Here is a 71,763-nt window from a genome sequence, read left to right as displayed (position 1 = left end):
TGCATGACAAAAATCTATTCCTCATATGTATACAGGATTTTTTTTTTGGTCCTTAAGTCTTTTGCAATCATAAGAACTATGCAATTTTTGGCTTGTCTTAATTTTCTAATTCATGGACCTATAACTGCTTTCATCAGGCTTTGATTTTTTGGACTGCTATTAATTCTGTCTCACCTAGTGAGGGTTTAAATTTCCCTTGCAATTCTTGTTGCTTCGTATGGAAAAATTCTTCTATTCGATATGCAACTTTTGCAATTGTAGGTGCTTGTGAAAATATCTAACTGGGAATTTTTTTTGGTGCTTGGCAGCTTAAGGCTTGTTGTTGTTGTTGGCTTCTTAAGTGATGGAGTTTAGTTTGGCGATAAGCAATCTTTTCTTTCCTCCTTGTTTTCTTCATTCTTTCCTTCAATCATATGAATTATGAGGTTATTTTCCCTATTGTTTTCTAATATTGGGCAATATATGGTTTTTTTAGGATTTGGTTTCCTTGAGGATTATAAATTTCAGTCTCACTCAACGAGGGTTTGGAATTTCCATTGAAATTCTTGTCCATTTGACTTTAGTCATTCTATTTTGGCAAGCTTATATCTAATTCGTATGTGGCAATGCCTTCTTTTAGTGTGGGTAGTTCTTGTGGTGATTTTTACACGAGTTGTGCTTTGAATTTGCATCATAGTCAATGATGATTTATATTCATTGGCAGCCAATATAAGATAAGATCTGCATGCCTTAAAAATAACTGTTTTCTAAATACAAGAGAAGTTTAGGTCTATGCTTCCTTATACCTACTCTATAGGTTAATAGGTTGGGTTTCAAAGTAACGTAGTTTTCTTTTCTATTGTTGGATCATGCTCTAGGATGGGAGGGTTTTCATGATTTTGTCACCCCTAAGTTAATCTATTTGATATGTGTAGGTATGGTATGTCTACTTGGGATGGGGTTTGACGAGGACCTAAGACAATAATATTTCTTTATCAATTGATTTCACTATTCTCTTCATAATAGTCGAATGTTAATGTTTCTGCTTGTGTGTTTCTTTAGTTCGTCAACATGCAGCTTCATTTTGTTAATTGAAGTCTTGCTATTTGTTGTCTATTTCATCATCGATGCCATTTTTGTCAGCCTGCAACTTGAGGTTTATTATATCTTGCTATTTGTTGGTATTTAGAATGATTGAATCTTGATGTTTCTGCAGGTGGGGAAATTGTGATTTACAATCTTGATGTTGCTACGGTAGGGGAAATGGTGATTTAGTTTACAATAGAGTGCATAGAAGTCTTGAATTTTTATATGAGGTCCTAAGGCGATATTCTCTTTCTATCAATATATTTCATCATTTTCTTCCTAACATGTGAAGATTAATGTTTCTGCTTGAATGTTTCTTTAGTTTGTGCGAAACACTGGAGTTTCTTGGTATTTATTACTAGTTCAAAGACTTTGACCATGATGTGTCTAGCAGGAGGAAAAATTATGATTTACTTTAGCAGTATGAGTGTGTAGAAGTCTTTTGATTATCATTCTCTTTTGATTTCATTTTTTTTTACCCTTGAACATGAGCTCGTCCCTTGTTCAATTTATTTTATGGACTTTGTTTCTTTGCAGATTTTTTAAGGCATGTATGTTGGATTGATGTCCGCTTTTCTAGATCAATTTGATCCTCTTTATTTGGAGCACACGTATGTATACTGTCTCTTCCCTTACTGTTGTATTTGGATCACAAGTATGTATACTGTCTCTTCCCTTACTGTTGTTTGGCAGGTTATTATGTGTTCAGAGTATTTGAAATTCAAATTGTAAATGAAATATGCTGCATTGTGTGTATTTTAGATTGCATTTGTTCTGTTTTAATAAATTCTAGCACTGCTCATCATGATTGTCCTTGTTCCTTTTTCTATTGCAGTCAACTTGCACTCATCACAACTTTAGAACTTAGGATCATCTTTGTTGCACCTATTATGTCTGTTGGAGCTTTGGTCTATATTGTGAAAAATTAATAATAAATTTTGATTCATTATTGGGCAATCATGTAGGTTAAACATTTGCATTCTTTAACATGGCTTCTCTTTATATTCCAGAACAAAACAAGTTTATGCTTCCTTGTGTGTTCTGTATAGGTTTCAAAGTTATAACTTCCATGGATGTGGTTTGTATAGTCGGACTGTGAGGGGGTGATATTTTGGGGCTTATGGCTTTGTTGCCCCAATTCTTGTGTATAAAAATTTTCGTGTTGTTTATCAACTTGGATGGCAAAGTTTGATGGGGGACCTCAGGTAATAAGCTCCCTTTATGTCTTGATTTCATTATTCTTTTTCTATAATTTGATGTTTTAAGCATTGGGGTAAGATATGTATGTTTTAGAAAAACAATTTGTAGGACTGACATTGGGTTGAGAACATGCTTCTATTGCCGATGTGTTTTAGTTTTTCCTTTTGATCCTAGTACTCCCTTTCCCCGTCAGCTGTGTGCTAGCACTGGAGCTCGAGTGTTAAATGCTCTAATTTTGTCACCGACATCGAGTCTCATTGGCTTGAGATGCTAGTTTGCAAAATAGTTTTAAAAACATGACAACTAACGTAATTGTTTGAAAGTTGATGCTAAATGCCAAAAAACACCCTTGCTTGTCTGTGTTGTGAGGTTTAAAAAATAATAATAATAAAGTGGTGATGCATTTGCGGTTTAGCTAGGTCAATTTTGTTTTGTTGCTTCTCGTTGAAGCATGCTTTTGAGGAGTCTTGCTCTTTATATATATATATATATATATATATATATTAAAAAAAAAATCTTATAATTTAAAGTTATCCTAAACTATGTAGCTGGAATTCTGTTTTTCAGTTTACTCATGTAGGTCAGCTTTATGTAGCACTTGTACATTTGTCTTCTTGTCTTGTATCTATTGGTTTTTTCTTGCTTCTAGTGCAACCTGTGTTTATATTTTATTAGCAGCTCTATTTCTAGTTTGGCTTTTCACAGTCTGTGCAGGAAGCCATAATTTTTTTTTGGGTGCTTCAGCTTAAACTGCTGAGTTTGGCAATAAACTCTCTTTTTCTACCTTTTTTTTTTTTCCTCTCCTTCAAGCATAGGAATGTTGAGGACACATTTTTTTTGTTTTAATTTTGTCCTAATACATGGGTTTGTGACTAAATTTCCTAGGTTTTATTTTTGGGAAGGACTATAATTTTTCTTGTTTTACTAATTTCTTATATTTTACTGTCTTCCCTAGGAGGATTATAAATTCCTGTCTCATTGAGTGAGGGTTTAAAACTTTTATTGCAGTTCTTCCTTCTATTAATTTTCTTCGTTGATTTGATCCATCCCTTATAAGATTCTTGTACATATTCAGTAGATTAAAAAAGGCTTATGTCTTTGCAGTCAAGGGGCTCTAGAAGGATTGCCAGTAGCTTTAGTGACATGAGAATATCTGGTGGTGGTGGAGGTGATTTTGAAAGTGGTTTTGGGTTTGGATTTAGCACTGGTATTGAATTCTTTTCCACCAAGTCTAAAGGTTTTTGCTTATTTGTCTGCATAAATTTTACAAAAATGCCCCATTTTTTTTTTATCAATTGTGAATGATGTTGATGTGTGCTACATACTTAAGTTTGTGTGTGTTGTAAACAAGTAGTTCATACTTTTTTCATCTAAAATGTTAGTTATGCATTAACTTCTTCAAGCAAGGATTATAATCCAAATACATTTTTTCACTGTGATTTTAAGGTTCCCATGGGCTGCTCTTTGTGATCTTAGGTCTACCTTTTTTGGAATCATTTTTATTATCATTATTTTTAGTTTGAGTGCATATATATGAGTTTAATTAGAGCACTTCTGAGAATGCTTGTCCACCTTCATCAGCAACTGCTCCTCAAAAAGGTCTTGACATGCAGCTTGGTAAAACATTTTACATTTGACAAAGCTTACTTGTTTTTTTTAAAAAAAAAAAGGAAAAAAAAAAAAAAAACTAGTTAGGTAAGATACTCGATCGGTCCTACTTTATGAGATTTCAAAAATTGTGAATTATATTTATGATAAGTCTAATGTTGATGCCAACTTTGTTTTCTTGCATGATCAATTTTATTTGCATTGATTATTGTGTGCATCTATTGCATTTTTTGATATGAAATTATTGTTCATTCTTAGGCAAAGGTTTTTATGTCTCTGTTTCAAAACTTTTGTGCCATTCCTATTTTGGTAATCTTCTGTTGAAAAAATTTAGAATATTGAGAATTTTACTTTTCTTAAGATTGGTGAATGCGTCACTGAAATGAATATTATGTTATTCCAGCGTATTGAGTGCCTTTCCAACAATACTCATTAATGTACTGTAATAGTTAGGCAGCACTTGTTAGCAAATATTAAGGTAGTTAGGACCGTACTAGGATTATTGTTTTTTCTTTTTGTTCAATGATCACAAGTAGAGTGAGTATAGAAACATGTTTTTTCTATCAATCAAAAGTAAAGAAATACACGGCTTTCTCAATGAATATCACATTGTGTGGCATTCTTTTCTTAACTGAAAAATGTGCAAACCAAAGCATGGTTAATATAGATGCACAAATAGGGTTATAAGAGATGGCACAAAACCAAGTTGTGAATGAAATAGGAAAACAAATTTCTACAACTTTGCTTGAGTCTAAGAGGGGACAGAAAGAAATTCTTGGACCTTTATGATTTCGTTGGAGTAGGTTTCGCCTCTCAATCGAGCACACTCAACATTTGCTCAAACAAGCTGTAATGAATGGTTAACATTGAGGAGAGACTTGGAAGTCGGAACCACTTGGCCACCCTTCATCTCATTTAACACAATTTTTTTGGGAGAATCATCTCATTTAACACCTAATTTAGCCCTAGGATACAATAAATACAATTCTCTTTAATGGGGTTTAATTAGAGAGCGGTGATAGTTATATACTGTGTATAGAACACACTTGAAATTGTGTTTTAAAAACATGATTTCAGGTAGAATGTGTATGAATGTGTTATAATTAGCTTAAATTAAATGACAAAACTTAGGGGTTTAATTTTTTTAACCACGAATGGTTAACATTGAGGTGAGACTTGGAAGTAGGAACCACTTGGCCACCCTTCATCTCATTTAACACATTTGTTTTGGGAGAATCATCTCATTTAACTACTAATTTAGCCCTAGGATACATTAAATACAATCATCTTTAACGGGGTTTAATTAGAGAGCGGTGATAGTTATACACTGTGTGCAGAACACACTTGAAATCGTGTTTTAAAAATATGATTTTAGGTAGAATGTGTATTGCGGTGTTATAATTAGCTTAAATTAAATGACAAAACTTAGGGGTTTAATTTGCGATTTTAGTTTTGTTATTAAAAAGAAAAAAAGCTTCTTGTCTGACAAGAAAGAATGGTCACAGAACAAAAAGGATATCTCTTACTGGCATTCACTCTTCTTGATGTTTGGATGAAACATGCTTTTAAGTACGATTATGTAATTTAATGATGTCCTGAATTGTGTGGTTAGGACTCCGTATTTTCCAGTTTGCTCATGCGGGAAGTCAATGCCAATGCCATCGAGGGTGTGAGGTTCCTACATCTGTCTTCTTGTCTTGTTCCTGTTGATTTTTTTGGGTTCAAGGGGTACTGATCATCCACCATATCCAATTTGGTTTGCGACTTATTGTGTTTATGCGGGAAGCAGGTTATATATATATATTACAATGATAAGAGTTTGAAGGATATTTTTTTATTGTTTTAATTCTTTCTAATACTTGGGTCTGTGGCTGGTTTTCATAGGAGGATTATAATTCCAGTCTTATTGAGTGAGGGCTTTCAACTTCTATTGCAATTCTTTTTCCTTTTTCTTGTTGGGTTATTTAAATTTATGGTCATTCTGCATTTGCAACCTCAATAATGAATTCACAGGCTAATCCAGCAATGCCTCTTGTTGGATTGGGGCAAGAATATAACTATGTGTGACCTGAATATGGTTTCAGAGGGAAAACAATACAGGTTTGTGCTTTCTCTTCTCCTAGATTAGTTAGACTTTTTGGGAATTACATGGAATTGACATTATATTTTATAATTTGTGTCATATTTTGTGAACTTGGATTGTTGCTGATTGATATCACTGTCATCAAATATTTGGCAATAGAGAAGACTGTGGCTTTCAGAGTTAAAATAATTTATCTTTACTATTGTTGGTTTCTACTAAAACATTGTAGTTTTTCTATTAGTTTTGCTCTCTTAGTGCATGATTAAAATGTATTCCTCATATGTCTATAGGATTTTTTTTGTACTTAAGTCTCTTTTAATCATAAGAACTATACAATTTTTGGCTTGTCATAATTTTCTAATTCATGGACCTTGAACTGCTTTTCTCAAGCTTTGGTTTTTTGGACCGCTATAAATTGTCTCACCTAGTGAGGGTTTGAAATTTTTCTTGCAATTCTTGTTCCTCTGTCTTGTCTTGTTCGATTTGAATATGGTAATGCCTATTATTGTTGTGGGATAGGTAAATGACAAAGATTGTGACCTAAGATGGATTGCCGAGGGTAAATAATACCGATTTTTTCTTCATTTGCATGATTTGGGATTCCTAGGAATGATGTGGATCTAGCTTATTTCTCTAGGTTTGCATCATAGTTCTTTTGATAGAAGTGTGAAAGGTTTGCATCATAGGTTATGATTACCAAGGAGCTAATTTGTTCAGAAAGGTTTGCATCATAGTTCATAACCTTTGATTGTTGCTAATTAATTTCCTAGTTGTAGAATGTGAGTGTGTAGATAGTCATTGCTGAACCAAGTCCATATCTAGGCTGAAGTTTGTGCCATTCTAGACTCATATTTGAGCTCTGAAGTTTTTGCCATGCTTTTGTATATGCTGGTGATGTCTATTTTGTTGTTTTATGTGGACAATGATTATTTTTATCCTGATCTATTTACAGGTTTGGAAATTGATTTGGACTTTCTTGTACTTGAGTTGGCGAGTTTGTGTAGAAGTCTTAAATCTTTCTCGAACTTAAACTGTGTAGACTACAACAATAAGAAAACTCACACTGTCGTGATTTTTCATTTTGCTTATAAGTCCTTTAATATAGTGCTTCCACTAACTGTTATGCTATACTATTCATTTTTCAATTTATTGGTAGGTTTTGGTCCTCGATAGCTCTTTTAAGGCATTTTTTTTGGGTGAAGTTGGCTTTCCTCTATCGATTTGGTTCTTGTCTGTAGGAGCACAATTCCATATTGTTGGCTGGCAGGTAATTATTAGTTTTAAAAGTTAAATTATCATTAAAAAAAAACTGGTGCTTGCATTATGTGCATTTTAGGCTCCATTTGATTGTTTTTAACTAATCCCAGCATTACTTGGCATTTTTGTCCCTGTTCCTTTTCTAACTGCTGTCGAAATGCACTGATTACAACTTTTAAGAACCTAAGATCGTCAATTTTTTCATTGGGCAGTCAGATAAGAGCAGCCAGCTTTAAAATTGGTTGTTTGAATGCCAGAAAAATATAAGATTTACCTTGTATGGTAGAGTTCTTTTATTCGTTATGCAACTTTTGCAATTGTAGGTGATGGAGTTTATTTTGGCGATAAGCAATCTTTTCTTTCCCCCTTGTTTTCTTTATTCTCTCCTTCAATCATATGAATTATAAGGTTATTTTCCCCTATTGTTTTCTAATATTGGGCAATGTATGCTTTTTTTAGGATTTGGTTTCTTTGAGGATTATAAATTTTAGTCTCACTCAACGAGGGTTTGAAAGTTCCGTTGAAATTCTTGTCCATTTGTCCTGCTTTCTTGTTTGACTTTAGTCATTTTATTTTGGCAAGCTTATATCTAATTCGTATGTGGTAATGCCTTTTATTGCTGTGGGTAGTTCTTGGGGTGATTTGCATGAGTTGGGCTTTGAATTTGCATCATAGTGTTGGAAGCCAATATAAGATTAGATCTGCATGCCTCAAAAATAACTGTTTTCTAAATGCAAGAGAAGTTTATGGGTTAGTTGGTTGGGTGTCTAAGTTACGTAGTTTTCTTTTGTATTGCTAAATCATGCTATGGGATAGGAGGGTTTTATGATTTTGCTACCCCTAAATTAATCTGTTTAATATGTGTAGCTGTGGTATGTCTATTTTGGATGGAGTTTGATGAGGACCTAAGAGAATAAATTCTCTTTATCAATTGATTTCACTATTCTCCTCATAATAGCTGAATGATAATGTTTCTGATTGTGTGTTTTTTAAGTTCATCGGCCTGCAGCTTCATTTTGTTAATTGAAGTCTTGCTATTTGTTGTCTATTTCATCATTGATGTCATTTTTGTCAGCCTGCAACTGGAGGATTGTTATATCATGCTATTTGTTGGTAGTCAAAATGATTGAATCTTGATGTGTCTACAGATGGGGAAATTGTGATTTACAATCTTGATGTTTGTACTGCAGGGGAAATGGTGATTTTGTTTACCAGAGTGCATAGAAGTCTTGAATTTTTACATGAGGACCTAAGGCAATAGTGAAGATTAATGTTTCTACTTGAATGTTCCTTTAGTTTGTGCTAAACACTAGAGTTTCATTATGTCCTGCTATTTATTGCTAGTTCAAAGACTTTGATCATGATGTGTCTATGGTAGGAAAAATTATGATTTACCTTTGCAGCAAGAGTGTGTAGATGTCTTTTGATTATCATTCCCTTTTGATTTCACCCTTGAACATGGTCTTGTCCCTTGTTCGATTTATTTTATGGACTTTGTTTCTTTGCAGATTTTTTATGGAGTGTATGTTGGATCGATGTCTGTTTTTCTAGATCAATTTGATCATCTATATTTGGAGCACAATATGTATATTTTCTCTTTACTTATTGTTGTCTGGCTGGTTATTTTGTGTTCCAAGTATCTAAAATTCAACTTGTGAATGAAAATTGCTGCATGCATTGTGTGTATTTTAGATTGCATTTGTTTGGCTTTAGTAAATTCTGCCACTGCTCAGCATGATTGTCCTGGTTAGTTTTTCTATTGCCATCAACTTGCACTCATGACAATTTTAGAAGTTAAGATCATCTTTGTTGAATGTATTATGTCTGTTGGAGCTTTGGTCTATATTGTGAAAAATAAATAATAAATTGTTATTCATTATTGGGCAATTATATAGGTTAAACATTTGCATTCTTTAAACATGACTGCTCTTTAAATTCCAGAAGAGTACAGGTTTATGCTTCTTTGTGTGTTCTGTATAGGTTTCAAAGTTATAACTTCTGTGTTTGTGGTTTGTATAGTTGGACTGTGTGGGGGTGATATTTTGGGACTTATGGCTCTGTTGCCCAAATTCTTGTGTTTAAAAAATTTCATGCTGTATATCAACTTGGGTGGCAAATTTTGATGGTGGGCATCAGGTAATAAGCTCTTTTATGTCTTTATTTCATTTTTTTTTCTTTTTTGTCTTTCGAAGTTTTAAGTATTGGAGTAAGATATGTATGAGTAAGAAAAATAATTTCTTGGATTGACATTGGGTTGAGAACATGCTCCTATTGTTGCTGTATTTTAGTTTTCGCTTTTGATCCTAATACTCCCTTAACTACTTGCTTGACCCTTCAAAGGTTTTTGGTTTTCTGTTATATGTTTTCTTTTCTTTCTTTGTAATCTTTTTTTAAAAAGAAAAAAACATTAATAATGGCACTAATTGTTTTAATCTAATTTTTATTATTAGAGATTGAATGTCTTGCTTGTTGGGTTTTTTTTGGCATTTAACATTATTTATGGAACATTTTAGCTAGTTGTCAAGTTTGCCATTCTCTAGATCCTTCTTCTTCTTCCCAAATCCTTCTTCATCTTCTGTTCTCCAGATCCTTCTCCTTCTTCTTCTTCTTCTTCCATTCTGTAGGAGGTAATTTGCAGGCTAGCATTAGTAAGGGAAAGAATATAATAAGTTCACATGGTTAGAAACAATATTGCAAACTAGCATTTCGAGTTTTAAAGGCTCGATTTCCATCTAAATACCGAGTCTCAAAGACTCGAGTTCCACTTGCTGATCTGGGGTTTTTTTTGCCACATAGATCTTGAGTCTTACAGTTTACAAAGTAGTTCAAAAAACTTGACAACTAAAAAATTGTTAGAAAATTGATCATAAATGCCAAAAAAAAAAACCCCTTGCTTGTCTATGTTGTCAGGTTTTTTTTTTTTGGTGATGCATTTGCAATACTTTAGCTAGGTTGATTTTGTTTTGTTGCTTCTCAATGAAACATGCTTTTGAGTAGTCTTGCTCTTATAGTATTTTTAATTTTTCCTCTAATATAAAATCTTATAATTTAAAGTTATCCTGAACTATGTAGCTGGAATTCAGTTTTCAGTTTTCTCATGTAGGTCAGCTTTCATGTAGCACTTGTACATTTGTCTTCTTGTCTTGTTTCTATTGATGTTTTCTTGCTTCTAGTTGAACCTGGTTATATTGTGTTAGCAGCTCTATTTCTTGTTTGGACTGTCACATTGTCTATATGCAGGAAGCAAGAATTGTTTTTTGGGTCCTTCACAGCTTAAGCAGTTGGGTTTGGTGATAAACTCTCTTTTTCTTCCCTTTTTTTTTTTTTCTCTCCTTCAATCATAAGAATTTTAAGGATACATTTTTGTTGTTTTAGTTCTGTCTAATACGTGGATTTGTGACTGAATTTCCTAGGTTTCATTTACGATAAGGATTATAATTTCCGAGTCTTGTGGAGTGAGGGTTTGAAATTTCTTTTGCAATTCTTCGTCCTTTGTCTTGCTGTCTTATTTTGTTTTTGGTCACTATGTGTTGGCAACCTAAATAATGAATTCATAGCTTAATCTGGCAATGCTTATTATTGTTGTAGTCCACAATTATAATCATAGTTTGACTTGAATATGGTTTATGAGGGAATGATTTTGCTTTCTCTTATCCTGGCATTAGTGGGCTTTTTGGGAGTTACACTGGTATTCATTGTGATTTGTTAACTTGGATTGTTGCTAATTGACTTCCTTGTCCCCCAATATCTGACAACAAAGGCTTCCTGTGTTAGAAGGATTTATCTCTATATTTTTTGCATTCTTTGAAATACAGTAGTTTTTTCATTTGTTGTTTCAAAACTCTTGTGATTCTTTGTGCATGTTAAAACTCTATTACTTATATGTCTATAGAACTGGGTTTTTTTTTTTTTTTTTCTTTCTTCTATACTTGGTAGTTTAAGCTGATGGAGAAAAATTGGCGAAAAGGAAAGCAACTATATGAAGCTAAGTTGCTTAGAGAAATTAAAGAATGAACTAGCTCTTCAAGAGACACAATCTTGGGATAATACCTCATAGGTTGGATTCAAATTCAACTAGTTACAATGAGGGCAGCCTTGCTTATTTATAGATACATAATCAAGCTGCTGATTGGCTAGAAAGTTAGTTACAAGAACCTTTCATGTGGCTGCCATGTGATTGGCCAAAGCCTAACAAACATCTCTAACTCACTAATAGGCTATTGCACTTATCACTAACAATCTATCAACTAACTAATGTTGTGTTACAAGTGAAATGAACTACTTATCATACAACATAAGCACTAATAAACAACTTGGTTTAGAAATGAATTGCATCATAAGCAGCCATGTTTGATTAGGTTGTTAATTTCTCTTTTCCTCCTGCTTTCATCATTCTCTTTGCAAATGAGTGGATCATGGACATTTGGTTTGAAAAATTGAGAAGTACTTGTCTACATTTCAAAATTGTTTGTCGTCAAGAAAAATGGGTACTCCTGAAATTTTGGCTCAGGAATGAACATCCTGGTTTTTGTTAATTTTTTTTAAAATTCTTAATTTGATGCGTGTTTCTTTGGCTAAGCATGATATGATAGTAGTTATGTTCTGATTCTTGGTGTCATGTACTTCATTGGTTATTTATGATTCTTGCAATATGTTTTTATGAAAGTACTTAATAAAAAAAAAATGTTTTTTCGGAAATAGCACTTATCTTTCATTGATCCCTAGGTCTACTAAAGGTACAATTTTCTGGTTAGTCTTTTGAAAGATGGTTATGGTGAACTGGGATCAGGTCTTGCACAATGGTGCTTTGGTTAGTTCTAGTACTTAGCAATTGATTTTTTTCCTCGCCCATTTATGTAGTACAGTATCTTTTGTTAGTGTTCTTTCTATTGTCTTTAACCTCATATGTGGTTATGCTTTCTGTGGCACCATTATGTGCCATGTTCTATAGAGTTTTTTATTTTATTTTGTCGTGTTTTTTCTTTCATTATACAAAATAATCATCGTTTATTTTGTACAGACACAGCTCAGAAGTTTTATTGGGAGCTTGTCCATATTAACCACCTTACACTACCTTGTATACATTATTTGACATCCTGTTGCGCTTTTGGGCTTAAAATAGTATTAAGTGTTATATCTCATCTGTTTGGATTTGTTCTTTGGATCTGCATCAGCTACTTTTGTAGGTGTTTCAAGCAGTGTGCTTGGAGCAGGTTTTGCAAGTTCTTACCTGGGGTGCTTGGAGCAGTGCCCCTTAAGACTTCTGTAGATTTGATTTCCTAGTCATAGAAAGTCAGTGGGCTGGTAGACTGTTTCTGGTTCCTCTTTTGATTGCCATGTACTTGCATTTATCATGTCCTTAGAGCTTAAGATCATCAATTCGGTCTTTTTTCACTATGCTTTTTGGAGTTCATCATTGTGCAGTCTCATATGTTATGAGTTGCATTTTTTATACATTATTGCTATAAATGTCAGGAAAGGAAAGTATTTATCTTGTAGAGAGGAGTTCTTCTATTTGTTTTTTGGCAAGTTCTGCAATTTGGAGTGTGTTATAATTTCAACACTCTCATGTGCACAGGAAGCAAATATTTTTGTGTGCTTGGTTGAGTAAGTGGTGGAGTTTGATTTGGCAATAAGATTTCTTTTCTTCCCACTTTTATCATTCTCTCCTACAATCCTAGTCTCATTCGGTGATGGTTTGAACTTTCATTGAATTCTTTTCCCTTTGTAGTGCAATCTTGTTTAATTTTTGGTTATTCTGTCTCGTTCAAATGCAGTAATGAATCTTATTGGTATGGGATAGGTAGACTGATGGCAATTGTGACCCAACTATGGTTGCTGGGTAGAAAGATATCAGTTATGTTTTGCCCTGTTGGGCTTTTTAGGAATTAAATGATTTTAACTTGTCTTTGGATTTGCATCATCATTCGTAAGATTAGCATGCTATTGATTTATTTAGTAGTCATAGAATGTGATTGAGCAGATGCCATCCATGTCCAAGCTAGACTTCTTCATAAGCTGGTGATGTTTGTTTTGTGGTTTTGTGACAAGTACATTCCTGGTTCCTACAACTCTTTGTTTAGTGTTTGCAAGCTCCTCGCTTATTTGAATGCGATTATTTCTCTTATTTGTGTGGGGCAGGTAGATTGATGCCGATACTGTTGTTGCCAAGGGAGAATTATTCAGGCTATTGGTTTGTCCTATAACTGGCATTAGTTGGGCTTTCTGTGAATTAAATGCTTTTAACTTATGTCTTTGAATTTTGCATCATTCTCTTGAGCCCAAATATGCAAACTTTTCTTTCCATCATTGTTTGCCTTTTGCTTGCACTTATCACAAATTATTAGGACTTGAAATCATCAATCTAGTCATTCTGGATTGCAACCTCTATTCTCTTTTGATTCATTATTCGAATCCTTAAAATTGAAGGATATTGTTTTTGCTTGTGTGTGTTTTTTAAAGTTTTTCAGCTTGCAATGCATTTCTTGGTGTTGGTTTCTGGAAGGAGCAGATAGATCTAAATTTTCTTCTTCATTAGAGTGGTGGAGGTTTAAGTATTAGATTAAGGTATATTTGAATTCCTATTCACTGGGTGACTTGGGATTTTGATCATGCATCCTCTTGTTCGTTCTCTCAATTACTTTGTTGCTTAGTTAGTTTTGAACCATGAAAGATAGAGTTGCTGCATAAGCTGCTCAACCCTAATTGAAGTCTTCAAGGAGATCCACCACTCTTAATCGAGACAAGTACTTCACAATGACTACTCCACACCTTTGTGGGAAGAGCACATGTGCAATCAAGAATAGCATGAAGGCAAGATTATATGCTTCCATTTTTTATTCTGTTATTTTGTGGGGACGATGTTTGATATTTTTAGTAACAATATGTCTATAGGGGGGAAATTGTGATTTGGACTTTCTTGTACTTGGGCAAGAGTATGAGCTATGTTGACTGCAACAATAGGCAAACTCTTCCCTTCTCTTGATTTCTCTTTTTGCTTAGGAGTCTTTTACCACACTGTTCACCTAAACGTGATACTACTTGTTCAATTTTATGGCATTTGGCTCTCTTTATCCCTGGATTTCAGTATTCTTTTCCTAAAATTTCAAGATTTAAGTATAGGATTAAGATATTTTTGAGTGAGGTTTCCCACTATTATGACTTAAAAAAGTAAAAAAAAAAAAAAAATTTATATTGTGTTTAGTTATTTATATAACATTTTTGTCTCTGTGTTGATATCTTACTTTGGATCTTTTTTCTCCCTTCTTGCTAGACCTTTTAGGGGTTGTCGATTCTCTTATATATATATATTTTCCTTTCTTTGTAATAATTTGTTTTCTTAAATGATGACGCTTATTTTTAAATGGATTTTTATTTTTTGAGTATGGATTTTGTGCTTCCCGGCTGCATTATCGGGGTTTATTTAATTCCAGGGGGTGGTGCATTTGCTTGTGGTGCTTTACCCAAGGTTGATTTGGTTTTTTTGCTTCTCAATGAAACATGCTCTTTAGTAGACTTGCTCTTATTTTGAAAACAAAATTCCTGTAATGTAAAGTTGTCCTGAACTGTGTAATTGGTATTTTTCATTTTTCAGCTTGCTCATGCTAGAAGTCGATACCAATATCACTAAAGGTTTGAGCTTTCTACATCCGTTTGGTCATCCTGTGTTGGGACTTGGGAGTTTCATATCCAATTTGGTTTGCCACTTATTATCTTTCTACCAAATGCAGGATTTTTTTTTAATTATTATTTTTGTGGTATGCAGCTTAAGCTGTGGGGTCTGATTTGGCAATAGGCTCTCTTTTTCTCCCTTTTTATGTTACTTCACTTCCTCTACTACAATCATAAGAATTTGAAGGATAATTTTTTCTTGTTTTAATTCCTTTCTAATAGGGTGTGTGAATGCTTTTCCTAGGAGAGTTACAAGTTCCAGTGTCCTGAGTGAGGTTTGAAACTTCTATTGTAATTTTTGTTCCTTTTACTTGTTGTCTCATTTAATTTTTGGTCATTTTGTGTTGGCAACCGCAATAATGAGTACTCAGTTTAATCCAATGATGCCTCTTATTCGTGTGGAGCAGTAATATAGCCATGTGTAACCTGAATTTGGTTGTATGGGTAAGACAATACAGGTTTTGCTTTCTCTTCTCTTATCAGTAGTTGGACTTTTTGGGAAATACATGGAATTCACTTTATGTTTCTGGATTTGCATCATAATTTGTTAAGTTGGATTGTCCTTGTCCCCAAATATCTGGCAATAGGGAAGAGCTGGCTTTTAGTGTTAAAAGCATTTATCTTTCCATTTTTTGGATTATACCGAAATATAGTAGTTATTTTTATTCGTTGTTTTGAAATTCTTAGTACGTTATAAAAATCTATTCCTCATAAATCTACAGGAACCGGTATTTTCTTTTTGGGTACTTAGCTGAAGTGGTTGAGTATGATATAGTGATAAGCTCTCTTTTTGTCCCGCTTTCATCTTTCTCTTGCCATCGTAAGAACTACACAATTTTTGCCTCTTTGAATTCTTTATAATATCTGGGCTTGCTTCTTAAGATTTGCTTTTCTGGGCAGCCATAAATTCAATGTCCCACCTGTTGAGGGTTTGAAATTTCCCTAGCAATTATTTTTTCTCTGTCCTGTCTTGTTTAATTTTTTTCTCATTCAATCCGAATATGGTAATGTCTCTTATTGTTGTGGGGCAGGTAAATTAACAAAGTTTGTAACCGATGTTTGCCAAGGAAAAATAATACAGGCTTTTGCTTTATCCTGTCATGATTTGCATGTGTTGGGCTTTCTAGGAACGACATGGATCGAATTTGTATCTAGAATTGCATTGTAGTTTGTAACCTTATATTGTTGTTGATTGCTTTCCTTGTTGGAGAAAGTGAGCGGGCAGATACTGTCAAAATCAAATCAGGTTCATTTTCAGTATTAAGTTTTTGCTGTTTCTGGTCTCATAGCTAAGCACTGATTGACATGTTTCTTTATAAGCTGTAGATGTCCATTTTGTTGTTTTGTGTGGACTGTTGATTATTTTAATCTTGATCTATCTACAGCAGGGGAAATTGAGTTGGACTTTCTTGTTCTTGAGCAGCTGATTTTGTATAGAAGTCTTAAATTTTTTTTGAAAATGGGCTGCATTGACTGCAACAATAAGAAAGCTCTTTTTTTTGGGGGGGTCTTGAATTTCACATTTTGCTTATATGTCCTTTAGTGTATTGTTCCCACTAATATGATACTATTCAATTCACCTGTAGGTTTTTTTCCTTGACAGCTCTATGAAGGCATTCATTTCTATGAAGTTGGCTTTTCTAGATCGATTTGGTTCTTGTCTGTAGGAGCACAATCCCTTATTGTTGGCTGGCTGGTAATGACAAGTTTATAAATTCAATTAACATTGTTAATGAAAATTGTTGCTTCCGTTGTGTGTTTTTCAGCTTCATTTGTTTGGTTTTAACTAATCACAGAACTACTTAGCAATTTTGTCCTGCTTCCTTTCTATACTGCTATCTATTTGCACTTTTCACTAAACCATTCTCTGTCACAGCTAGTATTGAGTCTCAATTGTGTGTACAAGGCTTTAAAGACTCCACTTCTTGATATGCCTTATTGCTATAGAATCTTGGACATGTCGTGGACAACTGCCCCCAAATTTTATGTTATGTTATATGTTCTAAAGGTTTTGTATTCTTAACTTGTGATGGACTCCAAGATAAGTTGATATAATACTTGTTTATGTTATTCAACTATGGAGACAGTCTGCAAGTTTGTTATTATATATATATATATATATATATGTGTGTGTGTGTGTGTGTGTGTGTGTGCGCGCGCGCGCGCATATATATATATATATATATATATATATATATATATATATATATATATATAAAAGAAGAAAATTTATTTAAGAAGGTTCAAACAAGGGCAAAGGCAATGAGAAACTTACCCCTCAATATTCTTACAAAAGGCCCAAGGAGTGCATGAATGAGACAAGTTGAGGTCCCTAAGTTAAATAAAAAGAGGCCCAATGGGCAAGAGAATGAGTCAAGCCATTCAAGGTCTTGTGGCAAAAATTAGATTTAACAAGCATCATCTTCAAAAATTTGACGTTTTGAGATCAAGACTATTGTCGTACTTGTTATGCGATTAGAGTATGTGTAATAATCTAATAGAGCCCGAATTAAGTTGCTAAAATTAGAGTATACGTGTAATAATCTAATAGAGCCCGAGTTAAGCTGCTGGGTTGTGGTTTTTTGCAAAAGTTAGGCTATGCTAAGGTTTTGTTCGATTAATTGCGTTAGAGTTAATGTTGTTGTTTGGTACTTTATGATGGGTTATTATTTTCTTCCAAAACTATGATTTTTCAGGTTGAATATTGAACATGTTTATAATAATTATTTTGTGAATTCATTTATTTTCAGACTTTCTATAGAACTTTATTTTTATACTAGTATCTTTTGTCATATAAAACTTGAAAAATGTTAAGATACTATGTAACTTTACAAACTATGTGACAATATGTTTTGTGATTGGGACATATTAGTTTGTAAATGTTATGTAGTATTTATTTTTTGAGAATGTAAATATTATGCAGTAAAACTTGCAGTATCTCTAAATATACTATACATCACCTAAAAAATCCACATAATATATGTGTATATGAAAATATAAATGTTGATTTTCTTATCTTAAATTAAGTTATATATATATATATATATAATTTTTAATATGCATATATTGCACACCCAAACACTATTTTTTTTTAAAGAGAAACTTATAATCTTTTTAAACTCTAATGAGTATACAAAAATTGTACAATTGGCTATAAATTATACAAATGTATAGAACAAAAAAAAAATGTAGTATCTTCCATTAAAGTCATGCTCAATGATGATGCACAAAAATCGTCAATGAGTTGATCGTCCACGCATGTGTCAATGGGTGTATCTGAAGAATAAAAGAGAAGAACTAAACACAGAAAATCGGTGTGGTGCTGGCCAAAGACCCTTCGAAGGTTAAGTCAGTTATAGTAGAATTCCCAAGAACTTAAGAGTGCAAGAGGTAGGGAGAATTCACAAACCTCAAGAAGGTTAGGGTTGTGGTTTATATAGTGGTGGAGAACTGACCCGAATTCCTTGATATGAGATAATTTCCTTGTAGAGAGAAGGATCCTAAGATATTTGGGATCACTTTTCCATATATAGGAGATCTGATTGTGTGGTAGAGTCTTTGATCGTGATGCGTAAGTAATTTTACATGTAAGGATGTATGAGTGGACCCCAAGTAAGTCCCATGAAAACCCTAGGGTGATGGGTCGATGGTATTGGGGATTGGATTGCCAAACTGATCTGTCGGCCCATAGGGTCGGTTATCCCTTTGGGGATCAGTTTAAGCGTAAGGAAGGTTTGATACCCTTATGTCGATCAATAAAAAATTATCCTCATCAGTTGCCTCCTACTCTGTGGGTCGTTGGGGTGGCTGACGAGTCGTAGAGTGCGCTACCATAAATGCATTGCCTTAGTGCCATGCATCATAAATAGGGGTAATTATGTCCTTCTAATAGGGCTATGGGCACATCACTTTCTGATTTAGGGAGCCAAGCATAGCGACGCTTCATTTTCTGTGCCAGACTGTCCTATAAATAGTCCAATGCCGTTATTGTCCTCATTATTTGAACATTTTCCATTCTTGATCCCAGAGCGCATTCGTTGGTACTCCTTTTTTGTCGGTTTCTTCATATTCATCTGTTCTAGGTATGCCTTGTCAGTTATATATATATTTTGTCTTTTTGATCTTTCTCCATTGTTAGCTACATAGGAGGTAGAGTAGAATCTTAGTTTGCATTCGTCGCTTGTAGGTGAAAGATGTCTGGAGATAGTGAAGCGACGAGTGATCGTATGTTGTCAGTCTGCATGGGTTCGGACAACGACTTATCCAATCCTAGGCTTGAGTCCAAATCAGAAGGCTCGTCAGTTTCTGATAGGGAGTTAGCGTCCAATCCCTCTTCTGAGGAAGCTAGTCCCTTTGGGTGACGTCCTAGGGATTGTCCTTCCTGACGATTGGTCCATTCATGATTTCCCAGTTGACATGAGCAATGAAGTCTTCAGCAGGCTGAGGCCTTGCTTTTGAATACCTGACAATGTGCCTATTAGGAAGGGTGACATAGGGCTATAATGGGAGGTCGTCAAACGTAGGTTTTTATGAGATACCTTTATAGCTAGGCTTCGTTTGCCCTTATCCTCCTTGCATCGTCGGTTGGCCTCTTACATCGGTGCATCTATCAGTCAGATAGCCTCTAATGCTTGAAGGATCTTCATTGGGGCCGAGGTGTTATAGGGCCAGCTTAGTGTAGGTCATCGATCCCTAACTTTAGAGGAGTTCTACTATTACAAACCCCAAGAGATCCCTTGGTCTAAGCGTTTCTACAATTTTGTGTGCCGTCGGGTTGCCCTAAGGCTGATATCTGATATGCCCGACTCCAATTTTTAGTGAAAAGCTAGATTCTTTTTTATGCAAGGGGTCAACTGGGTGTGTCGTCTTGACGAGTAGGATAGCATAGGATCCTTTTATGACCATTCTTGGGGGTTTTTGAACAAGTCAGGTGAGTTGTTTGGACTGTTTGGGTTATCGATTTGTACTTTCTATTTGACTATTGTAGTTTTCTTGTTTGTTTCAACCACAGTTTCCCGGCGATCCTTCCTAAGCAAGAGGCCTTCTTGGAAAAGGTCTTTGAGATACCCTTTGAGGAAAGGTCCTAGAAGAAGTTTGTTAATTTGGACACACTTCACAACTTCTGTGGTGGACCATTCCTTTCTGAGGAAACCCGATGACTGGATTGCGTGCCGACAGTTCGTAAGTGTCTTTACTCATTGCTTTTACTTTGTTTTAGTTTGAACCTGCACACTTTCTAACCTGTTCGTCGGTTTCAGAGATGGATTCCTTGAAGAATAAATAAGCTGCAAAGAATAGGCAGGAGGAGATCAAGAAGGCCGCCCATTTGAGGCTCAAGGTGGGGGATCGTCAGCCTTGCCCCCTCATGTCTCCACGAAGAGGAAGTACTCTTCCGACCTCCAATTGTTAGGAAAAAGGGGCTAGTGGTTCCCCCAATAGTCCGGAAACACGCGAGGTTGCTGCTGATGCTCCTCGCCACGGAGTTGGGAAGGGTCTCATAACTTCCCAAGGCCCCGTCGCCCATCCTCCTCTTCCTTTGCTAGTGAAGGATAAGATTATGCAGTGGACACTGCTCGTTTTATCGTCTGGGATGCTGATCTGGGCGAGTACTCAAAGCACGAGACCGACCCCTTGGGTGACTTTGGTCTACATGACATGATGAGGGTATGTTGCATTTCCATTCCCTTCGTCCCTTTCTTGATCCCTTTACTCTATTCATCCCTTTTCTAACTTAGCTTCGTCCCTTTTCTTATTAGGGTTCGGTGAGGATGTATGCTTTGCAAATCCGCTATGCTGCGCGTGAGGCGTTGGTTAAACGCCTGAAGGATCATTTGGAGTCTAAAGTAAATGCTTTGAATAAGTTCAAGGAATATTCTCGGACTCTTGGTCAGGAGGTGATTGATCTGAAAGCCAAACTGAGCGTGATGACTCACCAAACCGACGAGCTGGCGAAGGAGAATGCCAATTTGAAATCTAAGGTGGCTGCGCTCCATGAGCATATGGACAGAGTGAAGGAGAAGGCCATTGAGGAATACCAAGTGTCCTAACCCTATTTTAATGCAATAGGGGGCTACTATGGGGACAGGTTTGAGGACTTCTGCAAGCAAGCTGTCCTCACGTTCCCAGATTTGGACTTCTTCTAGATCCAGATCAAGCTCATTGCCCCAACAACTCCTACTTCAGAGCTCGTTCCTGATGATAAGGAGACAGACGATGAAGTGCTGGTGACTGATGGGCCTACTGGTGAGGCCGACGACCCCAATGATCCCAACGATCAGCCAACTGAAACCCCTGCCGATCCTTGAAAGAAATCATTAAATTATTTTGTGTTTTGTTTGTGTGTGTGTTTTTTTAGTTCTTTGATTTGTAATTTAAGAACAATGGTGGTGCCATGTTTTGGGCATAAGTTACTCTGTGCCCTTCGTTTGGGTTGATGCTTATATTTTTCGGTAACTTTATAAAGCTTTCTGTTTAACTTGAGATAATTTTCCTTTTGCATTTTGCACAAGTGTTTTTGTTCATCGGTTTTCCTTATATCAAACCAACATTTGTTTAGTCGTCGGTCTGGAGGTATTGTCTCAGAATGTTGGGTACTTATTGGCCCTTTGAAAGAGTTACAATTCATCAGTTTCCCTCAACCTGACTCTCCTTTATTTTTTTTTCTTTGAATCGTCGGTTTGTCCTTCAGGTTAGTTTGTCCAAGGACTTCCCTAATTGTCGGTTTTACCCCTTGGGTAGGATTTTGAGTTTTGATAGGGATCAGATGCTCAAAGGAATCCTTGATCATCGGTCTGTCCCATAGGTAGGACTTAGGATTTGATCAGGTGCATGAGGGTATCATTAATCATCTGTCCATCCCGTGGATAGGACTTAGGATTTGATCAGGTGCATAAGGGCATCCTTGATCATCTGTCCATCTCGTGGGTAGGACTTAGGATTTGATCAGGTGCATAAGGGCATCCTTAATCATCTGTCCATCTCGTAGGTAGGACTTAGGATTTGATTAGGTGCACAAGGGCACCCTTGATCATACAGTTTGTCTTTTAAGTAGGGCTTCGCTTTTATGAACTTTTCTTCATTGTAGATGATAATAATAATTGCATTCGAAAATAAACTAAATAAAATGTTGATAACTTGCTGTTTGATCAGCCGAGAAACCAATCTGTCAACTACTTAAAGAGAAGTTTAAAGAAAAGCAATAACATAAGCGATAATATAAGCTGCTATTGATGCACTACTGGTAGTATCTTCTAAAGGGTTTAGCATCCCAAGGATGATGCAACCTTTGTCCATCGAGCGTTTTCAAGTAGTAGGTGCCATTCTTGTTGCAATCAATGATTCTGTATGGATCTTCTCAGTTGAGTCTTAACTTCCCTTGAGTGGGATCTTTTGTGGTTGTGGTCACTTTCCTTAGGACAAGGTCCCTGATGCAGAAGTGTTGAGGCTTCACCTTGGCATTATAGTGCTTGGCTATGAGGTCTTGGTATTGGGTCATTCGTTGTTCAACAGCTACTCTTACTTCATCCAGTAGATCCAGGTTTAGACGGATCCCTTCTATGTTCTTCCTTTTGTCATGGTGAGCTATCCTATAGCTTGCTATCCCTACTTCTGCGGGGATGACAACCTCACTCCCGAATGCTAGATGAAACGGTGTTTCTCTTGTGGGTGTTTGAGCGATTTTCCTATATGCCCATAAGGTGCTTGGTAGCTCGTCTGGCCATATCCCCTTTGCCCCTTCCAGCCGAGTCTTAATCAATTTGAAAAAGGAGTGGCTTGTAACCTCAACTTGCCCATTGGCTTGTGGGTGGGTGAAGAGTAATGGTTCTTGATCCCCAATTGCTTGCAAAAGTGTCTGAATGCGTCATTGTCTAACTGTTTTCCATTGTCAGAGACGAGGACCCTAGGAATCTTGAACAAGCAAATGATGCTCTTCTAGATGAAGCTACAAACACTTTTCTCCGTGATGGTTGCCAGTGGTTCTGCTTCTACCTATTTGGTAAAGTAGTCGATCCCCACAACAAGGAACTTGAGTTGTCATATTGCCATTGGAAAGGGTGCCATGATGTCTAGTTCCCATTAAGCGAAATGCCATGGGGCGTTCATCGAGGTGAGAGATTCTGACGGTTGTCTTACGACATTGCTAAAGCATTGGAATTTGTCACATGCATTCACATAAGATTGGACATCCTTTTTCATTGTAGGCCAATAGTACCCCGCTCGCATGAGTTTTTGGACCAACGATCATGCCCTTGAGTGGTTCCCACACACTCCTTCATGGACTTCCCTCATGACGTAGTCTACCTCGTCAGGGATCAAACACCTTAGGTATGGTTGGGAGAAACCTTTCTTGTATAACACGTTCGCTATCAGCACAAAGCATGTTGCCTGAATCTTCAATCGTCAGGATTCATTGCGGTTTTTGGGAAGTGTCCAGTTCTTAAGGTAGGAGATGATTGAGATTGTTTAGTCAACACCCTATGGAATCATCTGTATTTCTAATTCTTCAATGGCGGGATCACTGAATAAAGGATAGGACCTGCCGATCAACCAGCATGTGTTCCACAGATGCAGCTTTGGCCAATCGATCGGCGTGCTCATTTTCTTCTCTCGGGACTTGTAAGAATTCCACCGCAAAGGCTTGACTCGTCCGTCTTTTAATAAGGTCGAGATACTTTTTTCATCCATTCGCCCTTGGCTTTGTAATCCTTGTTGATATGCCCGACGACGACCTAGGAATCACTATGAAGAACGATTGATGAGGCCGATGTCACTTTATCCAAATCGAGCCCTGTGAGAATGGCTTCGGATTTGGCTTCATTGATGGTCATCGGGAACTATAGTTGGACGGCGCATTCGATGATGTCCTCTTGGGGGATTGAAGGACCACCCCGATCCCTCCAGCACGTTTGTTGGACAATTTGTCTGTTTGAACCTTCCAAGGGTTTGCCCCCAGTCGTCGGTTTCACCCGTTGTAAATTCTGCTATGAAGTCAGCTAAGGCTTGGGCTTTGATTGCGGTACTGTATGTCGAACTCACTTAGCTCTACCGCCCATAAGACCAATCTTTAGGGGGCCTTCGAATTATCCAGTGTTTTTTAGAGGGGTTTTTCCGTCTGAACCACTATCGTATGTGCTTGGAAGTATGACCTAAGCTTGTGGGCTACTATGATCAAAGCGAAGACTAACTTTTTCAAGGGGGGATATCTCTCTTCTGCTCCCCTTAGTGCTTGGTTGGTGTAGTATATGGGCAATTGCACGCGATCTTCCTCTCGGATTAGAGCTGAACTAATAGCTGTAAGGGATACATCCAAGTATAGGAAAAGCTCTTCTTCAGGCTTGGATAGGCTTAGGAGCGGTGGGGACTCCAAGTATGCCTTCAATTCCTCAAATGCCTTTGACATTTGTTTGTCTATTCAAAAGCTTTCTTCAGGAATTCAAAGAATGGCGATCATTTGTCCGTTGCCCGCGAGACAAATCTGTTAAGTGTCGTGACTCTTCCATTTAGACTCTGTACCTCTTTGACGTTCTTCGGGGGTGCTCATCTCTAGGATTGCTTGGATCTTATCGGGGTTGGCTTCGACACCCTGTTTTGATATCATGAAGCCAAGGAACTTTCCCGATGATACTTCGAACACACATTTGCTGGGATTGAGCTTCATTCTGTAGAGGCGAAGAGTTTCAAACGTCTCTCTAAGATCATTCAGGTGGTGATCCTCTTCCTTACTTTTCACCAACATGTCATCCATGTATACCTTGACATTCTGTCTGATTTGTTGGACGAACATCTTCTTCACAAGCCTTTGGTATGTCGTCCCCGCATTTTTCAATCCGAATGGTGTGACGTTGTAGCAAAAAAGGCCTTGGCTTGTGACAAACGACGTCTTCTCTTGGTTGGACTCCTTAAGCTTGATCTGGTTGTAACCAGAGAGAGCATCCATGAAGCTCAACAACTGGTGTCCATTCGTTGAGTCTACAAGGAGGTTGATCTGTGGGACGGGGTAGCTATCCTTTGGATAGGCTTTGTTTAGGTCGGCAAAGTCCACACACACATCCTCCGCTTCCCATTTTCCTTCTTAACCATTACTACATTGGCCAACCATTTGGGGTAGTAGACCTCTTTAATGAAGCCTGCGTCCAGTAGCTTATGAACTTCTTTGGCTATGGCCTTGTCTCTTTCCTGTGCCAAGACCCTCTTTCTTTGTCAGACGAGTGGAAAGGATGGGGAGACGTTGAGTTGATGGACCATGATCTTTGGATCAATCCCTAGCATATTCTCATGGCTTAAAGCAAATATGTCTAGGTTGTCCCTTAGGAAAATGATCAACCCATTTTGGATCGAAGGGCTAGCTTGCGTGCCGATGCAAGTGATCCTGTTTGAGTGCTTCTCGTCCAAGGAGATGGTTTCCAATCCCTACATCGGTTCTACACTCACTCGTCGTTCTTCAATGTTCATGGTGGTCATTTGTTCGTCCATCTCAAGCATGGCTATGTAGCATTTCCAAGCCACCATCTGATCTCTGTGGGCCTCTCTTATCTCACACTCTGTAGGGAACTTCAACAATAGGTGATATATGGATGTGGCCGACCTCCTAGGTGACATCCTTGGTGATTTGTTAAGGATAGGTTCCGATGGTGACCGGCAACGTGATGGATCCGATGGGCATGACCTTCATTTTATTGAAGCCCACTAGAGGGACATCTGATGGTATGAGTCATTCCTTACCAATCCTCATTTGTCGGAAGGCTGGATAGTAGAGGATGTCGGCTGAGCTTTCATTGTCCACCAGGACTCGTTAAGTATTAAAGTTTGCTATGGTCAGATTGATTACCAAGGCATTGTCATAGGGGCGGTGGACTCGTTGGGCATCCTCCTCAGTGAAGCTTATCACTGGGTTGTCCATTCAAGTAAGCTTGGACGGATGACCGATGAGCTGGACATTTTGCACCTTTCGTAGGTAGGTCTTCCTAGCCTTCCTTAAGGACCTGACTATTGTGCTCTCCGCGACGATCACTTTTATCTCTCCAAGTGGGGCCCTGGGTCTTTCCTTGATTGGTTGGTTCGGCTCTTTGTCCCTTGATGGGTTTTCTCTTACCCTGTCTTGCCTTACAAACCGTTGCAATTTTCCTTGTCTAATGAGGGCTTCTATCTGTTGCCTTAGATCATTGCAATCAGAGGTGTCGTGCCCATGGTCGCAGTGGAAGTGACAGTACTTATTCCTTGGCCTTTTGTTTAGGTCGCCCTTTAACTTATCAGGTTACGTCAAGGTGGGGTCATCGCTAATCTGCATTAGGATCTGATTGAGTGGAGTGTTAAGCGGAGTGAAGTTGGTGATTCGTCCTAACGGGGGCCTTGACTTTTGTTCATCCCTTCTATTGCTCATTCGAGTTGCCTTTCTTCCCTTGTTCAGATGGGGGTCGTCATGCTTTTCTAGCTTTTTTAGCTTGCTCCCTCTGGCGATCACAACATCGTCAACGTTCATGTACTTCGTGGCTCAGTATAGCATATCAATCATGGTCTTCGGATCGTTCTTGTAAATAGAAAATAAGAATTTTCCGAATCGGAGTCCATTGGTAAAGGTTGTGACTAGGACTTTATCGTTGGCTTTGTCAATCAGTAGTGCCTTTTTATTGAATCGAGTGGCATATGACCTCAAGCTCTCATCCTCCCACTATTTGACGTTTATGAGGCTTACTGAGGGCCTCTTATAGCACTGACCCCTAATGAAATGCGTGACAAAGAGCCCACTTAGTTCCTTGAAGGTTGAGACGAAATTGGGGGCTATCTTGCAGAACTATACTCCGGTTGGTCCTTTGAGTGTGATAGGGAAGGCTCTGCACATGATCTCGTTCGGGACTTCTTGCAGGTGCATGAGGGTTTTGAACGACTTCAGGTGGTCGAGGGGGTCCTTCGACCCATCATATGCTTCCATTTGTGGCATTCTGAACTTGGCTGGAAGGGGGAAGGATGTGACCGGTGCAGTGAAGGGAGTATTCGTACGATGGACTAGTTCATCCAAGCTAGTGGACACCCGACCCTTCAAGGCACTCATCATCATATCCATCTTCTCTTTCATCGTCTGCATCGTTTGTGCTATGCGCAACGCGATGACTTCCAGCTCGGAGGGACGACTGGTATCCTGTTGGTCCCACTACTAACAGCATTGCTTTCCTCTCAGTCACCCCTTTCTTGGTGATCGTTCGTCGGGGGACGATTATTGTCGCGTTCGTCCCTATCTTGTCCATCATTCTGATCATTTGGCTCCTAATCATTCCGCTGCTCCAATTGTCGTTCCAACTCGTGGTTTTTCTGAGTGAGTCGTTCAACTATTGTGGTGAGGGTTTGCACTTGCCTTTCCAATGCGTTGGGCAGGTTCTCTATCTTTTGGTTGGTGGTGGCCATTGATCATATCAGGACCGTACAACTCTTTGTCCTTGAAACAATGATATGGCTTATCAGTCGTTTCCCACAAACAGCGCCAATTGATGATGCACAAAAATCGTTAGTGAGTCAATCACCCATGCACGTGTCAATGGGTGTACCTGAAGAATAAAAGAGAAGAAACAAATATAGAGCACTGGTGTGGTGCCTGCCAAAGACCCTTTGAAGGTTAAGTCAATGATAGCAGAATCTCCAAGAACTCAAGAGTAGCTAGGGAGAATTCACGTACCTCAAGAAGGTTAGGGTTTGTGATTTATATAGTGGCGGAGAGCTAAACCAGATCCCTTGATACGGGGGAATTTCCTTGTAGAGAGAAGGATCCCAAGATATTTGGGATCACTTTTCCATATATAGGAGATTTGATTGTTTGATAGGGTCTTTGATCGTGATGTGCAAGTAATTTTCCATGTAAGGAATATGAGTGGACCCCACATAAGTCCCATGAAAACCCTAGGGTGATGGGTCTCGGGATTGGGGACTGGGGACTAGATCGCAAACCTGATTAATTGGCCCATGGGGTCGATCATCCCTTTGGGGATCAGTTTAAGCGTAAGGAAGGTTCAGCACCCTTATGTCGATAAATAAAAAATTATCCTCATCACTCAACAATAATACTTCACATAATAAACTTCATCAATTATTATTTTTAAAGCTAAATTATTCATAATCTCCTTTTTATTATATGAATTATTTGCAAAACTTCATCCATGTTTAACAAGTCAAAATCATAATGTTAGAATTGAAGTCTTATATAACCTTTTTTTTTCTTGATAAAATATTGAGAATAGGAAATTTCAACCAAATTGCTTATATTATTAATGTCTAATAATTTGTAAGCGTTAATAGGATTTGAAATTTAGCTAAAAATTTGGGGTTGCACTATTTACTCATAAAATTTACTACCTAATTATTTCATTCTATTGCAATTGTATATCAACTCTAAACTCTCTTTTTTTGTGAAAGAATTACTAGATTAGTTTATCAATGTAGAAAATAATAAGAGAAAAGTTAGTGGATACCCCAAGTGTCTTGACCTTATTAGTCTTTGTGTATAGGAAATATTACAACTATTGTAAGGGCCTTCTACTGTCGAGTTCTCAGGATATTTCTGTTGTAGAACTCTATAGTGTTGTAGTGATATTTTTCCACCTTCTACTGTAGAGTGCATTTTGTTGTTGTATTGTGCAATATTCTACCATAGCATTTTCCTCATGATACTATTTTGTTTCAACGTTGCTTCATTTTGCCACAGAATTTTGCTGCAGTATTGTCCTGCTATAACGTTGTTGTGATATTCTGCTATAGAATTCTGCTATGGAACTGTTTTGCTGTAATGTCATGTGCCATAAAATTCTGCCATGGTACTGCTATGACGTTTTGGATACTTTCCTGTTTTGTACCACCAATTCAACCGAATAATTTAATTAATTTTTATTTTATTTTGGTGAATTCCAAATGAATTGTTGCACTTCTTTATGAAAGGAGCCAACATGTTACCAAATATTAAAATTCACCTCCACAGTACCAAGTTCCAAGTTGTTATTCAACTTTTCATAAAATACAAGTCAATTTTTCCAAATTAACAATTGGGAATCAAAGAAGTATAAATACATGCTCAAATTAAAGCCAATCTATTCGACCTTTGCCTTTCACATTGGGAGCATATTTCAAGTGCTGGTATTCACTAGCAATTCCAAGATATATAATTTCTTATTGGAAGACAATATATAGAAATCATGCAAGGTACTGATAGAATGTTCATCTAGTCTTGATATACGATAACATTTCTTTTTCAACAATTTTTATTTTTTGTTTCCTACATTAAACTCAATATGTGTAAGTGGTAAGCTAAACTCCAATAATTGGTGAGATTTTCTAAATCATTATTTGATACAAAATAACTATTGTTTAGGCTTTCCTTTATTCGACCAAGGGTGGGAAGCTCCATAAAATGGTCATATTAACTTTGGAGTTGTTCTTATTGAAAACATGTTCTCCACTAGATTTGGTTTTAGCACACCAAATTACTACAGGTAATATTTCTTGAAGTATAGTAATTTTAGTAAATCATGATATCATGAATCATCAAAAGGTTAAAAGGTTAGAAACTTCCCCGAGTGTATAGCTTGGAGGGCATCTATATGTCTTGCTTTGGTAAGTACTTGAAAACAAGTTTGCAGGGGGCAAATATCTCATTATCCCTATCTTGATCCCAACTCCCTAGTGAAGTCACCAAAATGTTGAGGGTTATTTTCACATTTCTCGTACATTAGACACGTGTGTTGATGTTATTAGACAACGTTTAGTCTAGAATTTTTCTAAGAAGGAAGTTGGGGTTGATGCTTCTGCGGAATGGGCTTTAAGGTCCCATTCTGCATCTGCCAGTTTGTGCGCAAACATTGAGTCCAACGTCAAAAGGATGACGTTGCAAACTGGGCTTATTTTGCCGCTGACTTTTCTTAACTTTTTGTTGTATAGTAAAGTTTTCAGTACTTTTCTACAAAGTGAGTGACTTTTCTCCATCCTCTATTGCATAAGTAACATTTTTCCAGCTTCTGCTATGGAACTAACTTTCCTTAACCTTTTGCTGTGTAGTAAAGCCTTCTACTGTGTAGTAAAACTTTCTATTGTGTAGTAAAGTTTTCTGCACTTTTCTGTAACGTGAAAGACTACTCTTCATTTTCTATTGCAGAAATACTTCTCTACCTTTGGCACATAAGCAACTCTAAAACCCAAAGAAAATATTCATCAAGCAAATGTTAGTTTACATAGGTTAGCATATTCTCAAATACACACACACACACACACACATACATAAAGTAAATAACATATCTATATATGGCAGAATAATGATTAGTTCATGTTAAAAGAAAAACACGTAATAACAGAGAATTAAGAAAGTTTTAGCAGAAAAAGTTTAGCTAGTATAACAACTATCACAATAGATATGATAAAAAAGGTACTACAACAAAATAATTAGTACATCAAGTGAAGATACCATGGCAGAATAATAAATACAACAGCTATAGTAAAAGATGCCACAACAGAATGGCTAATACAACAAATATAAGTTCTATTGAGTGAAAATTAAATGTATTTGCCACCAACATCAGGTGTGGTATCTTTCTGTGGAAAAAGTGAACCAAGAAGGAACTTGAATAACCTTGTCATAGGCTTCTGCCACTAAAATTGTTCATTTTGAAGAATATGACTAAATGGCTACTAGCTGTTACTTTTGGGGGACTTCAAAGAGAGGGTTTGATGAGAGGGAGGAAAAAAATAGTCTATTGATGCATGCCTCTATTTATGCTATGTTTTCCTCTCTTCTTTTTACCACTTTCTATATTTTTTCCTTTTCTTCCTTCTTTCTTTCTCGGTTTCTTTTTAAGTACTGCTTTTGTTGTGGGTCTCTTCTTCTTTCAGTTTCTCCCTACGACCAAACCACACTCTTTAAATCCCTTGACCGTAGGCCCACCTCCCTTGTATTGGTTGGGTATAGGTTGGTGGTACTCTAGCCCTTGTGTGCTTGCTTCACTATCTTCTGTTTTTGTCTTCTTTCATTCCCACGCCATTTTTGCTATAGTCGATTGGTTTTGTTTGGTTCTGCTGAATGTCTATTCTACCTGTGTTTGTTCTCTATGGAAGAGGGTATGGGCTCTTGGGCTTGCCTTGTTTTCTTTTGTTTTTTCTTTGATTTTGTTTTCTTTCTCATTCACACATTTTCTATTGCTGGCTTTGTCTTATTTCTTCATGCGTTTCCTGCTATGTTTTTCATTTCCTTTGGTTTGGCTTTTCTTTCCTTCATGCAGTTCTTATTGTTGACACTTTTTGTTGTTCCTTGTTTCTTCTCATTGTGTTTCTTAATATTAGTTTTCAATCCTATCCTTTTATATAAAAGGATTTGGGCCTTTGTGGGCCAAATAGTGTTTATTGGATCAAAGGGTATTAAACCCAATTGGCCTTATTCTGCCAAAGTCATTCTACTAAAGAATTGTATTTTGCAGCAGATTTGTATTCTGTTGTAGACCACTTTCCCTTGCATTTCTTTCTTAGCCCAAGCTTAAGTCTAGGCTTTATTTCTTTTATGTTTTCTTTGGGCCTTTCTTGCTCTTCGGTCTTCTCGACGGGCCTTTGGGCCTTGCTTTTCATTGGGCTTTCTTTCATGTGGGCTTTTGAGCCTTGTTTTTTATTGGGCTTTCTTCTTTATGGGTTTTTGAGTACGGATTTGCAAAAACAAGAATTAACAAACCTAATTTAAAGCCAAGTAATTACTTAGTTCAAATAAACAGATTTAGGTTAAACAAATATCAATCATATCACATAAAGCAGAGAAGTAATAAACACAAGTGATAAAAAACCTAGGGAGGATTTGACCTAAACAATTCACAAGGCAATAAATTCACTAAATAGAATGGAATTGTTTACAATAGATTCAACCCTAAATTTAATGTTACCTCTTGTAGTACTTACTTACGTGACCACATGCAGTTTCGAATCTACAGACTCTTCTATTCTGAATATGTTGCATACAAACGCTCCTATTTGTGACTTTGAGATCCCACCCAAAGGTTTAGATCATTAGCAGTAGTTGATCTTATTGCAGCAACTTATCTCCACTGGTACTTGTGTTTTGGATCTTCTTTCTGGTAGATAATTGTTGAGTTAGAAGTTTACAAAATCTCTCAAATCTCACAAGAGTAACTCACAAGTCCTGAAAACATATATTAAGGTTTTGCTTTTATACCTAGCAGTGTTGGACTCAAATCCTAAACATTTCATAGGCTTTCGGGCTTGATTTAAAATTTCCAAAAATCACAATTCGATTGGTCGAACCTGTCTCTCAATCGGTTGAGCTTAGCAGTTTCTAAATTTTTCTTTCTGCAGTTTGAATGTTCTTGAATCTTGGCTTATATCAACTTGAGCAATGTCTAAAACTGTTCTAAGACATAAATATCTTATACTAGACATGTTATTGCACTCAATTTGCCAATATACATAAAATTAGAATTTTCGCTTCTCAAAGCATGCTCTATTTTAAATGTTGAGAATTTTTCCTCCATCTTTTGGGCTATTGTTTTATACGGGGCTAAGTTAGGCTCCTTCAAAGAAAAGCTTCCTTTGGTCTGGCAAACCACTAGGTTGGAGTCACCTATCACCTTTAAATGTTTGACCCCTATTTCAAGGGCTGTAACTAGCCTGGTAAGATAAGCCTCATATTCTACAGTATTTTTTGAGCAAGGAAATTCCAATTTTGAATGAGAGCGCCACGACCTCATCCCCTTCATGATATAGGACTATTCCCGCACCTCCTAAGTGGGCAGTCGAGGATTTGTCAAACTTCATTACCGATTGCTCCTTGATTACTGCTGCCGTGGCTACCTCCCCTAGAACTTCGTCATCTAGTAGAAATTCCTCCTCTCTTGGAAATTGTGCCAATAAGTCTGCTATGGCTTGCCTCTTCACTACTTTGGGTGTTTCCGCCTTCAAATCATATTGTGACAACTATAACAACCACTGGGATATCCTTCTAGAGAGGATTGGCTGCCGCAATAGAGCCTTGATTGTGTGGGACTTATTCATCAACCATACCTCATAGGTTAGGAAGTAATGGCATAACCTCTGTGATGCATATACTATTGTCAAGCATGCTCTCTCTGCCCTGGGATAGCGAGTCTCCGCGTCTTTTAGAGTGCGGATTATGTAGTAAACTGGTTGCTCAACACCGCTTCCATCTTCTTGGGTGATCAACGCGCCTATGGCATACGAGCTGGTGGCTAAGTAGAGCAGTAGCAGCCTTTTGTGGATCGGGGCTTGCACCATGGGAATGTTCATCATAATCTGCTGTAGCATTCTGAAGGCTGTTTGCTGTGCTTCTCCCCACGCGAAGCTCTGCCCTTTTTGAGTAACTTCGCGAAGGTTGAAGTGATTAATACTAAACCTAGGATGAACCTTCGAATGTATGGGACTTTTCCCAGAAAACTCTTTAGTTCTTTCACCGTGGTAGGGGGCTTCATGGTCGCTATGGTTATGGCTTTGGCTGGGTCCACATCTATTCCTCTGCTGTGGACTAAGAAACCAAAAAATTTCCCAGAAGATACTCCAAAGGCACATTTAAGGGGATTCATTCTTAACTTGAAGGTTCGACATCTTTCAAACACCTTTCTCAATATTTTGACATGGTCTTCTCTCTTATTTGACTTCACGACTATGTTGTCCACGTAGTCCTCCAGCTCACGGTGCATCATATTTTGGAATATGGTCGTCATAGTGCATTGGTAAGTTGCGCTTGCATTCTTCAACCCAAAAGGCATTATTGTATAGTAGAAATTGCTTATGGGAGTCCTGAAAGCAGTCTTCTTCGCGTCTTTTCGTGCCATTCGAATTTGATTGTATCCTCTAAAGCCATCTATGAAGGAAAACATGGCATTTCGTATTACAAAGTCTATCAACAGGTCCATGTTTGGCAGCGGGAATTCGTCTTTTGGGTAGGCCCTATTGAGATTTTTGAAGTCTACACAGCACCTTATCTGCCCATTCTTCTTCTTTACTGGCACAATGTTGGACAACCAACTGGGTGCTAGATGGGCTTAATGAAAGCCACAGCCAACAACTTCTGCACCTTCTTTACTATTTGCTCTTCTATTTCAGTGTGGAACACTCCAACAAGCTAAGCCACTGGCTTAGCCTCGGGATCCACTTTTAGCTTGTGCACCATTAGTCAGGGATCCAACTCGGGCATCTTGCTATAATCCCACGCGAAAACATCCTTGAATTCTTTCAACAACAATATTAATTCTAACTTTTCTTGCTCTGATAATTTTGAACTTATTGAGAAGGGCTTTGGCTCTTGTGGATTAGTTCCCAGGTCAACTTCTTCCAATCTTTCTTCTGCTGCTACCTGTGTATCCTTTTTTGTTGTAATTTCCTCCTCTTTCTTCGTATTAATTTCTTCTTCCGAACTTTATTGAGCCACGCAGCACACCAAACTTTTATGCTGAGGTCCTTGTCTGGGGCCCCCTTGCGTATCACATGTGGGCCCCACGCACCTTCATAACTTGTGGACAATTCTGCCATCAAGGGCCCGAACCCTGACGCATTGTGGTGCATCGTCTGATTCTAAAGCGGGCGCTTCCTTCCTTTTCATTTTTAACATTAATAGTCTCCTTAGATCGGGCTCTGGGTCGTCTTGAACGTTTTCCACCTAGGCACAAAGTTGCCTTGTGGTTTTGACACTGAGCTTTCTTTCGATGGCACCCACTTATCGTAGAACATAGTTTCTACCAGATGAGCCTTTGCTTGTTTGAAGGGTGATGGATTTGTCTCTATTTGTATCATTTTGCCATTCAGCCTTTGTTGATGCTCATTTTGAAAAGCCTAACAGCAGGAAGAAGCCCAACTATATGGGCAGGAAAAGAGTTAGTGGATTGAGAGAAAAAATCCATCAAGCTCGAATGGCAGGAATAATGAGACAAATGGGCCTTGGGAAAAGCAAATGGGCCTACAAGAGCCCAAAGGAAGAAACAGTAAACTCATGGGCATTATGTGATGTAGAAAAGTGAGAATGGGCCGCGGTAGGCCTGTAGTAATGAAGTAAGAAAGTATGGGGTTGATGGAAAGTCCATGAACCCCAAGGATGAATGATATAGTAATTGAGCTAGGGAAGCCCAAAGGAGTTAGTAAAAGCCCATGAGAATGTAGAGTTAAAAATGGGCCGAGGACGCCAGAGGAAGGAAAATGGGCCTAGGATGCCCAACGAGGAAGAAATGGGCCAACAGAGTCCACAAGCAATGTAATGGATCAAGAAAGCCCAAGGCAACATGACTATAAACCCAATGACAATATTGAGACATTGTAACTAATTGAGGGAAGAGCATACAATAGGCTCGAAAGAGGCTCAGTAGGTAGGGATCAAATAGCACTGCGATATGAATAATAGAATGGCATGGCAGGAAAACTAGCAAGCCAATGAAAGGAACAAATGGTAGGCTAAAAGAGAGAAAAACCCACAATCAAGCAAGGCCTAGCCCTTGGGGGAAGCAAACCATAAAGAATAGAGGATTAGAAAACAGTTCACACCACAAGAGGTTAAGAATGAGCGGTAGAATGCACAGGCAAGCCTCCAGTCCACGGCAAACGCATGAGTAGCAGATAAGTTTTGGACATACATGGAAGTTGAGCACGCACAAGACCCAGACACCACCAACCTGTACCCAACCAATACAGGAGTGGTAGGTCATGGGTCAGAGGTAAGAGAGGGTATAGTTTGGCCGTGGGGAGAAGAGAAGGCCTATTCGGGGGTTCCCATTCAAACTCTTTTGGGGGAAATGTCCTGCTGGGATGACATACTACTCAAAAGAGGGAGGATGAGTTGGAACCACTAGGTGCATGCCATGAGGGATAAAGAGAGAGAGAGTGCCCACCTTATTGCGAATAGGAATGCCACAGTGAACAAGTAAACAAAGTAGAATTCTTTTTCTGGTAATGGGGTGTGGCACGGCCAACGCAGGTAAGTGGTGGTAGCCGGGCAGCTGACAAGCCAGTAAGTGATTTGGAAGTACACCCACGCCTAGAAAAAAGTATTTAAATGGTAAAATAGTAAAAACTAGTCATGGTAGGCAGTATATAAAGGGCTATTGTCGTGCACAATATCATCATTAACACAACGGTAGCAACTATTAAGAAAGACTCACAGCACCACCATCACCATAACACTACACGAGTGAGCACTAAAAAAGAAAGAAAAGGAGTGAGAGAGAATCAAAATAACAAAACGGGAAAGGAAAAGAGAGAGAATATGGAAGAGAAGTAGAGAGTGTAAAATGACAGGTATGCACCAATAGGCTAATCCCTTCTTTCCCTTTCCAAGCCTACCTTCTGTTAAGGATAAAAGATTTGTTTGAGGATAATTCATTCAGGTCCGTTCCCTTAAAGTGGGTAATTTCTAACAGTAAGATCCTCTTGCGAAGTTACCCACGTTGAGGAAGTGGTTTCCTCCTTGGACTTAGTTCTGTAACACAGTTGAACGTGGCAGACTAATCTCTTTCTTTTGCTTTTATTATTTATCATAATTATCTCCTTTCTTGTCTTTGTAATCTCACCCATAACATGCTACTTATTGTCATATCATTCTTTTCTTAAGGATTCTTTATTTATTTCATCTAACAAGAAGTACAGTGTCTTTATTATTGTTATCCTACATCTGTCTGCCATAACTCTTTTGTAACAGTTTTGCCTGCCATAGACATGTGACCAAAGTTTCAGCAAAAGGGGCATAGTTTGTGCACAAGCCGACCCAAGGTGGGTTGAAATTGGACCAGTCCCAACTCTCCAATCCAGAACACTCGGGCCTCAGTACAGTAGGAGGCAGTCTAGCCCAAAAATCACAAAAAGGCTCACCACAACCTTCCTTTTACGCACTGATGATAAGTGGATGGGACCAGTCGGTGCTATGCAACCACGTTCTTCCCAATAGCACCTAGTATGAGACCTCCGTTTTACCAAGTGGAAGCGGGCCAAAGAGGTTATTGGTCCCACTTTTAACCACAGCTGAATGTGGCCCGCGGTATATTTGCCTCTTCCCCTAAATCTTGTTACTTCCATTGGGCATCCCTGAATCTTTCTTTCTGAAATTCCTGCTGCTTGTAAGGTACTTAGTAGGATGAGGTTTACGGAAGCGCCCGTATCCACCAAGGCTCTCTTGATGGGGATTTGATTTATGGATGTTACTAAGTAAAGGGGCCTTCTATGATCTGAGTACCCCCCTTTCATATCTTTAATACTGAAAGTGATCTCATTTTCCTCTTGTAAGAGGGTCTTGTCATCTGTAACTTCTGCTATCAAGCATTTATTCCTACCCCGGAGGCAATACTCACCAAAGCCTCTATGGCTATCCTTCGCTCATTTGCTATAAGTCCCAACTGATCAAACAAGTTCTTGAACCTGGAACTTTTTTGCAAGGCGGTAATTGCTGTGGCAGTCAAGGCTAGCCTTTCCTCTTCGTCTTCCCTTAGATCTGCGCAAATGACAACTGCTGCTACACCCTTCCCCTTGTGGCTCGGGAGTGGGTTTCTTTGAACTTCTGGCTGGGATAGCTCTAGAGTCCCTTCTTTTATTTTTCGGTGCACCAGTTTACGAAGCGCCCAACATTCTGCGGTAGGATGTTGCACAAAATTGTGCAAGTGGCAGAAACGTGGGTCTCTCCGCTCTTCTGCAGTAGGCTTTCTGGAAACTTGGTTAGGCTTAAAAATTCCATCTGTGATCCATTTATCTAGGAGCAGGTTTAGCTCTTTTGGGGTACATGGTAGCAGCAAAGGGATATCATACTCCCTCCTGTCAAACTTTCTCTTTCTTTTGCCAATGGATACTACCATAACTTATGGAGTATTTCTCCTGTCAAAACTTGGTCTCACCGATTGAGCGGTCTTTCTAGCTTTCTGCAACAACCGTGCAAACTAGGAGATTTCTAGATTCTCTATTACAGCTCTCCTTAATCATGTTTCCCATACACATTTCTACTAACGTCTTTTCTTCGCAATGGTCATAGCAATCAAGTGCTATGTCTTTGAACCTTTTGATGTATTCCATCAAATCTTCTCCATTTCTTTACTTAGTTGCTTGCAAAGTCACGAGTGTTACTGTTTCTTCTCCATGAAAGTATTTAGTACAAAATACGTCCACCATGTCATCCCATGTTGGGATTGACCCTGGTTTCAAACTGTTGTACTAGGTGTACGCACAGTCACACAATGAACTTGCTCATATGCTTGACGACACTTCCTTATCTGCCCTTGTATTGTGCAAAAACTCGTGGCTCATACCTCTCGGGGTATGGCTTACTGAGTATTCTCAATGGGTAAGGAGGTCTTCTCGCGTAAAACCTTTCCTTAGGCGCTTTGGCCCTTTCTTGCTCTAAGAGCGCTATAACTTCGGCCATAATGATAAAACATTGTTCTGTATTCTGCGGAGCACCTCTGACTGGGGTTTCCTCTTTGTCTGCTGCATGCTCTGGGTCATTCTAGTTTCCTTTTTCCTTTGTCTTGTCCGCCTTCATTTGACGAATTTCTTCCATCATTTGCTGCTACGAATGTTGCAATGACTGCAACACCTCGATAAAAACGTTGGCATTGTTAATGGGGACCCTTTGCTGTTGCTGAGGTTCAGCCCCTGCTCTATTGACACCTTCCACCTGGTTGGGCTGGTGTTGGTAGGGAGTTATTGGCCTTGACTTTGCCTGTAAGAGCATAGTACTCATGTTTCGTGTTGTTTTTGATCTTGGGGGCATAGCTTGCGAGGGGTTTTGTCTACTTTCCCTATCTTTTTTTTCAACTCCCCAGTGAAGTTGCCAATTTAAATGTGGTGGGCCTTTTTCGCAACTACAGGTTGGGCTACCTCCTACTACATTACGACCCAATAGTTCTTGGTAGGAGAGTCGGGACTGGCTTAACTGCAACATACCCCAAGCTAGCTTGTGCACAAGCTAGAGCCCCTTTTTGCTAAGACCTTGGACATGCGCTCACAGCAAAGAAAACTGTTACAAAAGAGTTATGGTAGGCAAATGTAATATGACAATAATAAGGAGAATATGCTTACTGTCAACCAGAAAACGAAAAATGCTAAATCATGTTCTTAATAAAGGAAGAAGCAATGCAGTAATATAAATGCAACATAAATAAGGTGATAACAATAAATAAAAAAAGGAAACAACACTAATTCTTATCAATAAAATAAAGGAAGAACGGTCAGTCTGCCGTGCTTGACTTCTTTGCAATGTTAAGTCAACCACTCTTCAATGTGGGTAATCTCATAGGAAAATCCTGCCATGGAAATAACCCACTTTGAGAGAATGGGTCTAAATGGCTTATCCTCAAATTTCTTAATTCTCACTAGAGAGTAGGCTTTTAGAGGGAGAGAAGAGAATAGCCTATTAGTGCATGCCCACTACTACACTCTTGTTTACTCTCTGTTTTTCTCTCTAATTCCTTTTTTTTTCTTTCTAAGTTTTCTGTTCTAACTTTCACTCCCTTTCTTGCTTTCTTTTCTCTCTATTCTCTTTTGTTCCATTCTGTTCTGTGGTTATGTTGTTGTTGTCGTTGTCGTGTCCTCACTGTGCATGGCTGATGCCCTTTTATACTGCTTGCCGTGACGAGTTTTTACTATTTTACCCCTTAACTGCTTTTGTCTTGGCATGGGTGTCTTTCCTAGACCACCTGCTGGTCTGTCAGCTGCCCAATCATCACCACTTACCTGTGCTGATCGTGCCACATCCCATTCCCAGACAAAAGAGTCTTATTTTGTTTGCTTTCTCACCGTGGCATTCCCATTCAGATGAGGGTGGGCATTCTCTATCATTATTCCACATGGCATGCACCTAGTGATTCCAACTCATCTTTCCCTCTTTTGGGTGGTATGTCATCTAGCATGACATTTCCCCCAAAAGAGCTTAAGCGGGAACCCTAGAATAAACTTTCCCCTTCTCCCCACCGCCAGATCATACCCTCTCTTACCTCTGACTCATGGTCCACCACTCTTGTATTGGCTGGGTACAAGTTGGTGGTGTCTGAGCCTTGTGCGTGCTCCACTTCCATGTGTGTCCATGGCTTGTCTACTGGTCATGCGTTTGCCATGACCTGAGGGCTTGTCTGCACATTCTGCTACTCGTTCTTGACCTCTTGTGGCATGGATGAGTCTCTGAGCTTTCATTATTTATGTCTTACTTCTTTCCTGGGTTGGGTCTTGCTTGATCGTGGGCTTTTCCTTCTCCAATCCATTCCTTACCCTCTTTTGCGGGTCGGTTGACACTTTTGCCATGCCATCCCGTTGTTCCTGTCATGCTATTATTTGACTTATGCTTGCTGGGCCTCTTTTGAGCCTGCTGTACGCTTTCCTTTTGCTCAATTCCAGTAGCCCAGTATTATCATTGGGCTAGTACTCATGCTATTTTGGGCTTCCTTGGCCCATTTCATCGCTTCCGAGCTTCCTTGGCCCATTTCATTCTTTTGGGCATCCTCGGCCCATTTCATTCTTTTGGGCATCCTCGGCCCATTTCATTTCCTTGGGCATCCCCGGCCCATTCCAATTCTTCATTCCCATGGGCTTTTACTAAGTCTTTTAGGCTTCCCTGGCCCAAATTACTGCATACTTTACTTTCGGAGTTTATGGGCTTTTCCACCAACCCCTTAATACTTAGTTCCTTCCTTTGGGCTCCTTCGGCCCATTCTTGCTTGCTTTCCATTTCTCATAATACCCATGGGTTTACCACTTCTTTCTTCGGACTCCTTTGGGTCCGCTTGCTTTCTTTGAGGCCCTTTTGCTATTTTTTTAGGCCTATGGTCCATTATTCCTGCCATTCGAGTTTAATGATTTTCTTTTCAATTTTCTAACTCTTTCTTCCTATATTGTTGGGCTTCTTCCTATTATTGGGCCTCCTTGCTAAAGTGGGCATCAACACAAATAGTCTCTTTGCTTTACTGCTAATTTCTTGGATCTAAACCTCTTTGCATCCCTTGACTCCCTTGTCTTGGTGGTGGTTGGTGCTTTTGTGGTTATGGGTTGTTTGCTAGTGGGTGTGGGTGTTTAGCTATGGGTACGAGTGTTTGGAAATAATTATTTGGGTTGATCTAATTTTAGGTTTTTGGTGGTTGGTTGATTTTGTGTTGGTTTTACGGTGGCTAGTGGTGGATGAGTTAATTTTGGTGGTTGGTTTGCATTTTTTCCGGTTATGTTGGGTCGTGAGGTGGTAGCTTGTTTTTTTTTTTGTGTGGTTTTTTTTAAAAGGCTATTTTAATGTGTTGTAATGGTAAAATAAAAAATGTGATATAAGGTGTATTGTAAGATAATATGTTAAAATAATAAAGTAACTTTTTAGTGTATTAAAATGACATAATTTTAAAACAATCGATAACATTAGCATTTTTAGAATAGCAAATGTTAGTGCTCTAATATCAAGATTGATTAGACATTATAGCCAAAAGTCTTACATTTCAATGACTATAAGACCCTTACAAATAAAATAAAAAGAAAGACAAATTTTGGCTCCAAGCAAAATTGTAGTAGTCTGGGCTCAAACTATCAATAAAAAAAATGGTAAAGTTTAGTTACAAAATAGATTGTGATCTTAGACTACAACCTTATTCAATATCATTTTATTGGAGGTGAATTTTGATAAATCTACCATTAGATTACATTTTCTTTTTATATCATCTATACTTGCAAAATTTTTAGAAAATCAAAAATTAATAGCTATGTCATCACTCATCAAAAAGTTGTTTAAATTGTAAATTTTTCTAATTTAAAATTATGCATAAAATATAAATTTATAGAACATATAGTAAATAATATTTGATTTACACAAAATTTGATATGTATTAAAAGCGTAAAGAACATGCAATTCAACGATTAGAGTTTTAAAATATATAATAATATTTATTTTATTAAGTAAGATTATAATTTTAGACTACAACCAGTTTTATAACTAAATTTTATCGCATTAATCACTGTCTTGCTTAGATAATTGAGCTAGACCAGTTACATGCATTGCGTACAAGTGTCATTTTCTTAAAATAAAAAAGATTATAGAGCAGTATCCTGTCGGTATATATTGCAATTATTAATTTATCATATGAAAGCAGTGGCTATTAACAGTAAAAAAAAACTCCGAACACACGCAGAAACAGAGATGATAGCAAGCACAACCATTTCGGGAACAGGAAGCGGTGGTGCAGAGGTTCCAAAAATCGTGTGGAACGAAACCCAGCACAGGTTCGAGACTGAAGACAAGAAAGCGTACATAGAGTACGTGATGAGAGATAATGGGAAAGTGATGGACATAGTCCACACCTTCGTACCATCTTCCAAGAGAGGCTTAGGCTTGGCTTCTCATCTCTGCGTTGCTGCCTTCAACCACGCCAAATCTCATTCCTTATCAGTCATACCCACCTGCTCTTACGTCTCTGTGAGTCCCACACCGACCCTTATCAATACCCTTTTGCTCTGTGATTGAGTTTTTCTTTTTCAATACTTGGTTTCAATTTGATTGTTTAACTGGGTTTAATTGCAATTGATTTGTTGGGTTTCACTGGGTTTCTCTTATTTTTTTGGATAATTCTGGGATTGAAAATTTTGAGATTAAAAAAAAGGGTATTCTTTTGATTTTGGGTACAATTCTGCTTATCCAAAGAATTCTGATAACTCTTATTATTAGTTCTGTAGTGATTGGGATACTGATGTTTCAGTTATAATTCATGGTACAAACCTAGGCAAAACCACAAAAACCCTGAACTGAGGAAATAAAAAAGCTGTCTATCATTTTAGGTTCATCCTTTTGGCATACTACAATTTGGTGTCATCCAATTTTTATTTATAAATGATTCATTCGTAGCATTGCATTGCACATAGGCTAACGGGTGCTTAATCAAAGAGAAGATGGCTTTAAGGTGCATCGGTGGGGCTCATTTGTGAAATTGTAAAACGTAGAAGAATAAACTTTATGGTTGTTAAAGATTGTATGGTTGGGGTTGTATGTGTTCCTTTTCATATTTTGTTCAAATGAAGATGTGCAGAGAGGAACCTGATTAGTTTGCAACAGCTGTCTTTGGGTGGTGGCTATGCTCGAAATTTCAGGATTGACAAAGCAAATTTTAACCACATAATCCTTGATTATCAGGATAATTGAAAATATTCCTTTATATGTTGTCAACTTGTCATTGGATATCGTATTTACTTGTTTGATTGTGCTACATGGTTGCTGATAGTATTCCTGATTCATTTTAAGCTTGATCATTTTCGATAATACCCCTTGATCATCTTATATAAAAAATGATTCCCAGTAATTTGCTTATGTTACTCTCAAAATTCCTTTGCACCAAGAATTACTGGCTAGTCTTCACTTGGATGGTATTTTCTAGGCTGTGCTATGAGTTTACACATGTTTTATTTACTGGCAGGACACTTTTCTTCCAAAGAATCCAACTTGGAATTCTCTTTTGTACTCGGAGGATCTCAAGTCCAATATATGAATAAGTTAGGCTCATCAGCGAGTAATACTGTAATAGAGGATGACATTTGTAAAACCTAAGTGGAGGTTCTTTTGCTTCTGCTCTTCTCATCTTAAATGGGTTTTTTTCTTTTTTCATTTGAAGCCTGAAGACGTCATATTTTAAGCTGTGTCTGCAGATGGTGTAATCGTCTCATTCTATGCCTTGTGGTTGTAATTTGAGTAATAAGTATTTATCTTGCTCAAGGTAATATCTTTGATGAGCGACGAAACGGTTTTTTTTTTTTTTTTTTTTTTTGAATGAGAAATATACTAGCTCTACATGAAGGGAAGGAATCCCTTGTTTAGATCCCTCCATAAGAACCCAGTTCTGTTAAGTAGTTAGGCTTCATCTATTGTGCCACTGTGTTGAGCTATAATTGTCTAGGTAACCAAACCCCCCCCCCCCCCCCCCCCCAAAAAAAAAAAAGACCAATGGGGCAAGAATTTTCAGTAACATTTGGAACATTTTATTTCTGAACAAATGTCGAACAAATGTCTGAAAAGGGCTGTTTTCAACATCCAATGATACATACTCTTATGACTTATCTAGCTAGATTCATCATTTATCCCCCCTAAATGAATAATATATATATATATATATATATATATATATATATATATATATATATAATTTGAATTTTACGTCTGTAATGCATTGTCTGTCTCATAAAAGGTCTCATGCTTCTATCCTTTCTCGAGAGTCAATGGCTCTTCGTAGCTATTACCTTGACACCAAAGAAGAGTTCAAACCAATGTGTTATTTTTGTCCTAGACATTAGAAGTATATGGATTTTTACCCAATAACTAGTACATTTTTTTTTTTTTGGTGGTAAATATTGTATATTTTTGTCATTTAGTCATCTAAGACAATGCCCTGATTGTTACTCCTTTCATGTAGGTCAATACTTACCTAACAAGAAATTTCAATATTATAGGACCCTTATAGTTACAACCATGGTCGATCGGGGCAAAAACTAGTTTGCCTCTGGTTCCCAGTTTAACTCAATTTTTGACCGATTTTGGCCGGTTTTCATTGGTTTAGGGGCTTTTTACCAGACCAGATTGGTGCCCAGTTCTCGGTTGAACCGATTAGACCGGCTGGTTCGGTTTAGTTTCTAAAACCATGGTTACAACTACCATTTAGCCAGGCTTCAGTTGTCGGCTCCCTTGTCATCAAGGTACCAACTTCCTTGACCTTATAGGATTAACACTTTATTGTACAGACAATTTTGAACTAAAAAAAAAAACTTTTTTGGTGGAATAGTAACATTTCTTCATTCTTAATAGTTACATACAAGTAGCCAAGAACCTTATAACTCAATTGACATTACCTAGTGTTTCCAATAAAAACATTCAGAGTCCAAGTCCTCTTCCCCCATTATATCTATCGAATAATTAAAAAAAGGTGGTGGTTTACTGTATGGCAAATGTTAATGGTTCAAGTCAACTTATCTTTAAAACTTGAACTTAGCTAATACTATGTTATATCTGGAAACGATATCTTAAAGGAGGGTAATTGGCTCAATATTCACTTTGATTATTAATAAGGAAGCAATGATGCTTTCAACAATTATTAAAAGGTTATCGAATCTCCCTTCACTTGATTAACATCTCCTCATTGATTTCTCCTCAGCAATATAACATCTTATTCCTCGTAAAGCTATCTGCCTTACTTGGTCGGAATACATTAGACTAATTGCCCAAAGCTTCCCACACCATCTGACCATTCCATATAGAATGGTTAGTGGTTCTAATTATTATCACAATGTCTGCAACTCGGTGCAGAATGACATGGAGGACGAAAGCGGAAAATGTAAAGGAAAAGGACCTCATATGTGAGGTCTCGGGCTCGATGTTGTGGTATATATATATGAATAACTGAAACCGGAATGAGACTGATTCTTGGATCACACAGTAGAGTATGCTGTGGCGACATGTTCCTTAGTTTGGTGCCAAAAACACGTTCAAATTAGGGGAAACTTTCATCATAGTGCGAGTCGGGAATCAAACTATCAAACAAACAATTAGGAATAAGATTACCTATCAATCATATCTCCTACACCTAGCAGAAGTGAGAACTTTGAACATTGAGTACTTTTTTCAAATATAGGACAAGGGCTACGTTACACTTTAGTCACATTCACTGATTTCCTTTTCCCCCACCTTTCTTTTTACAAATAGCTGCTGCCATTTTGCTTGTTTTCATTTTCAAATAAATAAAATAAATATGCAAGCACTTAAATTAATAATCACTTACGTAACATTTAAATCCAAAAACAGTCATGACGGATTACAGTAGTTCTGAATTCAATATTCAAGTTGTCATTTAATACATATGATGCCCTCACACAACAAAAACACCGGAGGAAACAAGATTGAAGTTGAACACACTGAAACCTATGCCATATTGAGTGAAAAGAATCCAGACGAGTCCACCATTGCCAGCACACAACAGTAAAATGACATGTATCAAGTTGCTTCTTGACTCCATTGCTATTTATACACAAAATACAGGAAAACCATGTGATCTAAAATGCCTAGTTGAATTATTTATTTACAGAAGGAAGATCCTTGGTCTTTTGATGAATCAACCAGGGACAAAATAATCCATCTTCTCCACAGGCAGATTCAAAACTGTAGTTTCCACCTATACCAAGGACACAACAAATGCCAAACATTAAAAAAATATAGAACAAAACACTACTATGACAAAAACTTCTTTTTCTTGGTCTTTAGCTTTATTGCTGCACATCTTAGGGGTCTGCAGATAAACTCTGACAACTAAGGAATGAACTAGATATCTTCATTTACTTGACCAACAAAAAAAAAAAAAAAAATACAATAGATCATCACTTAGGAGAAATTAATTCCAGCCAAGCATCTTGATTATTTTTGTTGAGCTGCTGGATGCAAAAAGTAATTAAAATCAATCACCAATAAGAAGTGTGCATGTATGATGCATCCATTGTGGGAAGGAGTTTGGAGAGCTTTTAATGCTTCTGAATTCAAGGGGAAAAGCGGAAAAAACATGTACCTCATGAAATGGAACAAAGACAAAAGGCATCATGCCCCTCCGGTGTGAGACTGCAGGCACATCTGGGTTGTGTGATTCATCATCCTGCCACCCTTCAACCACCTCAAGGATGTCCTCATCAGGGTCATTAATCTCACTATCATTCACACCACTAGTAACAAGTGAGAGTAGATCCATCCGATTGTTAGCCCCTACAGTTGTTCCTCTTAACCTATACAAGAAAGCAGATAACCAAAATAAAAAATTTGCAAGTAAAGGTTCCATTTAACAAAGTAGGTAGGACACTGCACAGTACGGATTGAGGGAAAAAAATTTAACCAATCTGTCATTGGTAGGTTAAAAAAATTCCAAACCACCACTGACTATCCAACCAACAAAGATGGTGGGTCGGTTGAAAATTTGGGTTTCAACTTAGCAGATTGGATGGGTTAGTTTTTAGCTTTGTGTTGTATACTAAACTTCAAGTTTTATTTTACCATTTACCAATAAATTTAAAAAGTATGTCTTCTAAATCCTATAAACCATTGAAGGACTTGCAACAAAAGTATAAACCATTAAAGGAAGTCATAGGAAGTGTCCACTTACTAATATAAAAATAAAAAAATCTATTAAGCAAATCCATGCCATTATGCATGCTTACGAATATGTCAGAAAAATATCACATTTTCCATATTAACATGTGTAAATCATGCACTTACTGATAAAAAGAAAAAACTTAAGTTTTATATGAGATAAAAACTACCAAAGATTAATATATAAATAGACGGGTTGGTTCGGGTCTTGGTGGATTAAAAAAACTCAACCCGCCACCCAACCCAACCAGTCACTCGAAGTCCACCCAACCCGGAAATAAATATTATATCCATGCGAGATGGTGCGGAGCGTAGCCGGTTGGGTGGTTTGGGTGGATTGTTGCACAGACTAGTACTGCCAGTTGAGCTAGACCTCATTGGCAAAAGTTCCATTTAACAGTGCATCTTAGTAACAATGAGTGGGTGCTGCCCAAGCTGACTGGCTTCCCTTGACAATTCACAATTATGGCGTAACAAACACTGTTCACATTATAATATTATGATAATGCTGGTTGGTACTAATGCCCACCAAAGATCAATATGTACAGCTAGGAGGTAGAATGTACCATCTCATCTATCAGAAATGATAATAATATCATAATCTATATGCACATATTAAATACAAAAAATATGCATAGAAGTTTTTATTATCTCCATTTAAGCCCATTCTTTATGAGACAGGGTTTTCAACTCATTTAGAAGAAGAAAAAGAAGAACAGGCAAGAATGAGTTGTCTAATTGCTGTCAACAAGCTTTGAGAAGAAACACCATAAAAAGTTTGCTAATTGTTCAGTTCTCTAAGTCATTCTTTCATTTGTAAAAAGGTTCCAGAAACAGTAATATTCTTCTTCTTCTGTAAAAATACAAAATGTTAAACAAATTTATAGGCAATAATTGCTATACCTTAAGCGGATTCTTAACACAGTAGGACGCAAGCCAGGATACAAAACAGCAGCTTCAACCTGCAATGAAAGAGGAGCCATAAATACCTCCAACATGCCTATTAAGCATTTGAAGAAGATAACAAAAGTAGTTGGAAAGCAGGCTTCTGACCAATTAGCATAATTAATAGAATGTAATAGAAAAACAAGAATATTCAAAAGGATATGAATTTAGATGCTTGAGAATTTGCAAAAAATTGAACCTAACCTGGTTATCAGACAATGTGTAATGGCCTTTAAAAACACAGTCAGTTGAAGATGCTCGAAAGTTCATGCATTTTGCCACATCTTTGACCTTTTGCGAAGAATTCTAACCATTGCAGATTAAAGAAAATGGAAGCAGTTAGCTATAAAAAACAAAACTTCTTTTCCACCATTTCAATGGATCAAGTGAGTTAGGAGGATTATAAGTTTATAACCTTGTAGAGAAATCTGCCAGATGGAAAAAATTTCATGTAACGGAAATAGCATACCTGCAAAGCACAAATATACAGAAGGATTAGCAGAAAAGAAAGTGATACAATTGCATAACAAAAAGAGGTTGAAGCGGCTTTTATATTCCTATTCAATTCTAGCTTCTTCCATAATCGGCCAAAAGTGAAGATCTTTTAGGCAATTATTGTTGAGACTTGGTTCCCACAATTAGCATGTTCCATATCTCATCATTTCTAACTTCCATATGATGGGTGCAATACATTGAATAATGGAGCCAAAGAAGTCCATAATGGATCTCTCTCCATTGCAGAGAATGTAAGATCCTCACCAATCTTTTCCATTTACTCTGGTTATTCACATTGGGCCCAGTGTATATAACTCTGTATTTGAAGAGAATGAAAAATCCTCCCCTAACTTTACTCCAGGTACTCTTGTTAATATGTCCCTTGACAAAGAGAATGTCGAAGTAGTGTAATACAACGGTGAAATTTTTAAAATATTAAACATTGAATGGTGTAAAATGAACAAAGAGTTATACCAAGTGTAATTAGATCCTGACCCACATATATATATTTAAAAGTAATTATTGATAAAAGGAACTATCTCATGTACACAGGATGTATACATATATAGCCTAAAGAATTAGAAATAATGGAAATTACAAATGAAAAGAGAGAGATCATTTGCATAGTTTCACACTTCACTACCAAGCATGATTTGACCAATCTTATCATTCTCCAATCCAGTTATCCTCTCATAACTAGAAGGTATGTAGTATAGATGGGTATGGGATTTATTTATAAAAAAGGACTGATATATGACAGAGTTCTAAAACAATGGAATCACCATTGCACCGATCATATCTTAAATCTAGAAAATGTTTCAAGGAAAGTAAAGTAATTTGAAGAAGCACATCAAATGGGGGTTTTTGGCTTTCTTGATATCTTGTCCATATAATACACGAACCAATTTGCACCTTGTACAAGAACAAACCTTTTAATAAATTATAAAAGAATATCACATGGATAAGATAAATAGAACAAAAATATACCAAATGGACTGGATTGGTGATCTTCCACTCTGCAACTCCGGCACGAATATAGGTATTCCTGCTCACATAAATACCTGAAATATGAACTACTTTAAACTTCAAATGCTCTTCAGAAAGCCCAAGAGTTAGAGAAAAATGGAACAATGATAATAACAGAATGGCACCCAAGTTTTGTTTATGAGCATTGCAAAAATATAAGGCAATAAGACAAGAATAGAACATATTCTCTTTATGTCCAGAGGGCAGAGTTGAGCACATCTTTAACATCATAAACTTTTCTGGACAGACTGGACTAATTATCAAGCCGGGAGATCAACGGCATCAAACGATATGAGGTACAGAAATTTAAAATGCTCATAATTAAATGAAGAAAATTTATGTAAGCGTATCTTACCATCTGTACGGACCCTTGGTCTTAAAAGCCACATTTTCCTCCATGATCCCTCATATTTTGACTGCAAAATTTTAAAATTTTCCACCACTCCAGAGAGCTTCACAAAAGAGGTCCCAGTTTTAAGCTTTAATTATTACATACAATGAAATGAGAAATGGTTCATATTTCATAATAGACACCAAATTTACCTGCCAAGCCTTCAAGCATGCATTGCGCCAAAACACAGGGTTACGAATTGTGTACCTCCATTTCCGACAAACACAAGATGCCCTTCCTAAGTCATGTGGAGTCATTCTTGCGAAAACCTATGTATAAAATCCATTAGATTTATAAATAAAAAATAAAAAAAGTAAAAATAATTTTATCTATTGAATTTCTCCTCTATGTTGCCTCTTTATTTGTATGCAGAGTCAAAAGATAAGGTTGGGGTTCTTTTCTTTTCCCGCCATTACTAAGCTACCAATCAGAAGATAATGAATAGATAACAAATAATGAAAGTATTTATCATAGCAATTAGGCTCTCTTAAAACATATTAGCTTCTTGACCAAACATACAATACCTCAAAGAGAAGTTCATCGGGCAAACAGCGATGTAATAATGCTGACTCAACATATGGTTTGCTACTAACACTTCCAAATGGTGCAACAGGCCTAACATTAATTCCATAGAGATCTGAAACATAAAACCTGAAACAATAAGAACTCATAAAAATCTAAAATCCAAAGTGCGAATTTAGATCACGGTGATAGCATATGTTAATAGCGAATAGAGTGACTAGAGATTACCAAGCCAAGGCCTTTTTGTTACAAAGTACTGAACCGTCTTCAACCGCAAAGCTGATTCAAGTTCAGGAGGAACTGATAACGCAAAATCTGCAATGCATTATTACCAATTGAGATTTATATAACCAAGAAAGACAGGCCTTTTGACTTCAATTCTCATTCAAACCAAAATACATATTTGAATTTATATGAGAAATGCTATGTCCACAATATTTTCACAACAAATCTTAAGTGGCACTGATTGATATTGGTGGGCAAACAGTAATTTCAGTGATGGATTCAAATTAAAACCAATAACAACTTGCCATCTAGGATTTATTGTGAAAATGTTTTAGACATAGCACTTCTCATTTTATATTTCCCATTCTATGGGAGTTGAGTAAACAAAAATTCAAACTAAAATGTGCTTTTACTGCAACTACTTGACTCAATTGAGGTGAGTTGGAGAGACAGGTGTGTGATTCTCATTAAAATTGAAACGAAATGAAACACGAATAAATTTTATTTATTTTCGTATTTCTCAGAACCTAATCGCATGCTACAATAAATTTCATATCAGTATATCTTCGAAACAACCAGATAACAATTGCAGTACATGTGATGTGAATATACAACAAATACCCATAACGTAAAATCACAAAATTCAAATATAATTTAACAATTTAGCAAATGGGCATCACGAATATTCCACAAAATTTTTATAAAATCACGCATAATTTCAGTGAATTGTCAAGGACTAAGCTTCAGGAATTTGATAATAAAATCAGTCTAATCGAATGGAAACTTAGAATAAATTAGTGAAAAACTATAATACCTGAAGCCATTGAGAATGGATAAATGGGTTTTTCCTCTGAGACAATGGAAGCTTGGGCCCCTCAATTTTCTCGGGAAAATTGGGAGGAAAAGGACAGGAAAATTAGACGAGAAACTACGCTACGCTATTATACCGTTTATAGTTACCGAAGACCGACTACAAAGAAGGAAACTGTCCACGGGTGGGCCCATTCTGAGGCTTTTAGGTGCGTATGATTGTCAGCAGACTCAGTAAACTTTTCGTTTTTTTTTTTTTTTTTTTTTTTTTTGAGCATCAGTAAACTTTTCGTTTTGATTTGAACCTTCGTTTATGTTTTTATTTTTATTTTTTTAAGGATAAAAATAGAGTACACTTTTTTATTCGGCACTAAAAAGGTAAAGTATTTTTATTTATTTATTAAAGCTAGGCTCATATAAAAAAATTAATAATATTTGTGAGCAACACCTCGTACTAGAGATCAAAAAAACTTAAAAGAGTCCAACGGCAAAGGGAGTGTGCATGACGGGACGAGGAATGTCTTCAATTTAATCTATCATGGTTGGTTGGAAAAAATTTAACTTAACTCATTACAATGGTCCAACCCAACCTCTGTCTATCATGGTTGGGTTGGAAAAAATTTAACTTAACTCATCACAATGGTTCAACCCAACCTCCGTGAGTCAAGTTCGATAGAATTGGACTCACGGGTCGGACTTTAAAAAATAAAAATATATAAATAACATGAGCATTAGAACAACAACAACATTCCAAGTGCAGCGCGGCCATCTTCAAAAAATTCCAATCATGGCACCATACACAAATTATCAAACCAACACAAATACTTAAACCAAATGACAATTAATAATAAAATATCAAAAATAGTTTTATCCCAACTCAGTTGAGAAACAAAATAGAATAGCACCAATAATACAACTATTTGTTGGCTCCTACCATCTTCTGAAATGAGAAATCACTTAATAGGTTAGAGTTTATGTTTTATATCAGGAAGAGGGGCAAAGGATTAATTAACAAAAAAATATAATATATATATGCAATATATATTGAATATAGGTAAGTCAGGTTGGATTAGGTGTATTTATGAATCTACTGACTCAAAATAGACCCAACCCCCCCCCCCCCCAAAAAAAATTGGCAACCCAAGCCAACCCATCATCTCCTAAAATGTTGGCGGGTTGATTGAACACCCCTAGAGCTTGGATTTAACTTCAAATACAAATTTTATTGACACATGTATGCGCGTACTTTCCACAAAAATATAGCATATTCATTATATTTGATTTATTTGTTATAGATATTTTTTGTATGAATTAATCAATTTTTTTTCAAAGTCAAAATTCTACTTGTGAATGAAAATATTTTTTATAGTTACATAGACACCGAATATTACTTAAATTTATGTTATCATGTAATTACTCTCAAGTTTTATTCTTTTGTGCATAAAGTTTTATAAATGAGAATAAATTATTACATAAAGAATTTGAGTTTTTTTTTTCCACTTTTCACTTTTAGAAGATAACAATAATGTCCTCTTTTTTAGAGACTTTTTTTTTTTTGAGAAGAAAGCTGTAAATTTTATTAAAAAACAAAAGTCAAGTCGGCTTGAATTACAATTGATGATGCAAAGAAAATCAGTAGGCTGGATGCTTGAAAGGACTACTAGCTGTATTGATGGCCTGGAAAAGAAAGAACAATGATCAAAGGTGACCGGGGTCGCCGGCCAAGAACCCTCCAATGCCAAAGTTAGTTTTTCTCTCTTAAATTTTGGAGTTCCAACTTTTCAAGAAATGTAAAAAACATACCTTTGTCTGGTCTGAATGGGCGTTTATATAGTGCACCCTGAAAACGGTTATTATACTTGTAACCTCCCCTATATTTGAGGAGGTTTGAGGGTTCATGGATAACTTCCACAACCGTTTAGGAGTTACATTTCCTTATATAATTGTCACTGGAAGTTATGCATGTGATAAGGAGTTGTAGTACCGAACCGGGGATTTTTTTAAGTGTCAAAGGCTCATCCAGGGGTCTTCTTGACGAGCGTACCTTGCTTCCAAGGAAGTTCGTCCTTCTATGGACGACCTTCTTAGGGACGATCTTCCTTACATGGACGACCTTCCTACCTGGAGTGCATCTTCTATAGGCAAGCCTCTTCCTGCACGGACGAGCTTGTCACAGACAAGATTTTTACAACATTCGCTTTCCCATCCTTGTTCTGGACGATTGTCATGGACGACATTGGAGTTGGTGTATTTTATCATACCCCATCAACAACTATAAGGTGTGGAAAGACATCCTTCATTCACACTGATAAACTTGTGACATAGATTATGATGATGCACGACAATCGTCAGTGAGTTGTTGGCTTCAAATCACGCTAATGAGTACCTGCAAAACAAGAACACAAGGATCAAGCAAAAGGTATTGGTGTGGTACCAACCAAAGACCCTCTGAATATCAAGTTAGTGAATGAGAAATCTCAAAAAACTCTATCGTGAGAGAGCTAGGGATTTTTTGCATACTTGAGAAAAGAGGAGGTATAGTGCTTATATAGTGGCAAGTAGTAAACCAAGATCCCTCAGTCCCTCAAAAGTAGGGATTTTTCCTTATAGGGAAGATTTGGTATTAGGGTCTCCAAGATTTTAGGGTGTCTTTCCATATGAGAAAGATATGAGAGCATTGTAGGGTCTATGTGCGTGATGTGCAAGATATTCCCATATATGAGTATGTGTGTGGATCAAGTAAGGCCATGTGGGACCCGTCGGCTTTTCTCTTCGTCAGTTTAGGGTCTTTTGTCACTTAATGATCCTCTGTCGGTCTGGCGAGATGCGCCAGTCAATTTTTAGAGGTGCACCGTCCCCATTGTCGTTGTTCTGAGGACTCCGTCAGTTTCAATGAGGCTGATGGTCCTATAGGTGTCATCCACTTTCACATACCTTATTTGCTTATGGGTCTTAATTTCCTTGTTAAAAATACCCTTATTAGCTGCCCCCTACTCCATGGTTCCTTTAGCTGTAGCTGATAGGCCTCGAGTAATAAGGGTCTTTATGATCATTAGATGAATGTTTTATTGAAGAGAGTGTCATTAAATGGCATAGGTAGCCTTTGGTTTAAGGGATTTGTTAACAAGCACTGGTTCGGTGCTTGTTAAGGTGAAAAAGGACAAAAAAAACTGTTAGAAAAAAGTCAAAAATAACACCATATAATACTTAAAAAGTTGAAATTTTGACATAAAGGTGAATAAAGACAAAAACTTTTGTTAGAAAAAATACAAAAATATTGTTGTTAACACAACCATTGGTTTAAATGCTAGGTGACATGTGACACTTGTTGGTTGGTCTTGTTTCTAATCAAAAGCATCGCTTCGTATACCGCACCCCTTCACTCTCTAAATATTCCTTCCCCCCACAGTTTATTTTCTTTACTTTATTTTTACTTCTTGAGAGTCCAGGATTAGAGCTACTCTATCGCCATGTCATTCCATCGTTTTCAAGTCACCCATCACTTTGAGCCATTGTGTACCATCTTTATAAGTTTCTTCTCCTTACTTTATTTTCTTATTTTTCTAGTTAGTCGTCATTTATATAGAAACCCATCGAATAGGTTCTTAGAATACCTTCATCACTTGTAAGTGAATAGATGTCAGGTGATAAAGAAGCAACAAGTGAACAATCGTTGTCAGTCCATGAGGATGCGGGTTACGACGAGGTTTATCCATCAGGGTGAGAGCTAGTGGAAGATTTATCTTGGTCCCCAGAAAGGGAACCGTCTACTCACTCCCTTGCTGAGGAGGAAGAGAAGGAGTATGAAGAGGATGAGAAAGAAGAAGAAGAAGAAGAGGGTGATTGGGGTGGGGGGGGAGGAGGAAGAGGAAGAAGAAGAGGAAGGAGAGGAAGGTGACGAGGAAAGTCACGTGGAGGGTGACGAGGTGGTATGTCAGGTAGACAATAGCGGCCATAGGCCCTTTATTCTCCCCCAGATATGGACGGTGAACGACTTTTAGCCGACTATGTCCCAGAAGGTTTTCAACACCCTCCGCGACCATCACCAAATCCCTGAGAGCATTCCCCTTCGTCTGCCTAGGAAGTTCGAGAGGTGCTACTCAGGAAAGACGGCAGATGTAGGCATTTATGAAGCTATGTTCACCGTAGGACTGAGATTGCTACTGACAGAGCTGCACCATTAGCTAGCCAACTATTTGGGCTTGTCCGCTAGCCAACTTGCCCCCAATGCTTGGAGAATCTTTATTGGTGTTGAGGTGATATAGGGTCAGTTGAGTGGAGGAAACCGTCGGCTCACCCTCGACGAGTTTTTTTTTATTGTTATAAGCCCCAACAGATTTCCTCATCGAAGGGCATCTACCACTTCCTAGCTAGAAAGTCATCGCTCAGGTTGGTGTCCGATATGCTTGACTTTAATAGGAATTGGAAGAACATGTATTTCTTTGTTAAGGGGACGTATTAGGTGTGTAGACCCGAGGAGTGGAATAACATGCCTGACGGGTTTGACAATACTTAGGGTATTGTTAAGGAGTCTGGTGAGTCGTCGGTATTTATTCCCTATTACCTCATCAACTTTAGTTATGTATTGAACTTTTGGCTTTCTGCTTTTTAGCTCAAGTCTGTTCGCAGATAACTAATGAGTAGGAGAGCTTCCTCCAACGAGTTTGGGTGAGCCCTCTTGATTAGAGGAAGTGTAAGGATCTAGTGACACTTGATACCCTTCATGCCTTCTGCGGAGGTCCAGTACCAACACCCGAAGCTCGACGACTGAGCGCTTTCTCACGCCAACGTAGGTTTCCCTCTCCATTTGTATACCTTTTGTCAATTACCTTTATTTTGTCTCTTTATTTAATTTTCTCTGTCACCTTTTACAGAGATGGACGCAAACCGTTAGAGAGCGATGGTGAGAAAGTCGACTATTGCACACAAGCAACAGAGGGAGGCATTGGCGTTGGTGTCGGCCCCCAAGATGGCCTTCAAAGTGGCCCCTAAAAGGAAAAGCAATGCGAAGGAAGACTGTCCGTCCAAGAAGGAAACGGGTCTGCCTGTTGGAGCTATCCATGGGGATCGGCAGCAAAAGTCTCCTCCACCTCCTTATCATGGGGCTGGAAAAGGTTTAATGACAGGGAAAGGCCCCGCCGTCCCCGGCCCCGTCCAGAGGCTGGTCACTCACAAGGACTACGTTGCCGAGATGATCAATTCGATCATCAAGGAGACAGACATGGACGTGTGTGATGAGCACACCTCAGAGGATCTGGGGGCTTTTGGTCTTTATGACTTGTCAAGGGTATGTATTTGTCGATTTAAATACTCCATATTTCTTTATCTATTTATTCTAACCATCATTCTTTCATTTTAGGCGATGGTGCGGATGAGAGCCCTTCAGGATAGAAGTGTGGCCAATAAGGGGGTGATCCATCGGTCCATCCATTGGTTCCGCAAACATTAAAAGATAGAGAACAAGGAGAGGGACTGGTATAAGGGGGCTGTTTGTATAGAGCTGACAGCCAAACTTGCCCAGTTAGAGAAGGAGACTTGTCATTGTGAGGAGTTGGAGAAAACGACCACCAACCTGATGACGAAGTTGGCTGCCCTTCGCGAGCAGATGGAAAAAGCCAAAGCTAACGTTGTGGCGGAGTTTTATACCTCACAACCATACTTTGATGGGTGCGGTGGCTACTATAGCGATGGGTTTGATGACTGCTTGAAACAAGTGGCAGCCGTCTACCCAGATTTGGACTTGTCCCAGGTGGCCATAGACGATATTGTCCCGCTGACCCCTAGGGGTGCCAACGTTGGAGCAACGAGGCCATAGACTCCATTCACATCGTTAAGGAGGAGGTGAAGGATTCCAACGCTGAGTTCGTCGTTCAATTTGCCCCTAAAGGCCCGGTCGCTCCTGAGGGTCTGTTTGCTGCCGATAGCCCATCTACTGTGGATCAACCCCTTTCTGACACTCCCTTGTCCTAATTTTATCTCTTTTTTCTAAGTTGTTTTAATGTTTCTTTTTTGTAATTTTAATTGTAAGACAACGGTAGACGCCCCCTCTTTTGGGCCTTATATACAAACTCTTAACCCCGTTGGATTTATTTATATCTACTGCTTTTTACTCATTGCTTTTACTTGTCATTTTATCGTTTTGTATGTTTATTGTTATTGTGGATATGCCTCCTATCTATCACAAAGATTTGATCATGCCTGCGTTTTTGCTAGTCGTCGGCGTTTTATTTCATTTGGTTACCCTACAATAATACTTGTGTGTTTACTTTGTGATTTTCTCATGGTTAGGTACCCGTCGGGGTCCTCAGTCATTCGTCTGCCACGTAGGTAGAACTTAGTAGAAAATTGTGACCAGATACTCATTGCTATCCTTGGTCGTTCGTTCATCCTATAAATAGGACTTAGTAAAAATTTTGGTGACTAGATACTCGTTGGTATCATTGGTTGTCTGCCCACCCTGTAGGTAGGACTTAGTAAAAATTTTGATGACCAAGTACCCGTAGGTATCCTTAGTTGTCTGTCCATCCCGTAGGTAGGACATAATAAAGCTTTTGTGACCAAGTACCCGTTGGTATCCTTGGTCATCTATCCACCCCGTAGGTAGGACTTGGTAAAGCTTTTGTGACCGAATACCCATCGGTATCCTTGGTCGTCTGTCCACCCTATAGGTAGGACTTAGTAAAATTTTTGCATGACTCATTGAAGGGTAGAGTAGGACAATGTTTCTGATAATCATTTCAAGTCTTATTAATAATAAAAAAAGCTTAAAAAACTTAATACCCTTAAAACTTCAACATCTTTCAACATCCAACTTTAACATAAATAATAAAAGAAAGCGATAAAATAGGTTGCACTCGTTTACTACTAGTAGTATTTCTTTAAGTGCTCGGTATTCTACAGGTGGTGAAGTCTTTGTCCATCGAGGGTCTCTAGGTAGTAGGTCCCCTTTCTATGGTAATCAATGATCCTATAAGGTCCTTCCTAGTTGGGGCCCAATTTGCCCTATGCAGGGTCTTTAGTGGCTATCGTCACTTTCCTAAGGACTAGGTCCTCGACCTAAAAATGACAAGGCTTGACTTTGGTGTTGTAGTGTTTTGCCATTAGGTCCTGATAATGTGCAGTCTGTTGTTCTGCTGCATCTTTAACTTCATCCAGAAGGTCCAACTGTAGGCACATCCCCTCTTCATTCCTTTCTTTGTCATGGTGGGATATCTGATAGCTGGTCAGTCCAACTTCTGCCGGGATGACGGCTTCACTTTCAAATGCAAGGCGAAAATGTGTATGAGAGACTACGAAAATTGGGTTGCTCTCAAAAAAGAGATTTGGGTGCTTTTTCAGGGCATAACTCTTTTGGGGTAAGTGATGTGGAGTATCCACTTATTTTTTATACAAAAAATAAGAAAAAATAAATACAAATTACATGATCAAAATACTTCATTGTCATTTATTGAATAAAAATAAATACAATCTTGGTAAATTGAACCTTACAAGGCTTTGAGTCCTAGTTACAATCTATGTAAAAGAATACAAAACTTTTTGTCCTAGTTACAATCTACCAAAATTAGAAAAAGAAAATAAGACACTAGTCTACCTATCCAAAAAAATTTAAGTTCGGGGGCTAAGTTTGGAAGGTGTTAGGCACCCATTCCGCCTAGATAGAGTCCGATCTTCTAGACTCTAATGACCAATATACCCTTTTTGCATGATGTGAATGATATGTTGAATATACATGATAGACGCTTGACCAAAATTAATTCAAATAAATTTATCTTGTAAATGTATCCTCTTTTTTAGAAAAATTCAAATATGTTTTGTGAATTAAAAAAATTAAGATTTGTAAAGAAAAATTAGATTTGTTCTTATATAGATAAAAAAAAAAAAAATTATTTGTAAGGAAAATAATATCTGTTTTTGTGTAAAGAAAAAATAATAGATTTGTAAAGAAAATCAGATCTATTTTTATGTAAAGAAAAGAAAAAGATTTTTGTAAAAAAATGTCAGATCTGTTTTGAATAGTTAAAAAAAAAAGTGATTTTATCAAGAAAAAATCAAATCTGTTTTGAATAGTTAAGAAAACGATTTTTGGTTTATAAAAAAAAATCATATCTATTATTGGACATAAAATAAAAAAGACTTTTTGAAAGAGGACTCATACTCATGAGATAAATTTATTTTATATGCATCACATATTAAGAAAAAGAAAAGACTTCAACCTAATTTTTAATTTCTTCTTTTAAATTTCAAAATCTACAATTGTATTAAAGAAAAATTTTTCTAAAAAAATTAGATCTGTATTTAATGAGAATACAAATCAGTTTTGTATGTTTTAAAAAAAATCAGATCTATATTTAATGAAAATACAGATAAGTTTTATGTGTTAAAAAAATCAGATCTATATTTAATAAAAATACAGATCAGTTTTGTGTGAAAAAAAATCAGATCTATACTTAATGAAAATACTAATCAGTTTTATATGTTAAAAAATTTAGATCTATATTTAATGAAAATACAGATCAATTTTTAGTTTTGAAAAATCAAATCTGAAAAATTTAGTTCAATTTTTAGTTTAAAAAATCCTTGATAATTAGTAGATTTTGCAATTCAAGAGAGAAATCATAACAAAAATCAACTAAGAACATATTTAAAGAAATTTCAAATAGAACATGGCAATTATATCAAGAACCAGAAATAATAAAACACCTTAAACCTATTCATGCATCATCAAACAAAATTAATAAAAAAAAATACTAGAAAAAAAAAGAAGAAGAAATAGACTACCTCTTGCATGAGCGTGCTATTCTTAGTGAAAGGATATTTTAAGATTCAAAGAAATTTATTCAACTCTTTGAAGCCTAAAATATTTTGCTTACAGAAAAGAAATTCCTAAGGCAAGAGCCTCCAAAACGTCTTTAAAGTAAGGGGGAAAAGAAAAGAAGAGAAGAGCTAGAAAGAAGAGGGGTCAGAGAGCATGAAAAAGTGTGCTGAATTTTGAGAGGCATCCTCTATTTATAGAGGCTAGAATGCTTCGAAGAATTAGCTGAATGATTAGAATACGAACTGGAATGTGTCCTTATCTCTAAAAAATTGAAAATGATAAGATTTATCTCAATTTAGGAGCCCTCGGGCCATGCCCACAATTTGTGCCAATCGGCACTCCAAAAGTGCCGAATGGCCCTCTTGGGTGCTAGACCCGTGTTTGAGTTTTGGTCCACTATGGACTCCTTTTTTAAGGTTTTTTAAGTCGAGACTTGCACTTAGACGTGTTTTTAATTCATATCCTAAAAATTAAACATCTTTTTTGGATATTCAGGTCTTTACAGTAATGATTATCTTATAGATAAACACTCCAAAAAGTCTTGATTATTTTCAATTTTATTGTTATCTAATTATCAACTTTATTCCCATGCAAGCAAGCCTATTTTTGACACTAACAACTAATCACAATATTATTAAATTAATTTTAATTGTTTAGTCAATCATAATTAATTTAAATTAATCACGTGTGGTTGGTTCCACCTAAACAAAATGCATGTAGACTGTGCAAACTTGATCATGCAATATCTTTCAATCCAACAGTTCGATTTGGAAATCGGACATACCGTCGCGATCCTTAGAACCTCAAGATCATTTTTATGATATGCAATGAATGAATTAATGCATGTAATGCAATCGTGAATTTTGGGTATGTGAATAGTCATTCTAATCATCTTCCTTGATTAAATTATGGGTACAAAATCGAGTGTCTACAAGGTGTTTCACCTATAGGTGTGCGAGCTATCATTCGATATGCCCATAGGACTCTGGGTAGTTCGTCCGGCCATATACCCTTTGCCCCTTTGAGCCGAGTCTTGATCATCTTGAGCAAGGATTAACTTGTAACCTCAGCTTGTCCATTGGCTTGAGGGTGGGTAGGAGAGGAATAGTGGTTCTTGATCCCTAACTGTTGATAGAAATCTTTAAACGTGTCATTATTGAATTGCTTCCCATTGTTAGAGATGAAGACCCTAGGGATTCCGAAGGGCCAAATGATACTTTTCTAGATGAAGTTCCGGACATTTTTCTCCGTGATAATGGCCATAGGTTCTACCTCGACCCATTTGGTGAAGTAGTCAATCCCTATGACAAGGAACTTGAGCTTCCGCATCGCCATGGGGAAGGGTCCTACTATGTCCAACCCCCATTTGGTGAATGGCTAAAGGGCGCTAATTAGTGTAAGTTCCTCCGATGGCTGTCGTATGATGTTGCTGAAGCGTTGGCGCTTGTCACACGCCTTCACGTAGGACTAGGTGTCCTTCTACATAGTGGGTCAATAGTATCCTGCTTGTATCAGCTTATGGACAAGCGAGCGTGCCTCCAAGTGGTTCCCACACATTCCTTCATGGTCTTCTCTCACGACATAGTCTACTTCTGCGAGGACTAGGCATCTCAGATATGGATGAGAGAAGCCCCTCTTGTAAAGGACATCCCTAATTAGCATGAAACGTGACGACTGTACCTTCAATTTACGGGAAGCATTGTGGTCTTTTGTGAGCGTCCCGTTCCTGAGGTAGGATATGATTGGTGTAGTCCAGTTGGTTCCAATGGGGATCACCTGTACCGCTACTTTGTCAATGGTAAGAGAATATTGGACAAAGGATAGTACTTGATTAGGGACAAACATATACTCTGTAGATGCAACTTTGGCCAAACGGTCCGCTTGTTCATTCTTTTCCCTTGGAATTTGCATAAACCTGGCCAAGAGCTCATTGCTTATCTCTCCTTTGATCATGCTTAGATACCCTCTCATTCATTCCTCCGTTGTCTCGTAGTCATCGTTGATGTGCCCAACGACAACTTGTGAATCGTTGTGTATGGCTACTAACACGGTCCCTGTTGCTTTAGCTAGGTTAAGGCCCGAAAGGACCGCTTCATATTCAGCCTCATTGTTTGTCAACAAGAACTGAAGGCGGACTACACACTTTATTGTATCTCCTTCTAGCGATTGTAGTAGGATCCCAGCTCCTCCGGCCCGTTGGTTGGACGAACCGTCTGTCCATATCATCCATGTTGCTAGCCTGCTGTCTTTATCCTTTTTCGCTGTGAACTCGGCAACAAAACCAGTCAAAGTCTAAGCCATGATCGCAGTTTTGGGTCGGTATTGGATATCGAACTCGCTGAGCTCTATCGCCTATAGAACTAGTTGCCCTGTTGCCTCTGGGTTGTTCATTGTTTTCCACAGTGGTTTTTCCATTTGGACCAATATGGTGTATGCTTGGAAATATGGCCTGAATTTTCGGGCGGTTGTAATTAGTGCGAAGGCCAATTTCTCCATTGTGGGGTATTTTCCTTCAGCTCCTCGGAACGCTTGGTTGGTGTAGTAGACGGGTAACTGTATACGATCTTCTTCTTAGACAAGAGCAAAGCTGATGGCCGTTGGTGACACAACCAAGTAGAGGGAGTGCTCTTTACCGGATTTGGATGGACTAAGTAATGGTGGGGACATAAGGTATGACTTTAATTGCTCAAAAGCCTTCTAGCATTTGTTGGTCCATTCGAAAGCCTTCTTTAGTGTCTTGAAGAAGGGCAGACACTTGTCCATTGCCCAAGAGACGAACCTGTTAAAGGCCTCCACCCTACCATTCAGGCTTTGTACATCCTTGACGTTCTTTGGAGGCGTCATCTCCAATATGGCCTAAATTTTTTTGAGGCTGGCTTCCACACCGCACTGCGACACTATAAAGCCCAGAAACTTTCTTGACACTACTCCAAACATGCATTTGCTGGGGTTGAGCTTCATGTCATAGAGGTGAAGGGTTTCGAACGTTTCTCGAAGGTCGTCCAAGTGGCTACTTTCCCTCGCGCTTTTCACAAGCATGTCGTCTACGTACACTTCAACGTTCCGCTCGATTTGCTGGGTGAACATCTTGTTCACAAGCCTTTGGTATGTCGCCCCAACGTTCTTTAGTCTGAACGATATGACTTTGTAACAAAAGAGTCCTTGGCTCGTGACAGATGAAGTTTTCTCCTGGTCTTCTTCATCCAATCTGATCTAGTTGTACCTGTAAAAGGCTTCCATGAAACTTAATAGCTAGTGATCAGCCGTAGAGTTTATGAGGAGGTCGATGCGCGAGAGTGGGTAGCTGTCCTTGGGGTATGCTTTGTTCAGGTCGATGAAATCTACACACATTCTCAACTTGCCATTTGCTTTTTTGACCATGACTACATTGACCAACTATTCAGGGTAGTAGACTTCCCTAATGAAATTTGCCTCAAGCAGATTGCATACCTCTTCAGCTATGGCTTTGTATCTTTCCTGGGTGAAGACATTCTTCTTCCGTTGGACTGGAGGGAAGGATGGGCACACATTGAGCTTGTAGGTCATGATGCTTGGACTAATCCCTAGCATGTCCTTATGGCTCCAAGCGAAGACGTCCTGGTTGTTCTTCAAGAAGAGGGCAAGCCCTTTGTGAGCTAAAAGGTCAGCCTGTGTGCTGATACAGGTGATTCAGCCAGGGATGTTATCGTCCAGGAGATCTCTTCCAGGTCTTCGGTTGGTTCTACTACAATCTGTCTTTCTTCAATGCTTAATGCCTACAAGTGATCGTCCATTTCTAGCATGACAATGTAGCATTCACGGCCAACCATCTGGTCTCCTTATGCTTCTCCTATCCTATACTCTGTTGGGAACTTTACTAACAGGTGGTATGTGGACATGGCTGCTTTCCATGCATTAAGCATAGGTCGAACAATAATGGCGTTGTAGGTAGAGGAGCAATCAACAACTAGAAAATTGACTTCCTTAGTGAGCTGTTGAGGGTACGTCCCAATGGTTACTGGTAAGGTGACAGTTCCCACGAGGAAGAGCTTGGTGCTACCAAATCCCACTAATGGTGTGTCCGAGAGTAGGAGGTGCTCTTGATCGACCTTCATTTGCGGGAATGCAAGATGATAGAGGATGTCTGTCAAGCTCCTGTTGTCTACTAGCACCCGTTGGGTATTGAAATCTGCAATTGAAAAACTAATGACCAGGGCGTCATCATAAAGGTGGAGTCTTCGTCTAGCATCCTCTTTTCAGAAGCTAATGGTTGGGTTGATGACCCTAGTCGTTCTAGGTGATCGTCCAGAAATCTGGATGCTCTGCACCATCCGTAAGTATGTCTTCCTTGCCTTCTTAGAGGATCCCGCCATTGTGTTCCCCCCTACGATCACCTTTATCTCTTTGAGCAGGGCTTTGGGTCTTCCTTCAACTCGCCAGTTGGGTTCGGGGTCCCTTGGCGAGTTCTCTCCACCCCTGATGAACCACTGTAATTTTCCTTGCTTGATGAGGGCTTCGATCTACTGCTTGAGGTCATAGCACTCGGAGGTGTCGTGCACATGGTCTCGTGAAAATGGCAGTACTTGTTTTTGGGCCTCTTGTTCGGATCGCCCTTCAATTTTTTTGGCCAGGTCAGTGCTGCGTTGTCCCTTATCTACATGGAGACTTGATCCAATGGGGTATTCAAAGGATTGAAGTTCACAGTCCTCCCCAGTAGAGGTCTTGATCTCCTGTCATCCCTTTAGTCGCTTGTTTGGGCTGACTTTTTTTCTTTGTCTGGACGAGGATCGTCCTACCTTTCTCTCTTCTTTGGTCTGCTCCCTCAGGCAATCATTGCATCTTCAACATTCATGTATTTTGTGGCTTTGTACATCATATCGGCCATTTTCTTCGGGTCATTCTTGTAGATAGAGAAAAGAAACTCCCCAGATTGCAACCCGTTGATAAATGCGGTGACAAGAACTTTGTCGTTTGCTTCATCAAGTAAGAAGGCCTCTTTGTTGAAATGGGTAACGTACAACCTTAGGCTTTCGTCTTCCTGCTACTTAATGTTTAATAGACTTGTTGAGGATCTCTTGTACCTTTGCCCCCCAATGAAGTGGGTGACGAAGTGTCCGCTCAATTCTTTGAAGGTGGAGACAGTGTTGATGGTAAGTTTATTGAACCATACCCTTGTCGATCCCTTGAGCGTAGTAGGGAACGCCCTGCACATAATCTTATTTGGGACCCCTTGTAGGTGCATGAGGGTTTTAAATGACTCTAGATGGTTGAGTGGGTCCCTCAATCCATCGTATGTCTCCACCTGTGGGATCCTAAACTTTGCAGGGAGGGAGAAGAAAGTCACCTGGGTTGTGAAAGGGGAGTCTGTCTACTGGACTAACTCATCCAAATTGGTGAATATCCGTCCCCTCATGGCGTTCATCATCACGTCCATCTTCTCCTTTATCATTTGCATATCTTGGGCCATGCGCATTGCGTTGATCACCATTTCAGATGGACGGTTAGTGACCTTCGGCCCGTCCCGTCTGCTGGGGACATTGCTTTCTTCCTGGTCCTCCCTCTTATGTCGGTCTCCCCTTGGTAGGTGACTACCATTCTGCTCGCCATTGTCCTACTCGTCACGCTGGTCGTCTAGACGTCGTTCATTCCTTTGATTCAGTTGTTGCTCCAACTCTTGGTTTCGCTAGGTAAGTCACTCTACTGTCGCAGCCAGGGTTTGCACTTGTCTTTCCAAGGTGTTAGAGGGATTCCCTGTTTCCTGGTTGATGGTAGCCATTGAACATGTCTGGACCATGCAACTCTTTGTCTTAGAAGCGGTGATATGGCTAATCACTCGTTTCCCATAGACACTACCAACTAATGATGCGCAAAAATCGTCAGTGAGTTATTGGCTCCAAATCACACTAATAAGTACTTGCAGAACAAGAACACAAAGATCAAGCAGAAGGTACTGGAGTGGTACTAGCCAAAGACCCTTTAAAGATCAAGTTAGTGAATGAGAAATCTCCAAGAACTCTATAGTGAGAGAGCTAGGGATTTTCTGCATACCTAAGAAAAGAGGAGGTTTGGTGCTTATATAGTGGCAAGTAGTGAACTAAGATCCCTCAGAAGTAGGGATTTTTCCTTATAGGGAAGATCTGGTATTAGGGTTTCTGAGATTTTTAGGTGTCTTTCTATATGAGGAAGATATGGGAGCGTAGTAGGGTCTTTGTGTGTGATGTGCAAGATATTCCCATATATGAGTATGTGTGTGGATCAAGGCCCTGTGGGACTCATCGGCTTTCCTCTTCGTCAGTTTAGGGTCTTCCGTCGCTCAACGATCCTCCTTTGGTCTAGGCAGATGCACCCGTCAATTTTTAGTGGTGCACCGTCCCCATTGTTGTTGTTCTGAGGACTCCATCAATTTCAATAAGGCTGACAGTCCTATAGGTGTCGTCCACTTCCACAGACCTTATTTGCTTATGGGTCTTAATTTTCTTGTCAAAAATACCCTTATCAGATTGCATATCTAACAAGGTTATGACCTACAGAATTACTTTATTAACAAACATGAAAATAGCTAATTTTTCCAAGGCACCTGCAAACAACTTCACATCATGTATCAAATGACCAAAGAAGGCAAGAGAAGCACTCTCATATCTAATAGAGTTGATTATGATATCAATTCCAATTTCCAAAGAAAATTCAAGAACTCTCCCACAGGGTCGGCTCAATGAATTTTGGGGCCTAAAGTGACAATTTTAAATGGGGCCTTATTTATTAATTTTTTTAATCATTTTTAAGATTTTCATGCATTGTTTATCTAATAACAAATTTATCTAAAGATCCTTTTGACATTTAATTAAGTTTTTTATGTTTTATTTTTATAAATTTTTCATATACAAATAAATTTTTTTTTTAAACATCTATAAAATAAAATATAATTTTTATTAAAAGATAGAAAAGGATAAAATAATATTTACAGAGTAGAATAATAAAACCTGATTTATAAAAAGACACTATTGAAGATCATCTAACGCTCTCAACCTGCAAAAAAAATGATAATTAGTTCTAATCAAACAAATAAAATGAGCACTTCTATATTACCAAAAAAAAAAAAAGAGCACTTCTAAGAAAATGTAAAACAAAAAACTAAAAACAATTAAGAAAAGGTAAACTAAAGCAAAGAAGTTTGTGGTGAAATACAATTAAAAAATCTAAACGAAAGCAAATAATAAGTGTACACTATTAAAAGAAGAAGAAGAAGAGAAGACAAGATAAGTCTGGGATGTGTCATACAATACGAGAACATAGAAAATGCATAGCCTTTTCATTCATCTCCTTTATCAAATATCAAACTACCCAGATCCAGTTACCAAGTACTTAAACTCACCAGTATGGAGAAAATTAGAAACTTAAAAAAAGAAAGCCAAGCTGCCCAAGAAAGATAGAAGAATTTCGGAAAAGGAAAGACTTTTATTTCACATGTTCAAGAGATTGCCGAGTTTAAAGGTAAGGGGAGCTCTAACTACCAACCGATTCAGGGAGAGATGAGAGGATAGAGCTAACAACAACTTTGGTTGATTGAGGGAGAATATTTCAGGTAATAAATTTTAATTTTGGAGTTTTGGAGAGAGTCATGAGATTGTTCTATCTTTTTAGTGTGTGCAGGACTAGAGTCTAAATTCATAGGCATAGAAAGGAATTCCAAGCATTGGAAAGAGATAGTCAAACAAAGATAATAGTGTATATAAAAAGATACAAAAGGTATTGATTATAACTATGATATAAAATTAGTACAATAATTCTATAAAATAATAGTATAATAATAAAAAATACATAAACAATTATAATTAAAAAAAAAACAAGAAAACAAAAAAGAAAATGAAATCATTATATGAGATAGGCAATTTCTTGAAAGAGAAAGGAGTAATGCTAATACCATAAAAAACTTACATAATTTTTGTCACAACTCGCCTCATGGTGAGTTGTAAGTAGTAGGTCCATACCTCCATCACTTGTAACTCACCGCGTGTCGAGCTGTGTAAATTTTTCTAATCCCAGTATTTTTCTTAAATTGATATATATTTTTTAACATTATATGAAAAAAAATCTTAATAATATATAGAAAATAAAAATAAAAATATATTTAATAATTAATTAAGGATAAATTACAAAGTTAGTCCCTATCCTTTACACCGTATCTCAATTTAGTCCCTAACTTTTTAATTATGTCAATTTGATCCCTAACCTTTTAGTGTCGTGTCAACTTAATCCTTGCCGTTATTTTTTGGATGGAAATTACTGATGTGGCAAACGGCCAAAATAAAAAATTATTTTTTTGCCACATCAGCAAACACCTGTACTGCCATGTCATTTTTAAAAAATCAAATTAAATCCAAATCACGTGACAACCAAAATCCCTAACTCATCATTATCTCTTCTCCCTCTCTCGTTAGTCAAACTCACCACCCATCTCCATCTCTTCTCCCTCATCCTCAAGATCTGAAGTTGCAGACAGCAGTGAGGACGACGACGCTTTTATCTTTTGGTGGCACTAGGTCCATAGTTTTAAAAACCGGAACGGACCGGCCGGTCCGACCGGTTCAACCGGGAAAACCGGTGCAGTCCGGTCCGGTTAAATATCTTAAAACCGGTCAATAACCGGTCAAAAACCGGGAAAAACCGGAAATTTTGAAAAAAACGGTTTTATTCTCGGTTCGGTTTTTAAAACTATGACTAGGTCTCTCAATTTTGGCAAAAGCACAAACCTATAGACAACCACAACCTCAAGATGGAACAAGAATATGCATTGACTGGTGCTCCCTCTTAATACTAACTTTAGCCGTAGCATTGGATCTGGTTATTGGGGCCTTTAAAAGCAGATTGCTTAAAGCTGAAACAGCCCAAGCCTTCTCAAGGTATTGCTGATGGTATTCCTCTGCTCGGTAGAGTTTCTTGGCAGGTAGTATCTTAGTTACAATCTTCCTGTTCAAGAGCTTCCGTTGTCGTTCTAAAGACTCTCGCTGCATTTTCTTGCTTAGGTGTATAGAAGTATATATCATATCTATATTGTGTCCCCACATCATTTCCCAGCACACCAAGGAGTTTATTGTTAGCATCCGTAAAGTGATAAGGCCGTGAGACAAATGTGTGTGCAACAAGGTCAAATCAACAAAGCATCTGAGCCTACAACCAACACAAAGTCGGATAGCATCCTCAAGTCAAGACCACCTCAAGGCTAGAGCGAGAAGAAGCCTTGAAGTTACCTTAAAGTACAATTTTTCCATCAAGCAAACACTTTCACTGAAAACAAGGTCACGTTTAGCAATTTATTCCTTCATATCACTGCTTAACTCTAAAAGTTCACTGGTTTTCACATCATATCACATGGAGAATTTTGTTGAGACAAAGAATCAAATTTTGCAGCTAAAATGTGCTACAGAAATATTAACATTTGCAGTGCAATAGGAACAAAAACATAGGACTACAGAAGATTACTTTATTTTCCCTGAATGATAACGTTGTATCTCCATGTAAAGGCACATTTATGCATCTTTTTAAACCGGACTTGACACGCGGCAAATGAGAATCATTCCTCTTATCTTCAAAAAAAAAAAAAAAACTCCTCCACATTGTGCATTTGTGCTTTTACATGAGATTATTATACCTACTACAAGTCACTTCAATTATTCTACCAACAAAAACATCAGCAACAAATGACAAACTAAGTATCACTTACAAGTTACAATTGAAAAGTTTAACATAGTTGAAAAGGGAGCAACAGTCCATTTATTGAGACCAAAGGTGTTGGACATTAAAATAAGCTACAACTGAAAAGTTTAACATAGTTGAAAAGGGAGCAACAGTCAATTTATTGAGACCAAAGGTGTCGGACATTAAAATAAGCTACAAATAGCAACAGCAAAACAAAAGAAAATGTTACACTAGCAAATTATAGATCTGCTGTCTTGTGGAACTCCATAACCCAACCGTTGTAAGCACAGCATATGACCTCACAGCCTGAAAATCCAGATTTAATAGCTAGATCCTCAAAATCTTTTTGAGACCTTTCTTTTCCTCCTGGGTTTTGAGCTAACATGAACAAATCTATCTCAAAAACGATATTGGATGAAACATTATTCTCAGGAACCACGGGAAGAATGTATTCCACAAGGATCACCTTCCCAGAGTTTGGAAGAGCTTTCCAGCAATTTTTGAGAAGTTTCAAGCAATGCTCATCACTCCAGTCATGAAGTATCCACTGCAAATTTCAAGTTCTAAGATATTGGAGAACAAAGTTTTTTTTTTTTTTTTTTTTTTTTGCGGGCATGGTTGCATTGGTGCCAAAATTACTGCATATATAATTGTATATTTTCTCAAAATACAACATCAAAATGATGAGAGTGAGAGAGAGAACTATCTATGGGGAAATGTCTCTCTCACATGCTCAAGAAGGGAAAACTCCCCACAATCAAGGCCATGGTTATGGCACAGTATGGGGTTGAGAGGTTTCATACAATAGTCTTTTTATGACTCCAGTCTTTTTATGACTCCACCAGCCAACCTACTTTGTTAGTAATCCTTATCCTAGGATCATAATGTAATGTTGGTCTTTAAATTTTATTTTAGCTTTTATAACATTAAGGAGATGGTTATTTGGTTTGAACAACAAAGTAAATCTACAAAGCTCAGTGAAAAGAATTGACAGAATCATAAAGACTTACCTTCATGAAAATGGCATCTCCTTTCGGAACACTTTCGAACATATCTCCCCCAACATGCTCCACACCTACACCATGACATGCTTTTGAAAAAGGTTAGAGCAGCAAACATTTGATCAAACCAGAAGTTCACATTTATCACTGGTCAAGAAGTGAAAAATAAAGGGCCATCACGGTTGTTTGGCAACACATATGAGTCATGGGACAGCTTTATTTCTAAAATAAAGACATCAATGGCATTTTTATTTTTGTCGATAATCAAGAAATTATTTTTAAAGCACAAGCTGGAAACCAGCAACAACAACAGCATCCCACCAGACCTAAGGTCTGAAATACATCAGAAAAAAAAAAAAAAAAAACAACAACAACAACCAAGAAAGCTACAACCCCCCAAGACAAGCCCAGAGAGTACCTCAACTAAGCAAACGGAAACAAGCTAAGAAACAACCACAACACAAACACAACTAGCATTGAGTTTACAAGCCAGACTAGTACTACTTAGTACTAAATCAGAAAACCAAGTTCACAACAGAACTCAAGCTTCTCCCTACTTTAAAACTGAATCAGCAAACCCCTGTCAATGGCATATTTGACTTATGAGCATGAGAATATTTAGCCAAAGACATTGAGTGAGTCATGGGATAACTATTATCTTAACGATGACATTAATAGCAACAGATATTGAGTCAGGGGACAATCATCAAACACATGAACAAAGAATGACAGAACCCAATATTTATTTTTGTTTACACCTTAAAGTATCATTAACTCCCAAGTCAAAGAAAGAACCAATACACTACCTGGATAAGAAGGTGCATCAGATACAACATGCGGCAGGTCAAAATTGATGCCCTTAATCTGAGGATATTTTGAAGTGATGATGTTAAGGGT

General features: G+C 37.8%; 4 protein-coding genes and 1 long non-coding RNA gene across 7 annotated transcripts in view; 2 read left to right on the top strand and 3 right to left on the bottom strand.

Annotated features, from left to right (window-relative positions):
* Window positions 1–11,179: 11,179 nt before the first annotated feature.
* On the top strand, window positions 11,180–21,362 carry LOC142618552 (uncharacterized). 2 transcript variants are annotated; one of them, XR_012841313.1, is made up of 5 exons: window positions 11,180–14,026; window positions 14,808–16,580; window positions 19,896–20,065; window positions 20,143–20,548; window positions 20,641–21,362. It is a non-coding gene; the product is annotated as an uncharacterized LOC142618552 (long non-coding RNA). The 2 variants fall into 2 exon arrangements; XR_012841312.1 differs by having other exon boundaries at window positions 11,180–16,580.
* A 20,537-nt stretch (window positions 21,363–41,899) lies between these two features.
* On the top strand, window positions 41,900–43,585 carry LOC142618832 (acetyltransferase At1g77540). Its single transcript, XM_075791869.1, has 2 exons — window positions 41,900–42,272; window positions 43,264–43,585. Exons 1-2 carry the CDS (start codon window positions 41,940–41,942, stop codon window positions 43,333–43,335), a joined length of 405 nt encoding a protein of 134 aa, XP_075647984.1. The 5' UTR covers window positions 41,900–41,939; the 3' UTR covers window positions 43,336–43,585.
* Window positions 43,586–45,592: 2,007 nt separating this feature from the next.
* LOC142618366 (F-box protein 7) lies at window positions 45,593–51,549 on the bottom strand. Of its 2 annotated transcripts, XM_075791288.1 has the most exons (11): window positions 51,380–51,549; window positions 50,569–50,655; window positions 50,343–50,455; window positions 49,971–50,087; window positions 49,783–49,879; window positions 49,389–49,462; window positions 48,322–48,375; window positions 48,111–48,212; window positions 47,865–47,923; window positions 46,390–46,600; window positions 45,593–46,002 (listed from the first exon to the last, which is right to left on the bottom strand). In XM_075791288.1, the coding sequence occupies exons 1-11, from the start codon at window positions 51,387–51,389 to the stop codon at window positions 45,943–45,945; spliced, it is 984 nt and encodes a 327-aa protein (XP_075647403.1). In that variant the 5' UTR covers window positions 51,390–51,549; the 3' UTR covers window positions 45,593–45,942. The 2 variants fall into 2 exon arrangements, with proteins under 2 accessions (XP_075647403.1, XP_075647404.1); XM_075791289.1 differs by lacking the exon at window positions 48,322–48,375 and having other exon boundaries at window positions 51,380–51,520.
* A 10,132-nt stretch (window positions 51,550–61,681) lies between these two features.
* LOC142620502 (uncharacterized) lies at window positions 61,682–62,143 on the bottom strand. The gene has a single exon (XM_075793864.1). It carries the CDS (start codon window positions 62,141–62,143, stop codon window positions 61,682–61,684), a length of 462 nt encoding a protein of 153 aa, XP_075649979.1.
* Window positions 62,144–69,914: 7,771 nt separating this feature from the next.
* LOC142619769 (caffeic acid 3-O-methyltransferase-like) overlaps window positions 69,915–71,763 on the bottom strand; it is a 3,524-nt gene continuing 1,675 nt past the window's right edge. Inside the window, exons 2-4 of the mRNA XM_075793044.1 lie at window positions 71,673–71,763; window positions 70,876–70,940; window positions 69,915–70,412 (exon numbers count right to left, since the gene is read on the bottom strand). The exon at window positions 71,673–71,763 is cut by the window's right edge and continues 220 nt beyond it. Of these exons, the coding sequence (XP_075649159.1) occupies window positions 70,104–70,412; window positions 70,876–70,940; window positions 71,673–71,763 (465 nt within the window). The 3' untranslated portion in view covers window positions 69,915–70,103. The remainder of the gene's footprint in view (window positions 70,413–70,875; window positions 70,941–71,672) is intronic.

The sequence above is a fragment of the Castanea sativa genome, chromosome 12 (genome assembly GCF_040712315.1).
Source record: "Castanea sativa cultivar Marrone di Chiusa Pesio chromosome 12, ASM4071231v1".
Taxonomy (NCBI): Eukaryota; Viridiplantae; Streptophyta; class Magnoliopsida; order Fagales; family Fagaceae; genus Castanea; species Castanea sativa.
This window is presented reverse-complemented; position numbering and strand designations above follow the sequence as displayed.

What these genes read in the sequence shown, in the direction of transcription:
- LOC142618832 (XM_075791869.1), top strand. Translation starts at nt 41,940, where the DNA reads ATGAAAGCAGTGGCTATTAACAGTAAAAAAAAACTCCGAACACACGCA. An exon ending in CCACCTGCTCTTACGTCTCT is followed by an intron (nt 42,273 to 43,263) that starts GTGAGTCCCACA and finishes ATTTACTGGCAG; the next exon opens with GACACTTTTCTTCCAAAGAA.
- LOC142618366 (XM_075791288.1), bottom strand. An exon ending in CCGATGAACTTCTCTTTGAG is followed by an intron (nt 50,088 to 50,342) that starts GTATTGTATGTT and finishes TTTTATACATAG; the next exon opens with GTTTTCGCAAGAATGACTCC. An exon ending in CTGGCAGATTTCTCTACAAG is followed by an intron (nt 48,213 to 48,321) that starts GTTATAAACTTA and finishes TGCAATGGTTAG; the next exon opens with AATTCTTCGCAAAAGGTCAA.
- LOC142620502 (XM_075793864.1), bottom strand. Translation starts at nt 62,143, where the DNA reads ATGATCAAAGGAGAGATAAGCAATGAGCTCTTGGCCAGGTTTATGCAA.